This window comes from Lissotriton vulgaris, chromosome 6, assembly GCF_964263255.1.
Source record: "Lissotriton vulgaris chromosome 6, aLisVul1.2, whole genome shotgun sequence".
NCBI lineage: Eukaryota > Metazoa > Chordata > Amphibia > Caudata > Salamandridae > Lissotriton > Lissotriton vulgaris.
Genome location: NC_141694.1, coordinates 728,670,271 through 728,742,359, shown reverse-complemented (window position 1 = coordinate 728,742,359; position 72,089 = coordinate 728,670,271). Strand labels below are relative to the sequence as shown.

The 72,089-nt window shown below is 45.9% G+C and overlaps 1 protein-coding gene across 2 annotated transcripts in view; it reads left to right on the top strand.

Annotated features, from left to right (window-relative positions):
• The window catches only part of HSF2 (heat shock transcription factor 2), a 313,721-nt gene extending 313,680 nt beyond the window's left edge, over positions 1-41 (top strand). For both annotated transcript variants that reach the window (XR_015296626.1, XM_086926719.1), the window contains one exon: positions 1-41. This exon is cut by the window's left edge and continues 1,172 nt beyond it. The gene's annotated coding sequence lies outside the window, so the exon portion shown is untranslated.
• Positions 42-72,089: the final 72,048 nt, after the last annotated feature.

Below are 72,089 nucleotides of genomic sequence, written 5' to 3'. Positions count from 1 at the left end.
CTTTGTCTCAGCAAGTTCATTAAATATTTATTTCCTGCTAACCTACATTGAATTGTGATTTTTTTTTTTCTGGGGGTGTGGGGCGCGTTACTGTTTTTTGAAACCATGTTTTTTTTTCTTTTATGCGCAGTTTCATAGTTAAAGTACAAACATTTCGGCCAAAACACCATTTACACTCAAGACCCTGGTTATGGCCGACATGTAAACGGCTTGGAAACTGAATGTTTGCTTTTCACCTTCCCACTCAGAAGTGGCGTCATTTATCCGTTGGGTAGTTCTGTGTTAACACCAAACTGGAAGCCTAGCATCTACCATAAAAGTGTTTTCAAAAAATATTATAAGGAGGTAAGACAAACAGGCCGTCTGTGCGATTAATTGTAGGCTACTTGGTAATGGCTTGGCACATGCATGCTGAATGTCTGACGGTATGGCACTATTTGCAGACTTGGCAGCTGAAGGGTATTTCTCCATAATATAAAGAAGTAAATGTACATTCAGGTCGATGTTTTGATGAGCTTTTTCTCCCACTATCAAGTTCAATGTGCGAGGCGTCAGAGTCGCAAGTGAGAGGAGTAGCACACAGATTCCATGTGCTCAGAAAATGGTGTGAAAAAACTATGCCTTGCCCATTTGGGCTAAGGACAGCCGTGCTAATGGCGTAATTTTGAATGGTGTCAAAGATACAACTTTTGTTTTGTTTTTTGTTTTAAATATTTTTATTGAATGTATCCCTTTAACACATCACATTTTAGGTGATACAGTCAACGAATACATGCCCGTGGGGAACCCGAACCACTAGAAGAAAAAGAGTAGTGTGCAGTTTTACAGCACATAGGGTTTCATATAGCAAAAGAAAGCGGTCATTTAATATTCTGGTTACAGTTGGGGGTTTCTCAATGTACTATATGCACACTCATACTCTGAGGACCTTACATCGTTCAAGGTGGATGTCCATCTGGCAGGAATTGTAATGTTTTAGTTAGAACATGCCTCAATATCAAAACTTCCTCCAATTTTTCATCTCTTCTTGTCATTTTCATTCTGTTCTCCTCTGCCTCACACCATTCTCCAATGTCTTTTCTCCAGCTAGAGATCTTGGGGTCTTAAAGGCTCAGTCATTTCGTTCTAGTTGTGACCAGAGATTTCTGAACGTCTGCCCGCTAGGCAGAATATACCCTTGTTATACAACCATTGCCTCAGTCCATCTGGAGTAACTTTGGGGTTATGTTACTACTCCCCACACCTTCAGTGCTCTGTTGCGTATGGCAAAAATATGTCTGCCCCAATTGGATCTTTAAAGTAACTTGCTGCAAGGAGACCAGGGGGACATCCTCCTAAAGATCCCCTCCTACCCAGCTCCCTCGGTCCCTTCCTCCTTCCACCTGGCCATGCACATCCCTGTGTTGTGTGGCATGTAACGTGATCCAGATTATTCGTGGATCGTCTAGTTTAGTGTGACCCCTGTTACAGAAACACTTTGTAAGCGACTTCGCTATTGGCACCCCTTCCAGTAGACTGCCATCTACACTGTTATGCTAATCATACCAACCTACAGCAAACTCTAACTGTGCTGCCTGCAAGTACACCTCAAGATCCGGCATTTTGAGTCCAAACCGGCTCATAGGCGCACTGTAATGTGCCCATGCTCACCTTGTACCTTTTGGTCACACAGACTATAGTGATCAATAATATCAATTGCTTCAACACCACATGTATTATAGGGAACATAGAGCACTGAGAAGAGTACAAACGGTGTGGGAGCACCAGCATCCTAAGTATAGCTATCCTGCCAGTGATCCACATTTGTACTTGTATCCGCTACTAACTTCAATGGTTTTAACGCCAGCCATGTATTTTCCTTGCATGTAACTGTTATTCTCACTTACCAGAACTACTCTATGTGCTGAAGGTGTCCCAGGGGGTAGAAGGTGGATTTTTGCTTATTTACTTTCAATCACGTCTTCTTGCCAAAGTGTTCGAATTCTTCCAGGAGTAACCCCAAAGAACTTTTCACGTCTGTTAAATAGACCAGTAGAAAAAAGATATGAAAACCGCTGCACTCCTTATTTTTCAATGTAAATAAGTGAGAATTATTCTCAGTTCATCTGGTTAGGGTGCTCGAGGTGATCACCTCCTGACCTGTGAGGTGCAAATCGTAAAACTCCAGAAACCTTACACACCTAAGGTTTCTGGAGAAATACACCAGTAGATCATCTGCATCTAGAGACACCGCATGTCCTTGAGTCCTTGTTTTCATGACCCAGGCATCCAGGATCTGCCTTAACCTACAAGCCAATCGCGTTCGCCTGGGCAAACAGAAAGGGCATCCATGCTTAATGCCTCTCTGTAGTTCGCATTCTTCGGAAATATTTGTTAGTTCTGTCCATGGCCAGTGGCTTTGTTTATACGAGTGAGACCATTGGTAAGAATTGAGGACCAAAATTCATGGTTTCCGAAGTAGCAAATAAGTACCACCCGCCAGTAGTGTGTCAAAGCCACCATTGTTAATTAGTGAGTCATTGGGCTTAGCGCTTTCAAGCTATACCAAACTTATGTCGTCATCTTCGGAGAGGAACATTAAGGCCCAGTAATATGATATCCAGCATCACTAGACATCCTTCGTACAGTCATGAGTGTAGCCTTCTAATTACAACCTGAGGATTATCGGAACTATCTTGTGAAAGTATTTTCTGGGTTTTTATCAATTTTATGCTTCATTTTTAGTTACCTGCGCTCCTTTCCCTCTCCGAGTGCCTTCATCCGCAAGTATATAAAAGTAGACCATTGCTGTGTAATTTGGGTCTACCACTGGATGCTCTTCTGTTCTACATTTGACAGGGTAGATAATTGACTTCTTCCAGTTTGCCGTCAATACAGAGATTTTCCTTAACCATTTTAGCCTGTCTATTATGCTTGGTCAGAAGCAGTTAAAATGCCCACATAGAGCAGCATATCGTCTGCACAGAGTGATAATTGTTCGTCACCGCCAGAGAGCCATCGAAACAGTCACCAGAGCCTCGCAGCTCATTCATTCTATCAGCGCAGATCATAATGGATAGAGCAGGCTTCCTGATGCACTGTCAGATTGGAAAGGAGGAATATGTTACCTGGCCTAACAGCCTGTGCCACCAGGTTGCTGCATAGCGTGTGATGACAGTACACCCACTTTGGTCCTATTTTCACTTTCCCAAGATGCTATGCATGTACATCCATTCTGGGGGTGCCAACCCCATTTTCTTTATATGACATTATGAGATCCAACTTGCCTTCTATCGGGTCTCACATCACCAGTATCTGCCTGAGGTTGTGCCTTGTTGACCCCTGGAGGATTAAGTGACTCTGGTCTAGATTACAGTTCTTCCACCACCCTCAATTTTCTGTTTGATCAGATTTTGCTGAGGTTTACATATGATATGGTTGCCATCTTTCTCAAAAAAATACTGGCAGCTTCACGTTTTAAGATTCTGGACATTTTTAACACGATTTGTTTACTTTAATTATCCGTCAGGGGTCATCAGGGTTGCTGTAGAACACATTTTAACATTTTAAAGTGTTTCCTTCTAGCATTTACTATTTACAGTATGGACTGATAAGCTGAAAAAATTAATGGCTTTAGGTGATTTTCTAAAACTATTTATACAGAAAGGGAAATTAAAATACTGCTCATGCTGGTATAAAACGGGCCAGGTGGCAACCCTACCTACTGAAGAAGGAAATTGGGGTGGTCTTTTGGCTGTTCCTTTCCTTCTGTGTCAGTGATATAATCGGTCCTCTGAGGTCTCTTTGATAGATGCCTCTCACCAATGATTCCTTTAGTTCAGTGGTTCTTAACCTTTTGACTTCTGTGAGCCCTCACTCAATTATTGCTGGAATCTGGGGACCGGCATAAACAATTTAAATGATTTGAACCACAGAACAATAAACTAAGTTACAGAAACAAGAATTCATCAAACAAATACACAAGAGATGAATTTTTCATTTATTTCACAAACCAATAAAAAAATATTAATGGGAAGGTCGGAGCTTTTTCAAATTCAATTGAGGACACCCATTGCCTATACTATATTCTGTTTAAAGCACTTGAACGGATCCCACTATTCAGTCTAAAGATACCAACCTAACTTTTAGCCTCCAATTTCGAATTACTTCACATTTACAGAACTTTTTAAAAATTTCAATTTTCAATTTTGCTTCTTTATTTATTTACACTTTATAAATGTATGATTATTATTTTATTTCCTAAGCAGTCGTGGACCTCCTGAGTAGGCGTTACTGCCCTGTTGCTCTAGCTTCTTTAGTAAGTATTATTAACCCCTCTGTCCATTTTCTTGAAAAATGTAATTCTGCATGGATCCAATTTGGTCCCCCGGTATCTTCATATTTATGTTTTGGAGCTTCATAATTCTGTTTCTTGCCCCATGAGGTTTATCTCTGACTTCAGGGTTTTGACACAAGCTTTCTTTAGTCTGTCTGTCAGATATTCCTGACTCTTGTAGTTAGAAGCTATATATTTTTTTTTAAGTAATTTGCAAATGTGCATCCTAGTTGCAGGGTAGCCAGCTACTCACTCACTGACTAATACCCTGCAGACACACTTGGTCATCTCCTCTCTTGTGCTTACCCAGTGTATTTCCTGCATCATATCTCAGTCTGTCACTTTGGTGTTGAGGTTCAGAATCCTCAGGATCTAGAAGCATGTAGGTACCATCTTCAGAGGACCCACAGCCCCCTTTGGGACCAAATCCGTTAAGCTGATTGTGAACAGTACAGGTGCAAAGGGAGTACAGTGGTCGACTGCAACATACAGATATCTGATATGACCTGGTGAACAGTTTAGATATATGAAAAACTACCGCTTATCAGGCATCTTCCTCCCGCTTTCCTATTCTTTTTTGAAAAAGAGACTGACCAGGGTAAGAAGGTAAATATATCAGAGATCTAAAACTAAGCTCATAACAAGGTTACCTTTGTAGAACCAGGGTAACTTCAGACATTCCACTTGATTGTAATATCCCACTGCTGCTAGATGTCTTATTCAAGGATCTCTGTAAGGGTGAAAAGGTGTAGATATCCTGGATTGGCTGGATCAACTGCATCAAGAAGAACTCTATGCCTCGTTTGACATAGATGGCTGGAGCCCTTCCGTTCATATTTCCAGAAACAACACTAAAATCCATTTAAAAGAAACTTTCAGTGTTGACCTGTTTTCGACCTGGCTTTTTCAGTGGGTTTATTAATTTATTTATTTATAAAGTTTTATATAGCGCGAACAAGATCATCACAGACTTTTTTTTTTTGCCTCCTGTTTTTGACCCTGCCCCTGTTTGGGCACTTTATCACTGCTGATCAGTGCTAAAGTGCATATGCTCTCTGTGTAAATTGTTATTATGGATTGGTGTTTCCATGACTGGCTTATTTGATTTACTACTAAGTCCCTTTACTGTGTGTGCCCAGGGTCTGTAAATCAAATGCTGCTAGTGGGCCTGCTGCAGTGATTGTGCCACCCACACAAGCAGCCTTGCAAAAGTTTCTCAGACCTGCCACCGCAGGGTCTGCATGCAGTTGTTACTGCCATGTCCACTTGGCAAGTCTAACCACTTGCCAAGCCCTAACCTTCCCTTTTGTTATATGTGATTCACCCCCTAAGGTAGAACCAAGGTACCCCTGTCGGTGGGGTGCTGTGTGTGTGAGAAAGGTAGGACATGTCTTGATGTGTGTGACATTTCCTGATTGTGAACTACAGGGTATTTCATTTTTCACTATTGAAAGGCCATCTGCCCCATGGGATAGAATGAGAGTTTATTTAGAACATCTTATAAGTATAATATCCCATTGGGACAAGATTGAAAGGTGGAGTTTAGTATGCCTGTACTCAGAATATAAAAATGCACCTTTTAGTAAAGATGATTTTTATATTGTGTGTTTGAAAATACCACTTTTAGAAAGTGAGTATTTTCTTGCTTAGCCATCCTGTGTGTCTCTGATGGTTTGTGGATTGACTGTTTGGCTTTGGAGTGACAGGGGCTGGGGATGTCCATTCACTGTAGACAGCCACTGGGGTGGTTGAGGTGTGTCCTGCCTTTCCTGGATGAGTCAGAGCTGGGTTAAATAGACCTGGGCTGCATTTAGAGTAGGGGAGGAGATCTCCTTGCACCTAAATGGGCCTTCTCTGCCGTACACAATGCTGTCTCCACCTCCTGCCGGGAAGCTGTATCGGAGAGGACAGAACTGGTTTTGACTGAGCACAGAGCCTCTCCGCCACAAGAGAACAAAGAGGAATGGAATATAAATATTGGGGCCCAGACCCCAGAACTTTAGAATACTTCTTGACTCAAGAGGAACCTCTGCCAAGGAGAAGAGCTTTGAAAGCTGAAGTAGAAGCACTGCCCCTTTGCTGTGTGCTGTCTGGAGTTGGCCTGCAGTGGCTCTTTCTGCCAAGGAGAGGATCAAGACTTTGCTGTGTGCTATGTATCCTGCTTGAAGATCTCCAAGGGCTTGAAGTAGACCTTGCCTCCTGCAATGAAGTCTCAGGGACACAAAGACCACTAGCTCCCCTGAACTTCATTGCTGGGAGTTCTGATCTGCCAAGAGGTGCCTGTTGCTGTTTTGGGCTCTTGGAGGATGTTCCTGATGTTGGGAGCTAGAAAAGATGCAACTAAGAGAAGCGCGACACGTCCGCACCCGTTTCTGATGCAATGCCGCTGAAGAAACCGAGGCAGCCCCTGCCTGCGGCTCGCGAAATTGCTGCACGCGGAGTCCTGTGCACTGATCTCCAAAGTCCAAGATCACTCCACCTATTCCAACGCAGGCCCTGCTGTGTGGCTGCAAGAACCAACGCATCGTGGGACCGCGGCTAGGGAGACCAACGCAGCGCCGTTGTTGCCACATCAAGAACCTATGCATCTCCGATCCCCACGCATCGCAGCGGGGCGTCATGTCTACAAGAACACCGGGGCCGCAGTAAGAAACTGACGCATCACCTCCCCGCAGAGTAAGGAACCGACACATCACCTTCCCCAGGCGTAAGGAACCAACAGATTATCTTTCCTGCGGCTGTTTTTGTTGATGATTGTGACGCATCCAAGATACTTTGTGTTGAAAGTGTTGCATCTATAGTTTGCTAAGGACAGAACTGTTTTTGCCTTTTAAGTATTACATTTTAATTACTGTATTATGGATTTTTGTCATTTTGGTCTTGTTTGGTTTAGATAAAGATTACTTGTTTTTCTAAACTGGTGTGGTGTCCATTTGTAGTGTTTTCACTGTGTTACTTTGTGTGCACAAATGCTTTACATACTGCCTCTGAGATGAGCGTGTCTGCTCGTGCCAAGCTAAGGGGTGAGCAGAGGTTATTTTACAAGTGTATCCCCCTTACCTTGACTAGGAAGGAGGGCCCCTACTTGTACAAAGGTGCAAACCTTTGCCAACTGGAATACTCCATCAGTGGCTAAAACAATACTCTTTAGGACACCCTACCAGGGAGGTCATGGGGTCCCAGAAGTTGGCAGACACATCCTAGCAACACATTTCGCAGCAGTGTTAGCTTCGCCTTCCTCAACCTCTTGATAGACCTTAGTATAAATTAGAACAAGAAGTATATATAGTGCAGTTAGAGCTCACTGAATAACTAGCTATCCATCCACATGATGTGGATTGTACACAATCCCTATTACTAGGCATGAAGAATTGAGGATATCTGCGATGGAAAGATGACAATCTTCCGAAACTGGGCGATCTTTATGATAATGGCACTTTAAAAATGTTCAAAAGTCTTAAGCCGGAGAGATGTATATACGTTAACTCAGCTATTCCACTCGTCTAGACCTTATAAAGTGAAACTGGGGCAAGCTGGGACACCACACTAATGAATTTTTGATACCATACGAGACCCGGGAATGGACAATATCTTGCCTTTCCCGGATACTAGAAGAATGAAAACCATATCAGACACTCACATACATTAGAAAAAGGTAAGAGGGGCTCTAGTTAGCGCTCTCTGAGAGTACCTCAGTGACATTACTTAATGACTTTGCCTTATTTCTGCTTGGTCGGATACTATCAAGTGCTTCCAGGTAGGTGAAAAAAAGATTCACTGATTTTTCCAATTCACTAGGTGTGGTGGTGGAATCATTGAAGGTGATTCCATGACCTCAGTAATACAATCAAGATTCAAGTATAAGTCTGCAGTGTGTTTTTCCTAATTATCGTAAAGATCAGATTGGAACCCCGTATACATATACAAGGTAGGTATTGACAATGACTGGTTTATCTCACACAGCTGAGTTGGGGTTCTTCGTTCTGAAAACAACACAGTATACACCAATAAACAGAAAACAACTTGTTTCAGATCATACTCCAAGGTTCTATCCTCAACCGATAGCGCATCGCACACTCTGTGACGTGAAGGGCGTAAATCGATGTGTCTCACAAATACATACACATGTTACTGACACTTCGACAAAATAATTGCTGTGTTTCTGCGTGCTTCTTATAATGTTATGTTTGGGGTTTATAAGTGTGCAAATACCAAAACGGTGCCCTGACGCTGAGAGACTACAACTACCTCAGCTACACCTCAATCTAACAAATCATAGACTTGCATCAGATGATTCAAATCATGTCCTGTTACCTGTTAAGAAATAGTTATAAACTACACAACCAGGTTTTGAAATCCTTTCTAAAAAATCAAATTGGGTGGAGTTTTCCGCAATGTAATAGTAAATGTATTCCATAACCTTACTGCCACTACTGAGTAGGCCCTCTCACCAACGTGAACTTGCTGAAATTTGGGAACTGAAAGAAGTGATGCATCAAAAGAGCGAATGGACCTATTAGGGATGTAGATCTTCTCCTCTGGTAGAGTGGGCCAGAATTACGTATATACATTCAAACATTTAAAATAATCCTTTTAGCCACTGCAAGCTAGTGTAACATACACCATGCAGAAGAGGATGAAGCATGCCTGGGCAAGCCGATAATTTGCTTGCTTCATCAAGTCGGGTTCTCATCCAGATGTACACCAAGACTTTTTACAGACCGGACAGGAAGAGGGGAGTAGGACCCAGTTTGAGGCCCAGTGGATAAAGGTCTGGCAAAGAGGAAGAAGAAACCCACAGAACGTCCACCTTGTCTGTATTAAACTTCAAATCATTCGAGAGAAGCTAAGAGGATACTGCGACATGCATTGATAGAATGCTTCAAACGAGACTCACCCTGTCCTATCCAAGACAATGATCAGTTGTGTCATTTGTAGAATTCATGCAAGTAACACCAAACGGCCTAATTAAAGTAAACAGTGGAGGCATATACATATTAAACAGGTAGGGCTGAGTGCAGACCTCTCAGGAACCCCTTTGCCCAGTGTTCTAAAATATGACCTAAAAGGAGGAAGATAAGACAGCTTGGTGTCTATCCTCTACATAAGATTTGAACAATTGATAGGCTGTTCCTCCAATGCCAATCTCTCTATTCCTGGCAAGGCGAGAATGGAATGCAAAACTATATTGAATGCTGCAGACACCCACAATAACTAAGGCTACCAGATCTGCCTGATCAACTCACAGCCTCAGGTCATCTAAAACTGCCAATAAGGTGGTTTCAGTACTGTGGGCGGGACAGAAGCCTGAGTGTACCGGCTTGAAGATATGGTGTTCAAGAAACCCAAAAGCAAAGATTTGACATACTTTTCCAGGATTTTAACCACAAAGTGAAATCTGCATTAGTTTTTTTCAGCAGGGAGGCAACTGATGCCGGTTTCCACACTGCCTGGCCCAGGTCTTCTTTGCAGAACAATATGTTTTTCTGGTCCCTTCTGCCTATGACTCTTTAGCCCATTCTGACCCTTTGCTAGGAAGACCCCTGACTTTCCAGGGACCCCTGAAAACATCCATACTATCAATTGTAAATGACCTGGCTGAATTATGTTGTGCCACTTTCCCGGTGTAATCCTCAGCAAAGATTAAAGCCCCAGAAAAACTAAAGGGGTCTTCACAGCAATTGCCATTACCCTCTAAAACAATGCCTAGGTTGCCCTCCAAAGAGTAAGTAAAACTAGACAGAGTTGTACTCTTTCCATCTGTGATAAACCTCTCTGAATCATTGAGCTTTGTGGAAACACATAATTGCCACTCCCCAGCCTCTGTTGTAAGAACTAATGGACTGCCTCTGGGCCTCTTCTCCAACTGTAACATATATGGAGCTCCCTTGACACCCTGGATGCAAAAAGATCTATCACCAATGTCCCCCTCCTTACCTTCAAATCCTGAACCACTGACACACTGTCCATTCTCTAAAGGATAGATTTGGGATCGCCCTCTTCCAAACTACTCTCTGCAAGAGAGCTGTTCAAAAAGCTCCAGGCAATTGATGTGCAAACTTTGTTCCTCCTTGGTCCATTTCCCACCTGTTGAAAAACTGCCTTGACACCCTATCCTATCGACAACTGGATTGACTAAGTTGAGAACCTATACAGGGGAGTCATGGAATCTAGGATGAAGGTTACCCTCTTAAAGTCACTCCAATACTGATATTGGTCCCCTCAGAAACTTCAAACAGCAGGTTTATTAAACCACACCACGTGTTGGAGATGTACTCATGATGGGTGTAACATTCCCATTATACTCTTATCATTGAGCAGAGCTAAATGATTGCTGGTCCTCCATTCAGAACTCTTAGCGAGGCCCTTCAAGCGCCCGTTCTCTTGAACTGTAAATAGGTCGTGTTGCATTTTATGGTCGACTTACTGTCCTTAGGAAACCATCTGAGACTGGCCACAGCCATCACCAAGGCAAACAAATGCAACCTGTGGCATTGGAGACGGTCGTACAGGCCGACATATGATGAATGGGTGGTCCTAATTTACAACACTGCTACATATGAGTGACTTGCATACAGGGTGCAAGACAGTGAAGAGAGCTTTGCACATATATGGGAACTCTTTATAGATGTGCCTACTTCACCCATGTATTTGTAGGTGCCCCTGAGCATAGCGATGGTATAGGGACCCCGAAAAGTCTCATTGACCACAACAGTCATGCCCAAAATGTCCTCAATTTTCATATAGCAGACAAGTGGTCTTCTCCCTCCTCTTTGCCCGCCTCCTTCCCCAATCAACCAGTCACTACCCCCTGTTACGGCTAACCTTTCGCTATCACCTCAGGGGTCCCTCTGGGTAGCACTTCTTTGTATCAGCTATCAAGGGGAGCCCTGTCGATGACCTTGTACCCCAGTTCCAAATCAGAAGGCTGTATGCATTAAAAAAAGAATGATGAGACTAGCGGGAACCATGGTAGATGGCGATAATAGCTTTGAATGTGTTTCCTCACTGGGACAGAAGAATTCCCTTCCCACGCCCGCGCTCACAAAAGTTCAAATTCTATCATTGTGGCACAGACATCCCTGTGACATGGCTGTTATTATTCTCATTATTGTATGGTTATAACTCTAATGTAATATGGTTATAATATTGTAGCACATTGCCTTTTCTGCATTTGGCATGTCCTTTTCCCTTTATCCTTTTCTAATATGAAATTAGAAAAATATGTACTTATACTTAATACAATGGTATTGGTGTTGTATTTAACATGTCCTTATATGACTTATTCAATATAATGGAGACATTTGTAATGGAAAGAATTTCTAAATAAACAATTACAACAAAAAAAGAGTAGGGCGATTTGGACTAAAAGGGAAATCCAAAACTGGGTAACTTAGCAACTAAGGTAGTGAATGCAACAAGACCGCAGAGGTCTACGTTTGGTTCGGCTGAATTGATGAAAGTGGGGAAATGCAAGAACACAACAGGACCATGAATGTGCTGGGGTACCTTTTGTTGGGGTGACTTCCCTTGATCCTGCACAACCCCTAATTCAATGCATACATGACAGTTTCACAATAGAGACACTCCTAGGGATACGCTTGCATAGTGCTTTAAATTTTTTTTCCTGAGATTTGTGGGGCTAAAAAGCATTACACAAGGTCTCATCCTAGACTTGACACAGCATGATGCTTCTCACTATTTAGCAGTACACAAAGTATCACTCTAGACGTGAGGCACAAAGGCGGTACATTGTTCACAGAGAAAGAAAATGACAATACTGGAGCACAGGGGGTAGATAAAAATATTCTCAGTTTGGTCATGATTGTGCCTAGCCTCCTTGTGTTCAAGAAACTCATTTTTGTGTGAATTTTCTTGCGGCTGAACTCGCTGCTCAGACCTGCCCACAGGTACCTCAATTTATACCAGTCATACAATTTCAGAACTAACTTAGAATTCATATCCAACCCCTTGTCCTTCATGCTTATACCTTGTATCATCTATATTCATACCTGATGCACTGTACTGTAGGACCCTTAGAGCCTAGCGCTTTAAACCTGGCATTTTAATCCTAGTGCCTAGAACCTAACGTTTTTGTTGGACTTGGTCTTTTCTACAGGGTCTTCCCCAGACTTTTCGAATTTCTCCTCCTATTTTTGATGAATTTGTTTTTGTTGGCCATAGAACTCTGTGCACGTTACCACTGCTAACCAGTGCTAAAGTGCTTGTGCTCTCTCCTTAAAACCTGATAGAATTGGCTTATCCCAATCGGCACATTTAATTTAGCTGTAAGTCCCTATCAAAGAGACACCACCTGTGCCCAAGGCCTGTAAGTTAAATGCTACTAGTGGGCTTGCAGCACCGATTGTGCCACCCACTTTAAAGATGTCTCAGGCCTGTCATTTAAGCCTGTGTGTTTGAGGTTTCGAACTGCCATTTCGACCTTGCAAAAAAACCTTTTTCCAGACCCCAACCTTCCTTTTTAATACATATAAGTAACCCCTGGGTTAGACCCTAAACAGCCCAGAGGACAGGGTGCAGTGTGTTTAAAAGTTGTACATGTACTTTAGGAGTTTTTCACTACCAGGACATGTAAAAAGTTGTTTTTCACTACACGAAGGCCTATCCCTCCAATAGGATAACACTAGAATTATATTATCTTATTACATTTTGCAAGTGTAATTTCCAAATAGGAACTGGTAACAAGCTCATGTTTGGTGTCTCTGGAATTATAAAGAAAAAGTGTAACTTTTGGTGGTCGAATTTTAAATTACAATTTTGAAAATGCCACTTTTAGAAAGTTTACATTTTGTTACCTTAGCCATTTTGTGCCTGCATCCTGTCTCTTGGTCAAATGACTGGGTGTAGTTGGTAGCTGGGCTTTGTGTATTCCTTCTAGACAGCTACACACAATGGGGAGCTTAGGTGTGTCTGGATCGACCATCACTGGCAGGATAAGAGGGATGAGCTGGGCCCAGCCCCACTAACACTTGAATAGGATGTGCCCTGTCTTCACACAAAGGGCTGCATAGCCCCTGTTATTAGTCTGGAGCCAGGGCCAGGAAGTCAGGGCTCTTGTGCACTTCTAAGGCGTACTTCTAGATGCTTCTCCCCAGTTCAGAGGCACAACTGTGTATAAATGCTGGACCTCAGACGCCAACTCTTCAGTACACATCTGGACTTGTGCATACTCTGCCAGGAAGAAGGACTGCTGTGCTGCTGACAGGAATGCCACTCTGCTGGACTGTTGCCCTGATGTGCTGACCTGCTACCCTCTTGCCTGGTGGAGAAGGACTGGACCTGCATATTTTCAACCCAGAAGGACTCAAAGGGCAAGTTGCAGGCCTCCTGATCTAAAGCCTCAGAGACACACCAGGCTTGCCACTGTACCTGGAATCTGCCATCTGTGAGTCTTCTGAGCCAAGTGTTGCCATCTTAGTCCTCAACCCTTGATAGTGGTCATAAGGTGCTTGCAAGCCTCTGTGAAGCCAGCAGAACTGAACTATCGCCTTTGCTGCGGGGCGCAAACACAAGTTGAACTGACGTATCGCTGCTGAGGTTCCGTGACAATTGTAAGTGGTGTTTTCGACTCGTACGAATATGGTCGAGTCTAGTATCTATGAACCGCAAATGACGAGTTTAGTAAGTGTGCGCAGTTTCGCTGTGCTAACTCAAACCGTTCGTTTGTTATGTGGGTTTTTCATCTGTACCCACGGGTTCCATCTTAGATACGGCATCCATTTTGTCTCTTGCCCTCAAGTAGCCAGCGAACGGACGCTGTCCGCTTCGCGACCCTGGGACTCCCAAGATATTTGCGGAAGACACATGTCTTTTGTAAGTGTCTTTATGACGAGGGGGATGATACTGTAAGGCAGGTGGCCCGCTCGAGGCTCATCTTGCCGCACGGACTTATTGTCTCAGCCGTGCATCTCATTAGGCACGTCCCTTTGATGCCTGTATCTCGTGTTTCCCGATACCTCCCCTTTTACACCCTTTCCGATCTCCCCACTGTCTCCGTCTTCCTCTGCACCTGTCTTTGTTCCTATTTCGATCTGTTTTACTGCCGATTGGAATGCACTAATGTTGGGAAGATGGGTTTTTACAGTTGGGAACCGCCAAATGTTTCCGCACTTATGTTCCGGACCTTATGTGTATCAAAGTGACCAAAGCGACCCCTCTGGGGGATAATGGTGGGAACCTGGTTGTAAACCTTTGTGTACCCTGTTGTCCTATGGGTAAAAACTGTATAAAAGGAGCGATCCACAGAACCAATTTGAAGCAGTCTCCCCAAGTTGCACGAGTTGTACTTGTCGTGATATCTGTGTTCCCTGCAGCAAATAAACCTTGAATCTTTGACGCCGAAGGAAGTGTCCCGTGTCTCTGTCATTCGTACGCCGGAGCAGGTTACCCACGAAGGTTTCAGGTGTTGTGCCCTGGCACCGCTGGGTCTTAAAGAACCCAGTCCTTCAGTTGGCGCCCAACGTAGGGCTGCATCAGTGGTACCGGTCCAAGCCCGACGATCGTGAGGAACTTCGTGTGAAATCTCCGAGGGAAGGTGCACTCCGCTTCATCGATCCTGTTGTCGAAATAAGTGGCCCGAAGACTTTTCCCGCGAAGATTCCCGCCTCCTGACGGCTGCGACGGACTGCTGCCCTGACTGTAGACCTGTTTTGGCGCCTGGCGTAGACCTTGGTATAGCGAGACGATTAACGGGCCTTCCTGGTGACGCCATCGATCTTTGAGTTAAGTATTTGTGGGTCGCTCCCAGAGTTCTTAGTAGTTGACACTTTGCTGGTGCTTTTGTCGTATGCACCTTTGCGAGTGTTTTTGTTGTTGACGCTGTGTGAGTGTTTTTGTCGGTGACACTTTGCTAGCGTACTTTGTTGTGTTGTTTGACGACTGCAGCCGCCAAAAACCGAGGGTTTTGTTCTTTGCTGGGACTTGGTAAATCCCGTAACCCTTGAAGTTTGTGAAACTCGGCTAGTGTGCAAGATGCCTGGTCGCAGTACTTTGTTTAGTTGTTTCAGGCCTTGTGGTACGGATTCCCGACTGGAGGATTCGTGTCCGATACCTCCGGTTGGAACTCCCACTTATGAACTGTATAGCAAACATGGGCTAGGCCCGATTACTTTTAATGAATACTGGATCAAATATACGAAGAAAGATGGTGACCTTCGCTGGCCACCACATGGTAGCTTCGAGGCCCCGATCTTAGATAATTTGGAGGTTAAATTGTTCGCGAAAAAGTCAAGGCCGGCCATGTTTGATGCCTTTCGGTTGTGGCGTAAAGAAGCCCGACAGAAAGAAATCAGACAGACTAAGCGAAATCAGAGAGATAGTGCTGGTACCGTTGTAAAGAAAGCAGAGCAGTTTCAGCATGATAAGGAGGTTAGGGAAAAGGAAGTGTTTGACAGATTACAACGTATGACTATAGATAAATGCTATCCTACTTTGCCTACGGAGCCGGAAAAGAAGGATGAGTCAGTTGAGGATCCTTTAATGTCTTATCTTATGAAGTCGCCACCTCCGTACGTACAGGGTACCACAGCCCCTGTGATTCCCCCTGTACCTGTACCTGCACCTATTCTTCCTTTGCCTGTTCCTCAACCTGTACCCGTTCTTCCGACTGTTCCTGCTCCTTTGGCTGTTGCTATTCCTACTGCTCCTCCGCTTCCACATACTCCTGCTCACGCTACTGCTCCTGCTTTGTTAACCCCTGCTGTTGTTTCTGTTTCTACTCCTTCACTTGTTAGTCCTGTGTCCTATACTTCTCCCTCTACTCGTAGTCGCAATTCTCCTCTTGCGGCTAGCTTCTTTCATTCGCTCGGACCTGTTCTTGGGTCCGCTGGTTCAGATGGTCCTCAGAGACGTAGTCAGCTTCCTGGAAACAGAGAACGCGTTGCGCTATATAATATGGCTATGGGTTGGATGGTGAATCCTCTTAGAAGTCCACCCCGTGTTGTCCTCGAAACATTTTGTCAATTCAATATACCAACCCAGAGATATGTGTTTAATGAAATGTGTAAGTTCCTTCATGATCAGATAGCGGCCGATGCGCCTGATGAGGTGCTGACCGCCCTGTCTGATCTTCAGCTTCAGTTCTCGAATGGACTGATAGTGGATACTAACGTTCGACGTGCTGTTGAGCGGTTACTATCTTTTCGCCCCGCTCCGATCCCTCATGCATTGTTTGTCGAGGATGTTGAACAACAGCCAGACGAGTCTGGTCAATTTCCTATGCGCGAAGTTCCACCGGTTTGGATACCACCAAATCCTAATGCTCAACCTCCAACGACAGTGGGGCATTTCCAGAGAATATGGATACATCTTCCATGGAAACGCTCGGAAGTGTTACAGGTGAAGCAATCTTTGCCTGATCCACGCAAAAATCCTACAGGGTATTGCAAAGAATTATCGCAGCTCGTAGATGCTACGGTAATGAATCTTGCCGATATCGATATGTTGTTCGGCAATGTAGTACCGCAACCGGTATGGGCTAAGATTCGTCATGAAAACCATCCAAATGAATTAGGTGGTGCTTGGGCTGCCATTGTAGCAGCAGATGCCGGACAAACGGCTGCTGCTAAACCCGACCAGCTGATTGTTGATCTTCCTCAAAGAATTATAACATTAATGAAAACTCTTATGCCAGCTATGAAGGTGAACTGGGATAAATTATCAGCTTGTAAGCAGAAAAAGGACGAGAGTGTTTTCGACTTCTTTACGAGGTTTGAGGAGGCATTCATTGATCATAGTGGTCAGGATATGAGTACTGAGGGTGGTCAGAGGTTGTTCGTGGATAAATTTGTTTCGAACTTGCTGCCCGATTTGAGCAATAAATTGAGGAATTCAGAAAGTGCATGGGCCGTTTCTACTTCAGCTCAGATATTGGCTACGGCACAATATTATGAGAATAGAGAGAAAGAAGAAAGCGACCGTGTTGATAAAAAGACGAAAGAGCTAAAAACTAAAGTGCTGCTTCAGCAAGCGTATCCTCCACGTTCGAATCAGAATAATTCGCAACAAAATAGGTCGCAGCCGCAATCGAACCGGTCCCAAACTCGTAATGACTCCTCTTCCCAAAGATCCTCGTTAGGGTACAATCAATGTGCTTATTGTAGACAAGAGGGTCACATAAAATTCAATTGTCCTGTTCTAAATGAACGTAATAGTGGTAACTCATCTAGAGGAGGTCGGGGTGGTTCGCAGCAGGCACCACGTGGTAGAGGTCGCGGTGCCCAGAACGAACGTTCAGATAACTCATCGAATTCCGATAATTGTTTTGATCAACGTGGATCGTCGCAGGGCCGATCTGCTCAGTACAATGTAGACGATTATTACGTCGATCAGGGAACTGACGACAGTAATTACTAGGACAGCCAAAGACAAGGAGAGGGAGTGGTATCAGTTCCGGTTGATCAGAGAGGGCCTTACGTCGCAGTTGCTACATCGGGCGTCGTTGAGCCTTTTCTGTTGGACACTGGTGCAGCGAAAAGTTCCATTAAGCATTCGAAACTCCCTGGCGCACCTTTGTCTGGCTTAACAAATGTTTCCGTTGGATTCTCTGGCGCCCCCGTTAGCAATCCAGTTTCGTGCCCTTTGCCCCTTAAAATTGGGCCTCGTGAACTCGAAGCTCCGTTAATTTTAACCACGGGTTGTGGTGAAAATCTTTTGGGCCTGGATTTGCTTAAACGTTTGTATGCGACTTTGTATTGTTCTCCTGCGGGTGTAAAGCTTATGTTAGGAGAGAGGGTTGTCTCTCCCATGTACTTGTCTCTCGACAAGCTTCCACCGGAATTGAGTTCTCTTCCTGCGTCTTTGTGGGCGACAGGTCCAAATGATGTGGGCCTACTTGATATCTCACCATACGTTGTTCAGTTGAAATCTAATGTGCGATTGCCACGTATTCCCCAATATCGTATCTCCCTTGATGGTGAACGAGCACTGTTAGCGATCATCTATGATTTGATCGAGAAAGATGTTATTGAAGAGACTCGGGGAAACGTGTGCAATAGTCCTGTACTGCCCATTCTCAAACGTACAGATCCTTCAAAACCGCCTGTTTATCGCTTTGTTATCGATTTACGGGAGGTGAATAAAATTGTGGTTCCTCAATTCCCTGTTGTGCCTGACATCACGGCGCTACTGACTCTGATTCCAGCTTCTGCATCGTGGTTTTCGGTGATTGACTTGAAAAATGCGTTTTTCAGCATCCCGATTGCAGAGGAGAGCAGAGACCTTTTCGGTTTCTCTCTTGGTGGACGCAGCTTCCGGTTCAAACGCGCTCCTCAGGGCTACTGTGAAAGTCCATCGATTTACAGTCAAGCCTTGAAGGGTCAACTGGATGCGTTTAGGTTGCCGGCTGGTGCGGCCTTAATCCAATACGTCGACGACTTATTGGTAGCTGCTGATACTCAGGACATTTGCAAAATTGCTACGAAGTCGTTGCTGCAACATCTCTGTGAGTTCAATCACAAGGTGTCCCCTTCTAAACTCCAATATTGTTGTCAAGAAGTAACCTATCTAGGTCACTTATTGTCAAAGGAGGGAAGGAGGTTGACCCCAGAGAGAATTGCAGCGATTGCGCGCATGGCTGTGCCAACCACCCAAAGAGATGTGCGTGCCTTTTTAGGTATCACGTCGTACTGCAGGCAATGGATTCCGAATTTTTCATTGCTAGCGAAACCATTGGTGGCTCTTACGTGCAAGGATGTTTCGACTCCTTTACCATGGACGGAAGAATGTCAGAGAAGTTTTTCTGAACTGCGTGACTCATTGTGTTCGGCTCCTGTGTTGGGTACTCCTGACTACAGCAAGCCGTTTACATTATATGTTCACGAGAGAGAAGGTTGTGCTTTGAGTGTCTTAACGCAACCTTTTGGTGGTAAGCAACGTCCATGTGCATATTTTTCCTCGACCTTGGACCCGGTAGCTAGAGCATTGCCGAGTTGTTTACGAGCAACAGCGGCAGCTGCGGTCTCCATCCGACAATCAGCAGGATTGGTCATGGATAATATGCTTACGGTGATGGTTCCGCATGCAGTCGATACTCTTTTGAATCGAACGAAAACTCAGCATTTGACGAGTGCGAGGTTGTCTGGGTACGAGTTGACGCTGTTGGCAAGCCACATTCAAATAAAACGTTGTAATGTTCTGAACCCGGCAACTTTGCTACCAATTAGCGCAGAGTCAGATGAAGTAGCAGAACATGATTGCTACTTGAGGACAGAGGAAGAAACAAAAGGTCGAGTGGACCTTAAAAACACCCCATTGGAAGATCCGGATGGTACACTGTATGTGGATGGGGTCATGCTTTAAGTTGCCGAATGGCGATGTGACTACTGCTTATGCTGTTGTAACGTTGAATACTGTTGTTGAGACTGCAAGGTTAAATCAGAATTCTGCCCAAGCTGCAGAGCTGATTGCTCTTACTAGAGCGTGTGTATTAGCAAAAGGGAAACGTGTGAATGTGTTTACCGACAGCCAATATGCGTTTGGCGTCGCACATAGTTTTGGACGATTGTGGAGAGAGAGAGGTTTCTTGACGTCGCATGGTACGAAGATTCAGCATGGCCAGCTTGTGAATGATCTTTTGGATGCACTTACGTTGCCTAAGCAAGTGGCGATTGTTAAATGTAGTGCTCATCGTAAGGTGACGGATGATGTTGGTTGTGGTAATGCGTTTGCGGACGAGACTGCTAAGGAGACTGCCCGGAACCTTAGCACTCGAATGTATGTGACGAGTTCGGTTAGGTGGCCTACAGAATCGAGCATGTGTGAGGACACTATCGAGAGTGTGAAAGCAATTCAGAATGAGGCCACCGATACTGAAAAGACGAAGTGGAAAGAAAGTACGGGAAAGTTAGATGCGAATGGTTGTTGGATTGATTTGTCTGACCAGAAAAGATGGATGTTACCGGATGCGTATGTGCTGGCCGTTGTGACAATGGCGCATGGGTTAGCACATATTAGCGCGAAAGGTATTTGCAAATTGCTGTCCCCTGTGTGGAAGAATGATGGAATTACGAAGTGTGCTGAACGCTTGGTTAAGAATTGCATGGTGTGTATGATGTACAATCCTGGCAAAGGAACCCCAACTCCTCCTGGCAGTTTTGCTCCCCCTTCATGTCCTTTTGAGGTGATTCAATTGGACTTCATCCACATGGAGCGATGCAATAACCTGAAATACGTTTTAGTTGTGGTTTGCGCATTCTCCCGATGGATCGAGGCCTATCCTCTCAAAGACAATACTGCTTTGTCTACTGCGAAGATCCTGCTGAAGGAATATTTTCCTCGGTATGGAATGCCTAGAGTCGTGTGGTCAGATAACGGAAGTGAGTTTGTGGGTAGTGTGATGAAGAGTGTGTGTAAGGGCCTTGGAATTAATCAGAAATTCCACAGCGCCAATCATCCCCAGTCAGCTGGCTTGGTTGAGGGGTATAACGGCACCCTTAAACTAAAGCTAGCGAAGATTCAGGCTACGACTGGTCTTTCGTGGCCTGACGCTTTACCTTTAGCATTACTGTCAACTAGGGCGACTGTACACTCCCGAGTAGGGCTTAGTCCCTATGAAATAGTGTTCGGTCGTCCTGCGAATGTTTGGGGGGTTCCTAGGCCAGGCATTTTCTGTGATCTTGAGTACCCAATGTTGATCGATTATCTTCATGACTTGACTGCTAAACTGAGGTTAATTCACCAACAGGTTCACGAAGCATTGCCGACGCAGACGGAGGGTCCAGGCCACCAGCTCCAGCCCGGAGACTGGGTGGTGACGAGAAATTTTTCACGCAAGAATAACCTGGACCCGAGGTTTACCGGACCCTATCAGGTCCTCCTTGCCACGAGAACTGCAGTTCGTCTTGAGGGGCGGAAGAATTGGGTGCATGCCACGCACACCAAGAAAGTCCCCATCCCGTTGCCGGCAGACTCGTGGGTGAGGAAAGGCATTGCATCAACTGAAACCGAAGTATTGCCGGCGTTTGTGCCTTTTAGCGACGCACAGCCTGTTGGAGAATCCTCAGTGCAGCAGAGAGACACTGTTGAACAATTGTCAGCAAAAGACTCAAGACCAAAACATTCAGCTGATCAACAGGACGCTGTCTCTTCAACGGATCTTTTGTTTGACGAGCAGACACGTCCTGGGAAAACTCGATACTTTCTACGATCTAGCACTAAAGACTAATAAAAGATCCTGTTTTTCTGTATTGACAACTGCATTATCCCGTTTTCCGTGATCAGTTTTGAACATTCGTACCACTGTAATTATTTTTGTACATATTCATTGAGCTTCGTTCCTTACACTTTTGCTTCCACAGCTGAGAGACATTGTTTTTGCATACATATATTGTGCCTTGAAGGCCGTAGGGCCGCGCGCGTACTTCCTTCTGGTTAGTAGGTCTTGACGCTAGGTTAAAGGCCGTCGGTTCCTGGGAATTCCTAGGGATTGACTTTGCTACACAGAACGAAGTGCGTCAAGAAACGTTGCGGACGGTTGTAGGGAATGGCATTCTCGAAGTTGATGGATTTGGAAGGAGCTCAGGCTCATAGATTCAAGCTGCAGCAACTCAGTCGCACCAAATGTTTTATATTCCAACTATTTGTATTGTTTTTGACTGCTTCTGCATTATTGGCGGGTGGGGTGTATTACACGATGTCTTACTTCTTACTTTCTGCTACACCTACTCCTACCCCTGACCCTAAACTTACCTCCACTGTTTCTCCTCATTCCTTTCATATGTTACCCGAACACGAACAGGCTAGACGTGTAGAATTCCGCAATAATTCCTTTATTCAGCTCCTTCATCAGCATCAGTTAGTGGTTAACACTACTAATTGTTGGGTGTGTGGGTTGATGCCACATACTACGGATAAGGGAATTCCATATCTGGTGTTACCGTATAATTCCCAAGGGTCTGCTCGAGCATTTCAGACAATGTTTCGAAGCGCACTGGGTTTCCACCCCATTCGAGAACCACGTTCTCCCTACTCTGGTCCTACCTCGTATCAAAAACCTTTGTCGATAGCAATAGAGGATTTAGATAGCGATATCTATGATCCCTCGCTTATTCCCGAAGAAGAGGTACAAGCTTATAGGGTCCTAAGTAGAGGTGAATATAGTGCGTTCACTAGCGAAAAGCAGCTTAAAAGCTCGCCTCCGATATGGGTCGTACCCCACACAGGTAATTTTTGTCTCATGGGTCGTGGCCGAAGATCGCAAGCCCGACTTGGAGCGAGTGCTTGCACTGAAAATTACATTCTGCCGATGGTCTCGTCCCCTGTGTTTCTGGCTGCCAAGGGTACATACTTTATCTGTCATGATCGTGCATACGCATGGTTGCCCGCTGACTTCATGGGCTCATGTTTCATTGCAAATCTGTTGCCTCCGACGTTTACTGTAGATGCCGATTATCATAAGACTAGAGTTGTGCGAGGCGTAATTAGCGAAGAGGATACTGCCGGTCAAGAGGCAGGAGACTTTTTCAAGGGTTTCCTCCCGTTTTGGGGACCTATGGTTAATAGTAGGAACCTGAGACAGTTGACTCGAGTGGTAGAATCGACAGCTAATATTACTGCCAGTGCCCTTGGTAATATCACCACTGAACTTCAGGCGGATAGACTTATGACGTTACAAAACCGTATGGTTTTAGATGTCATCTTAGCGGATCGAGGTGGGGTATGTAAGGTGATCCATTCGAGCTGCTGCATTTTTATTCCAGATAACGCTCCAACTGTCTATCAAGCCATCTCGAGGTTGCACAAGATCTCCGAATCCATACACGTGGATGTAGGGGATTGGACGCTACTTGGGTGGTTTTGGGGCCTGATGTCGACTTGGGGTTGGAAGATTCTGATGATCATCGGAGTCGTTGTGGTGTTCCTGTTCACGTGTTGCCTTTGTGTGCAGTGTGGTCCTGCCTTATGTGGCCTCTGTGCTACAACGTGTATGAGACAACCACCTGTTACCAAGGGGACTCGGTTGGACAGAGCTATGCTACAGCAACATCTCGATGGTCTGATGAATATCGAATATGATTCCGACTAGTGCTTGCCTACATGAGGGCAAAAGGAGCGTCTGAGGTTCCGTGACAATTGTAAGTGGTGTTTTCGACTCGTACGAATATGGTCGAGTCTAGTATCTATGAACCGCAAATGACGAGTTTAGTAAGTGTGCGCAGTTTCGCTGTGCTAACTCAAACCGTTCGTTTGTTATGTGGGTTTTTCATCTGTACCCACGGGTTCCATCTTAGATACGGCATCCATTTTGTCTCTTGCCCTCAAGTAGCCAGCGAACGGACGCTGTCTGCTTCGCGACCCTGGGACTCCCAAGATATTTGCGGAAGACACATGTCTTTTGTAAGTGTCTTTATGACGAGGGGGATGATACTGTAAGGCAGGTGGCCCGCTCGAGGCTCATCTTGCCGCACGGACTTATTGTCTCAGCCGTGCATCTCATTAGGCACGTCCCTTTGATGCCTGTATCTCGTGTTTCCCGATACCTCCCCTTTTACACCCTTTCCGATCTCCCCACTGTCTCCGTCTTCCTCTGCACCTGTCTTTGTTCCTATTTCGATCTGTTTTACTGCCGATTGGAATGCACTAATGTTGGGAAGATGGGTTTTTACAGTTGGGAACCGCCAAATGTTTCCGCACTTATGTTCCGGACCTTATGTGTATCAAAGTGACCAAAGCGACCCCTCTGGGGGATAATGGTGGGAACCTGGTTGTAAACCTTTGTGTACCCTGTTGTCCTATGGGTAAAAACTGTATAAAAGGAGCGATCCACAGAACCAATTTGAAGCAGTCTCCCCAAGTTGCACGAGTTGTACTTGTCGTGATATCTGTGTTCCCTGCAGCAAATAAACCTTGAATCTTTGACGCCGAAGGAAGTGTCCCGTGTCTCTGTCATTCGTACGCCGGAGCAGGTTACCCACGAAGGTTTCAGGTGTTGTGCCCTGGCACCGCTGGGTCTTAAAGAACCCAGTCCTTCACTGCTGCTGCGTGGATTAGACCCTTCGCAAAGACCCACATCACCGCCGCAAACCACAACCACCTTTGCAACTGCCACTACCCGACGCATCCTAATTGCAACCCTTCGCATTGCTTGTTGACAGCAGCCTTAACGATGATACCTCACTCTGCATCACAGCCTTGCAGCTCCTCAGAACCAATGAATAGCCCCGCCTGGGCAATGCATCCTCAATGCGGGGTTTCGGATTGCAAGCCCTCGTTGACAATGAAAAAGGATCTCACACTGCTGCCTGGCTACATCTCAGAACAGACGCATAGCTTCAGCTGCTCAATACCTCTTCGACGTGGATCTTGTAGCTGGCCTCCACACCATCGCGGTTGGCCTGAACTTGTAACGTTGTGCCGGTTCGGCACAACCAGATTTCCACAGTTGGCGATTTGTGGTCTTTGTCACATTTTTCGCTAAAATTGCATAACTCTGGATCTACTAGTTGGATTTTTGTCATTTTTGTCTTGTTTTATTTATTAAAGTTTTTTCTAGGGGAACAGTCACGGGGGGAGCAAGATGGCGGCCGTGAGGAGCGGCTGAGCAGCAACCCCAGCAGCGCGGACTCAGCTCTTAATGTAACCTCAACAAAACCTATACATTTTGTACCCTCGAACATGCCATGAGCTTACCGGGCAGACAGTGAAGGTGCCGAGTCGAGAGGCTTTGCGGAGCGACTGCACGGAGGGGGCGCGGGGATACAGCCCATCACGGCGGTTTTGGCGTCTCGGCTGCCTGGATGCTCTGCGCCGATCATCGCTACAGGGCACTTCCCCCTGGACTACGGAGGCTTGTTGCTTCACTTTTCCCGAGGCTTGGCCTGGCCTGGAGCCCCGGCGGAGTTCTCTGAGTCAGGAGGCGGAGCTCCGCAGGAGCGGGATCTGAAGAGCGGAGCGGAGGCGGAGGCAGAGGTTACAGCAGCGGCTGTGGCTCAGGCAGAGGCAGAGCAGAATGGAGAGGCTGCGAGGCTCACGAGTACAGAGGACGGATCAGGGCGAAGCAGCAGCTCTCTCTACTTTCGGCACTTGCTTTACTGATGGCCCCCAAAATCAATACCGGAGGTAAGCCGCTATCAAAAAAGAAAAACGCAACTGATAATGCTGGTATAGCAGGCAATATTACAGACAATTCCTTGAGCGCTGTGACTGTAATTAGCACCGGGGTCGAGGGGGCAACACCAGAAGCGGGACCAGGGGGTCGGGCAAAGCAGCAACAACCATCCTCAGGTCTGAGCACCCCCAAAGAGATGCGGCCCCCTAGAACTAGACAAGCCACAGCCATAGCCACCGCCACCATAAGCGTGGTAGACATGATGAATCGAAATGAGAGGAAAAAAAAGCTGAAGGAGATAGAACCAGCTACGGCAGTGGCCCCAGTGGTCCCAGGGGCAGCATCACCGACATTACCGGTCACCCAAGAAGATGTAGAGCTTGAACCTGATTCAGATATCCAGCTTACATCACTTCCAGCCTCTCAGTTACAACAGCCTCAGCCTCAATCTCAAATGCAGTTGCAGTCGTATCAGCCAGGTCAGAAGGTTGGAGCCGTGGATAACGTCTTGAGTGGCACTCAGGTTTTGATGTCGCAACCGGTGCATCCAGTTGGTGTGACTATGGAGGAAGACGAGGGGGTTAGTAATGAGGCCAGCGAGCTTACAGCCCCTATATCAGCTAAGGATATGTTAAACCCATCACCAGAAGGCATGGTGGAGTGTATCTCCGTACCTCCATCAACTAACAGCGGAGTCACTCAAGGTGGCTCAACAACAGGCTCAACAACAGGTGAGGCACTGAAAGAGGCTGCCATGTCTACCACGGTCCCAGACGAACCTGGTCAATTAGTGGAAAATGTAAATGTCATTAATTCCGGATTAGTACATGGTGAAAAGGAGAAGGAGAAGGAAAAGGAGAAGACTCCCAGTGAATGTTTCTTCTCCGTGACAGAGGAGGCCGACTGGTCAGAGGATGAGGAGCGCCACAGCTCTGATATCGATTGCAGCAACCCAGAGACTGAGAGCGACAACGAGGAAGGGATACCATCAACTACCATTAAAAATATGCCTTCTCAAAGGGATTACCCAGAATTGACATGGGATCACTCTCCTACAACATCCCTTCAAGGAAACTCTAATCAGGTACAGGCACAGCATCAGGAGACCACGCAACTCTCAATGATGTCACTTATGGCAATGATGGAGTCAATCCATCAAGGAATAACTGCGCATAGAGAAGAGACCCGATCAGACAGCCTTAAGGCCCAAGCCGCAATGCGAAAGATGAAAGGAGTGGTCAGGAAACTTTCGAAAGCCTGTGTAAATGTAGGTGACAGGGTCTCAAATTTGGAGGAAAGGATAGTCGCCACTGAAGCAGAGGCTGCGGCAGCCACGAGCAGAATGGAATCCCTTGGCGCACAAGCAATAGATGTCCAGTGGAAGCTGGAGGATCTAGAAAATAGGCAAAGAAGGAATAATCTTAGGGTCCTTGGGATCCCAGAAGGAATCGAAGGGCAGGATGTCAAAGCCTTCATAGTCAAAATTTTCGAGAAAGCCTTTCCAGATATTGCTGGATGGAATTGGACCACTGAAATTCAGAGGGCGCACAGGACTCCGTTTAAACTGAGACAGAATGCCAGAGAAGGTGACAAGCCCAGAGCTATCCTAATCTACATAGGCAACTTTCTTTTGCGCCAGTCTATCTCAGAGAAAGCGAGGCCAGACGCCAAAAGAACCTTTGAGGGAGGCTCTTTCTTTGTAAGGCCTAATTTTTGTCACGCCACCGTTGAACGGCGTTGGAGACTGAGACAATTAATCAAGCCCTTCCAGGACAAAAGAGTACAGATCTATCTTATTAATCCTGCCCAGTTAAAAATAATTCATTCAGGCAAGACTATGTATTTCTCTTCTAAAATCAAAGCTCGGGAGTATCTGGACTCAATATAGTACGGTACATGACTAACATTGCTGGGTGTAGCATAGGGGCATCCTATATACATCCTATATATAATATAGCTATAGCTACTAGCGGAGTGTGTTTTACTACTAGTCTTTAAATGATCTATATAAAAGAAGGATGCAGCCTAAGGGGGATGAGTATATAGATGAGCATATAGATGTATAGTCTATGGTGGGCAGGGTATGATGTTTGAGTCTAAGTCTAATTTAAAGTTTAAGATTTATAGAGCTAAAGGTGTCACGATAAGGTGGTTCATGGATCATTTATTAGGTTGAGGACGTGTTTGAATAAGTAGTCCGCAAGTGTCCACTGCTGGGTTGCACCCATCACACGCACAGACCTAGTCTGCGCGCTTCACTGGGGAGCGGGTTGGGGTCAGGGGGGCTAGGGGGGGACAAGGTTTGTAGTGGGGTGGGGGGTTGGGGAAAGCAAAAAACAAAAAGGAAAAAGAAAGTTCATGCAATAAATGTGTTTCTTAATATAAATGCGATGTTTAGAGTGGATATGCACAGTTATGAAAAGCTCAGGAGGAAATGTAACTGGTTAGAGTGCTGGCTTTGCTCCCTACAGGGATATGTCAAGGATTAGGGTAGTTAGCCTCAATATAGGCGGACTGAATAACTGGAAAAAGAGGGGTAGGTTTGAGGAGTATATAAAATTAATAAGAGCTGATATCATCTGTTTACAAGAGACCCATCTACCTTGGAAAAAGAAACACTGGCTAAATCTCAGGGGGTATGAAATTCTGCCCTGTTCCTCACAGACATCAACGGTAAAGGGGGTAGCTATCATGGGCCGGGTAGGCCTGGGAGGAGCAAAAAAATCAAAGGCTGACGCACTGGGAAGATGGGCACTATGCGAACTGAAACTAGGCATAACTCTATGTTCAGTATACGGCTCTAACCTGGATGACCCGGGGGTGATGGATCATATAGAGAGGGAACTTACCAACTGGTCTTCACCTATAGTAATGTGTGGAGATTTCAACATTTCAGCAGATTTTATAGGTGATACCCCATATATCGGTCGTAAGCCCCGGGTATTTAGGGCTGTATCTTCTATAATTCAATCTCATGGGCTGAGGGATGTGTGGGGGAGCCTAAAGAAAGATGAACCCGGGTTCACATACTTCTCACATCCATTTAATAAACATACAAAACTGGACTATTTCTTAATATCAGCAACCTGTCTCCCTAATGTAGAAATTGAAATGCTTCCTAGGCTTATATCGGATCACAACCCCCTTATTCTCACTATGACCATGAATATACAAAGGGAGAAGATCAGACCCTGGACTTTTGATAGGAAGCTCTTAGCGGATAGCAATTACCTAGCACATATCAAGAACTGGTCCCAATCCTTCTTTGATGCGAACAGATACAGTGCATCCCGTGTCATGGTCTGGGATAGTTTCAAAGCTGGCCTGAGGGGAGAGACAATCAGCTTTTCGGGTAGGTTGTGGAAAGAAGCTAAGGAAGACAGAGAACGTCTTTTGGTTAAATTGGCGGAGGCAGAGGAACAACACAGGAGACATGTTTGCCAGGGGATACAGGGCAATCAGAGCTTAGAAAGGTTGAATAGCATGAAGGCAGACATACAACGGCAATTGGCTAAAAAAGCCGCAGCAGAATATCAGACCCGCAGAGCCAGTATGTATGAAACAGGGGAGAATGCAGGTAGGGCTCTAGCGTTAAGGATAAGACAGGCTACATCAAAAAATACTATCACCGAAATTAAAGAAGGCGATCAGATCTATAATAAACCAACTGAAATTCTCGAAGTATTTAGGAGGTTTTATCAGGATCTTTATAAGGAAGAAACGGATATAGTTGATCCGGGTATAAACTGGCCGGATACAGGCACTAAACTTACGTCTAGCGAGATAGAATTCCTGGAGCAGAATATTACAGTGGATGAGCTCTCTCAGGCACTAAAAGATCTATCAGTAGGCAAGGCAGCAGGGCCTGATGCCATACCCCTGGAGGTCTATAAACACCTGAAGGAAGAAACGGCACCTCTTCTGTTAGATTTATTCAATGGAGTTATAAATACTGGGGTTATACCAGAATCTTGGACCAAAACCAATATAGTGGTATTCCACAAGAAAGGGAAACCCAAGGAAAATCCCGGCTCTTACAGCCCATATCGTTAATAAATAGCGATAACAAACTTTATGCAAAGATTATGGCTACACGGTTGGGGAGGATGATCGCGACCCTCGTCTCGCCTTGGCAGCATGGTTTTGTCCCCGGTAGGGATACTACTGACCATATTAGAAGTGCAATAACCCTGTTCGATATCCATGCAGCTGGTGGGGGGGAGGTCGCGATGATCCTCCTCGACGCGGAAAAAGCATTCGACCGTGTCAGGTGGAGCTTCCTGTGGAAAGTGATGGCAGATAGAGGTTTTGGTCCCAGATTCTTGCAGGCAATTAAGGCTATGTTTTTTAATCCAATAGCTAGTATCCAGCTTATGGGTGAAAGTTCTAGGCAGATTCATATTACGAGAGGTACGAGACAAGGGTGTCCGTGCTCACCCATCCTTTTTGCATTATACATAGACCCCCTAATTACACTCATAAAGAATAACATTAATATAAAGCCGGTTGTCACTAATGGATTTCACACCAAAATCCTCGCATATGCAGACGATTTAGCCATAACCACCACTGATCCAGACAGTGCAATGAGGGGAATAATCAGTATTACATCTGACTTTGGGAAGTTATCCGGATACCGACTCAATGTGGCAAAAACACAGGTACTATGTTCAAGAAATATAGTCAAACTTGATGATAGATATGTAGACTCAGTAGTATATCTAGGAATAACAATCAACGCACAGCCAAGGGAAATCATCAAAGACAATTTTTTGCCATTACTTGAAAAAATGAAACAGGATCTTAAAAGAATTGATACCCTCCATCTCTCAATCATAGGTAGGGTCAATGTCATTAAAATGACAATGTTCCCGAAGATCCTGTACAAATTTAGGTCTATCCCCTTTAAAGTAGACGACATATTGATTAAGGAAATGGAGGCAATCTTTATGAACTTTGTCTGGCAATATGGCAAGGTGAGGAGATCAATCAAATTCTTGTCTCTCCTTCAAGAAAAGGGTGGGTTAGGAATCCCTAATCTCACGTTCTATAATTGGTCTTGTCTACTTACAGAAATGGCTATACTCTTCTTTCCTGATGATATGCCACACAGTCAGGGAGATATCCCATCTATCTATCAACTGGCTCTAGGAAGTGAAGCACACGGGGTATTGCTAAGGAAATACGATAAACGCTTTTATAAGGCAACAGGCTATAAAATATTGGAAGACATCTGGAGGTTATGGTCCTCTGTACAGAAGAATCAGAGCATTCCAAAGTTTAATAAACATACCATACTCTGGAAATCAGGACTATTTCCACACCTAAGTAGAGATGGCCCATGGAGACACTGGGAAAGACAGGGAATCACTACATTAGGTCAAGTGATGACAAAGGATGCTTTGAGGCCCCTTGAACTTCTGAAGTCACGATACTCACTTCAAGGATGCCAAGAGTTCAAATATATGCAGTTGGCCAACACAATAAAATCAAACAGACCGAGTATAGACATATCTAAAGATTGTACAATACTTGACTATATGAAGGGAGGTGGTTGCAGAATCAGATCATTCTACGGGCTGTTCTTGGAAACGCTTCCCGATGACATTCTTAAGACAGAGGCCGCTTGGGCTGTTAAACTGAGAGATCCAGACATCGACTTGGATAGAGCTATCCTAATGGATAAAAGGTTCTTACGCTCCTCAAATTTAAGAGCACAGCACTTTAAGACTCTATTCAACTTATACTACACTCCGGCTAAATTGTATGAATGGGGAAAAAGGGCGGATAGCAACTGCCCTAGATGTGGAGAGGAGCCTGCTGATGCTCTTCACATGTTTTGTAGTTGTGGAAAATTAGGAACTATTAAAAATGAAAGCGAAAAGTTCCTAGAGGGGCTGCTAGCTGTCAAAATAGACCTATCCCCTACACTTTTATTAATTGGGTGGGACGCTAAACTGGGCTTAAGTACAGACTCCGAGGCACTTGTTTTTATAGCGACAGCTGTTCTTAGAATATTAATTGCTGCTGCATGGAAGGATATTGAGGCCCCAACCTTCCAAATGTGGATGTGCAGGATGCTTGGGATCCATAACATCGAGTCAGAGCTGTACGCTCTAAAGGGAGCGAAATCCAGGGAAATGGGATTAAGGATTTGGGCGCCAGTGGCATCATGGAGGCAGCTAAAAAGCGGGGGTCCATAGCTCCTCAAACATCTAATGTAGCCACTACTATAGTATTTATTGTATTTATTACCCCATGTTTTATCAGCTGAGCTTTTTACTCTTAATCATGTGTATTTATCTTCATGTATGTATATTTATATTCCTGTATTATTATCCACTGTTTTGTATAGAGTACATTATATTGTCATGAACTTTCATTAAAAAATTAAAAAATGAAAAAAAAGTTCTTTTTTTCTAACTTGGTGTAGGATCCTTTTTGTGTGGTCTTTTTCAATTTATTACCGTTTGAAATTTTGCACATATACTATACACATTGCGTCTAAGTTAAGCTTGACTGCTCTTTGCCAACCTACCAGAGGGTTGAGCACAAGTTCATTTAGGGTTGGCTTGTGCCTCACCCTGATAAGGACCATGGTTGCTGCTTGACCAGGGCTCACACCCCTGTCAACCACAACCCAATTTCTCACAGCGTCCAACTGTTGCGTAAACTGAGTCTTTGGCTCAGCTCTACAAGAATTTTTTTCACACCAACGGGTGACATGAGTGAAATTAGTTAAATGCACCAGAACTGATTGTGTAAATGATGTGATATCAATGCTTTTTGGTTACTACGATTATTTATTAATGATTTGTGCACTCAAGATCACTAAAAACGGAATATGTATTTTAACATACTTATTTTAAAATAAGAATTTAAAAATTCCGAGGTCTTGTACATACAATATTGGTAACACCACTGAAGCTAATAAAAAGCAACTAATCTTTTCAGTAACAGTGAAAACAGGGGAAGAGCATAACATCACAATTTATAGACCTTACATCATCCCTGTGCTATCTCCAAGCTCTATGCCAGTTCTAATAGATGAACAAATAATAAGCCAGAGTTTTGGAGGTGGGGTCCTTACCTGGACAGCAGAGTGTGTTGTCTGTATGAAATACCTTGTCTGCTGTTTCAAGCACAAGCACAAGACCAAGAGCTACGAGACTGGGTCTATACAAGAACACAATCCTGACCAGTTTGTGAAGGCAGAAGGGCATGTTTTGCAGACCCTCGGGAGTCTTGCTGTAGGCTTCTGGTCGAGATGGAATTCGGTGCTGTGCTCATCTGGATTCGAGTCTGTGTCCTGTGTGAAGTTAATTTCCTAAGTGGTAGTCCTTTTATATATTGTATCTTATTGAAGATGAAATTTGCAATGTCACCTATGATCGAAATAATGTTGCAATCATCAGATAACTGCAGTCAGAATGTTGCCTTAATTTTGTGTGGTATGCCCACATTAATCTGTATATAGTTTAGTTAAATTTACCACCAGATGTTCTTTCATGATTCTAGTGAACTGTTTGCCACTTCTGCTGCGCTAGCCTGAAGTGCTATTTATAAATTGATTACACATACTGTATGTATTACATGTGTGCACATGTTGTGCAGGTCTGGCAAGAACTAGTCCTATAGGTCATATGTATGACCTATTGTATAAGTCGCCTATGGACTAATATTACTTAATTCAAAAAGGGTGCTACTTGTGGAAGTGAAAAAATGTGTATGTAAGCAAATTGTCTAAACCATGGGTACTCGCACACATTTTGCCAGGGTCCAAAATGTTGAGTCTGTGACATGACGAAGGGCCGCATTGGTGGCGGTTGGAGGTGTGAGGGACGGGGGAGTTGGCGGGAAGGTGGGTGTAGGGAAGCAAAACATGTACATCTAGTGGCTAAATGCATAATGTGAAACAAGAATACCTGGGAAGAATCCTGGCTTCCCTACTTTACCAAAGTGTGTGATCCTAGTAAATTGTTTTAATTGACTTTACCTAATTTTTCTTCATTATCACGTATAAGAGGACCTCGATATACAAGACTTTAAGTTATACGTTCTAGAAAACCTTCTCCTGCGTTTGCCTTAATAAACTATAATGTTTTTCAAGTATAATGGGAACCCAGGCCCGCAAAGACTGCTCATAACAACTGATTTGTGTCTTGGTTCACTATTGGTATTGTTGTCAGGGTGAGGGGAAGAACTGATGTTCGAAAATTCTTGTTTGAAAAACATTTCTTTCAAAAAAATTACTTTTCAATGCACTGATATAATCTGAAGTACTACGGTGAAACAGTTCTGCATGGTAACAAAATACACTTTTTGAATTTTGAAGATACTTAATCATATTTTTACACTTTTGCTTCCAGATGTCTTTAAAAATTGTGTTCCTTGTAGTAAGCCGGCTCTTTATATAGTGGACCAAAACGAAGCACACTGTGTAACAAGTCCAGGCAAATCCCAATTGGTTTACAGAGGCAAAAATGATAGCCCAAATACTCTCTTTTGTGGTAGTCTGGGCAAGCAGTTCTGTTTATCAGCGGGTAGTGCTAAGCTTTTGTTCTACTCACAGTGGAAATAAATGAAGGCACACTCAACAATAAATCAGAGACCAATTTAAAACATAACTTGTATTTTTAAATGCATTTTGATACCAAGACCTTCGTTATCAAGTAAGCAATTTTTTAGATATGAATTCTAACAGGTAAGTAAAGAGTTCAATTCAATGCATCTTTACACAGCAATGCTTTTCTATGGGGGAAAAGGCATTTGTTGCATACAGTTATTTGCAATCGGTTTCTGGGGTCTCCTTTGGGACTTGGGGTCATAGGGGACCAAGGTCCAAAGTACCACCAGCAATTACTCATTACCTGCTCTGGAGCGTCTGGGTGCAGAGGTGCTGGTCAGGTTGGTAGTTTTGTACACTATCCCAGTGGAAAGAAGGGGGCCACCTAGGAACAGACTGCAGGGGGGCCTTGGGGGCAAGTTCGGGAGCCTCCAAGGGGGGAAGGCTCTGGTCTCAAGGGTCCTGGGGACAAGGGGAAAGAGCTGGTTCATCTGTACCCGGGCTGGGGTGCTTGGGTGCAGAGTAGAAAGGTCACTGGGCTGTGTGCATCCTAGGGCCGTGCGGTTGTCAGACTTTGCTATTTGAGGGTGCAAAATGAGGATTGCTGGGTCACTCTGGAAGTGTCTCTCTGCGGTTCTGACATCCCTTGATGGCTGCCTGGGCTTGGTGCAGTGGGCCTTCGGATTGGATTCTCACAGGCTCTGTATGCTGCAATGGGTCCGGTAACCAGGATATTAGTCTGGTTGGTCCTGGTGTCCTCTCACTTGGTGGGGGCACAGATCTGACCTTCAGAAGCATAGGGTCCTCTTCCTGTGAGGCTGCTGTGTCAGACTGGCTGGGGAGTGGCAACTTGATAGACCAGATTTATTTGGTCTCGGTGCCTGCGGACTGCAGGGGTGTAGCTCCTCTACTTCAAGGGAGATTGCTGGCAATTAGCAAAGGGCTGTTAGTCCCAGGGGTTACTAGGAAGCTGGTCAGCTGCAGGGTGAGTTGCTGGTCACAACTGTCAAGACTGATGCAAGCAGGCGGCGTTTGGCGCCACAGCAGTTTTCAGTTCTCGCTTTTCTTATGGCTCATCTTTGTCCTCTCTTCATGATCCGTCTAATCTGAGTTCCTGGTGTCAGGGGTGCCACCTAAATACTCAATTTAGGGGCAGTAAGGGGCAGTAAGGGGAGGGACAGGTAGTAGCCAATGGGCTACTTGTTTTAAGGGTGTCTGCACCCTGTATATGACCCCTTTCTGTGGTACTAGCCTGAGAGGAACACACCACCAGACTACCTAATTTTCCAACCTGTCCAGGTGCCAAATGTGCTTGAGCAGGGGGTGGCATTTCCCCTGTCTGAGGAAGCCTTGGGTCACACATTAAAGGCGGCAGATGCCTTTGATGCCTCCTGCCTTGATATGCTGATCACTTGGCTATCTTGCTTCGAAGAGGTGATACCACCTCCTGCCAGAGCAGGCATTGTTTCTGCCCTCCGAGAGCGCAGGCTGTTACCTGCAGGGGGTCAGAAACCTGTTTGTGGTGGTGGGCTGGTCTATCCCAGTCAGCCAGCACACTAGTAATAGGTAGGTTTTCAGGGGACACCTCGAAGTTGCCTCCTGGGTGCATGTATTAAAAAATCCATCACTGGAATCAGTTTGGATTTATTAATAAGAGATGTTTGATACCAAACATCTCTAGTTTCAGTGCAGCTATCATGTAGCTGGGGAACTCAAACACCAGTGTTGAGTACATGTACTCAAAATGGCTTCCCTGTTTACTTGTAATATCTATGAATCCACTTAGACATCACAGGGGCATATCTGCTCATGCAGACATTTCCATACATGTAGGGCCTCAGGGCCGCAAGGCCTGCTCTATGGGTGACTTGCCTTTACTGCATGCAGTGTTGGCAGGCATGGCACACAGAAGGACCATGACAACTCAGTATTGGAACCGAGAACAAAATGATGTTTCTGAATGCTTTTAAATGGGAGAAAATTCAAATAAAAAGTTATCTTCATGATTACCTTAACTCTTCATCTTAAATTTCTTGAACTTCAAAGTGTCAAATAGCAGGCCTTTTGCTCTAAGTGACCAGGGAGCCGCTTCGTCCATGAGGAGGAGGACGTTCATATCGCGAGGGACTGCAAGTCCCAGGAAGCCAGTGGACTCTGCCCGCACCTGTGCCTTGCCTACTTAGCACCTCGTCGCTCCAGGTTCGCGGGAGCCGCTTTTCCGTGAGGAGGAGGACGTTCAAATCGTGAGGAACTGCAAGTCCCAGGGAGCCAGTGGACTCTGCCCGCACCTGTGCCTGCTTGTGCCTTGTTTACTTAGCACCTCGCCCCTCCCGCTTCGCGGGACGCACGCTGGTGCGTGCCGAACCAAGCCCGGGACAAGGGCAGGCCCGTCTGTGCCCGTCCGAGACCGAAGGAGACCGGGCTGGGCCACCCGATTCACAATTCAATCTGTGTAGGCAGTTTTTCTGTTGTTGGTATAACCTAGGAACTTGTTATCTACATTCTTGCCGTTTATATACAGCTTGGGGTAATGAGTAGAAACAAGCGTAAGGGAGGAGGGGGGCCTGGTGTAGTGGGTAAACTGGATGGTTTCTGTTGCTGGCTGAATCCGTTTTAATTCACGAGATTCAGCTGACAGAAAGAAGTCTCTATTTAGAGAATCAGAGACTCTCCAGTGGACCCATACCAACTGTATTATTAACTGCACCTGAACACATTGAAGTTACTGACTGCCCCCCCCAACCGAGTCAAACTCCCATGGAGCGTCAGCAAAACGAGCCGCCCCTGCTAGACTGTTTAGTTAGCACTTCTCCCACTTCATGTAATTTCATCGCCAACACACTAACCCACCAGCTAAGGAGTTCTATAGCGGTAGGTGGGGAACACAATCCGAAAAAAAGGAACGCGCGCGACCTCCCAAAAACAAACCAAACAGGCATCTAAAATGGTGAAAAGGAAGTCTGTGCCTATCGGGCGTGGGGGAGGCCTGAATGAAGCGATAATCTCAGATGCTCAGGGAACAAGCAGATCCAGTAATGCAAGTGGTATTAATGCGACAGAGTTTTAAAATCTAGTCGAGGAAAAACGAATGGCTCTTTTAGATCCGCTAATAGCAAAATTGTCCGGTATAGATAAGAGATTGGCCACTATAGAGTGGCATCTACTTAGTGCTCCCCATCCCCCTAGTAGACAAGGACATAGCCAAGTGGGTATGGTAGAGTCCAGATAGGAGAGGATTGATGACACCAGACCATCCACAAGTGTAGCTACCCTAACTCCCCATGTTGAGGAAAGGGCAACCATGACTAACCCCTTAGTAATTTCAACATCAAATACTAACACAACCCATAGAGGGGGCTTAGTTGGTCCTCAGGCTCCTTTGTAATCACAGGAGGGGGATGTGAATGCTTGTATGTCCCTGCATTTCTCACCCAAATCAACCCCCTACACAGTTGTATTGGCAAATGTACCACCGCTCTCTCCTAACACACTTGAGCACTGGTCTTCGCTTAAGAACAAGGCCCTACATTTTTTAAACACTAGATATGGGGTAGGGAATGCACTATTTAGCTAATTTAAAATGGTGCGAAGAATAGTATGAATTTTAAATTATAATGAATTTTTAATGTGTAATTAATTGTTTTGTGATTGTATTGATTGTACCATTTCCTTTTATGATATTAAGTTATTGAATAAAGTAATTTGACTGACTGACTGTGCAAAGAATTCCCTGGGTCGGCAAATCCCCAAAGGCTCTTATGGGAGATTGTGTGGTCCTAAGTTTTGAGTCCCCGCGATTGGTTCAGGAAATTTTGGATAGGGCTGGGACTGGTTATTTAACTAAAGATGACATTGGTATACTTCCCTTGGGTTTCTTGTATCACCCGTGTGGTAATCATGCGAGAGGTAGGGGAGCTCTGAGGGACGCTTTCTGTGAACAAGGCACCTATAACTATGTGGTCCCCACTTGCAATAGGTTTGAAGTATTCTCTACCCTAGAGGATATCGATTTGACTTGGACGCAAGTCAAGTGCCATTGGCCATACAGTGCACAAGGATACCCGTATATCAGCAACCTACAACAATGGTGTATCACTATTAACCCCATTAAATGAAAATAGGATAGATAGATCCTCAGGTAACAACACGGTGTGTGAAGGAGGGGATTGTGGCCCACCACAACTGTTAGGTGAGGGGGTCCCTGGGATTGTTCATGTAGAAGATCTAGGGCCTATGACGTGTAAAGTAAACAAGTCCTATTTTGGCCCGGATTTCAAATTAGTCTCCTGGAATTTAGCAGGGTTATGTTCTAAGATAACCTTAGTGGATTGGGCTACTTTTATTGAAGGTCATAATATAATGACCTTCCAGGAAACTTGGGCCTTGGACCATGTTTACCGCCAGGGTTTCATACATTTTTCAAAACCGGCTCAAGGAGGACAGAGGGGAAGACCTGTGGGGGGGCCTAACAACATGGGTAAGGCAATCTGACTGTTATATGGTGTACAAATTGTTTATTGATAGCAGGGATATTCTAATAATTAGAATACAGATGTTAGAAGTCCCTGACGTGTTGCTTATTAATGTTTATGCTAGGGGTATGCAAGGTGGGAAAGCCTCCCCCACTGTAGCTCTCCTAGATATGTTCTTAAATGACCATAAGGGTGTAAGCAATATTATAATAGCTAGAGATTTTAATTGCTCGTTTGAACCCCTTGATGTTAATGATGTTAACCTCAGCTCTGAGGAGGATGCCCAGTGGAACATACCACATTTGGACATTCCCCCTATTAAAAAATGGACTGGGGCAGCCCTGCAGTTAAAAGTGTTTTGTTTGGAACAGGGGGTAAGGGCTGTAAACGGAAGGTCCCCTTCAGATAGGCAGGGCTCACATACTTTTAATAACGGGTTGCGAAGTGGTCGCATTGACTATATTTTCCTTAATAAGGAACTCTTGCCGTCCCTAGTAGATATGGTAGTTTGGGAGCGGGCTGAGAGTGACCACAACTCTTTAGTACTCTCTATGCAGCGCAAAGGCATTCCTATCATTGTTAACCAGGTGCCGGGAACTGCTCATGTAGAAGTCCATATAACAAATGGTGCAAGGAGGGTTAAATGGACTAAAGTTATTAACAATGTAGAGCATTTACAACAGATGAGGGAGCTAGCGACGAGTGCATTAGTTATTCTCCAAAAGTGTGTAACCCAAGAGGAGGAGAACTCAAAGGTTGCACAGGTCCATGGTGAATTGTTTAGTAAGCTAAAGGTCTTTTTTAATACCTTGGGTAAACATTCAAAGAGCCGATATGGCGCTAAGGCTGCCACCTGGTATGGTGAACCATGTAGAGAATGATATAGACTCCTAGCAAGGGTCATAAGATCTAAAAACCAGGAAGATATAAGAAAGGCTAGAGAGGGGTATAAGCTGGTCCACCAGAAAGCAAAAAGGGAATGGGATGACCAGGGAGAAGCATGGATGCTTTTTGGCATCTTGTGAAATGGGGCAGGGGAGATTCGAATCGGGGGGCCAGAAAACCATGTATCTCCCGAGCATTGGGTATCCTATTTTAAGAACCAGTTTGCCATTATAAACCCCTCCCAGGAAACATTTGAATTGCCACCTACTGAATCTTTTCTGTATTTTACTAAACAAGAGGTGGAAATAGCACTCAAATCAGTCCCAAGAGGCAGGGCACCCGGGTTAAACTGTATTCCGGCGGATCTGTTCCTTCACGATATAGATATCTGGGCACCTTATATCCAGCTCCTTGTGAATGCCATCGCTAGTGCAGTTAGCATGCCCGACACTTGGTCAGGAGCAGAAATCCTTCCGATTTTTAAGAAAGGTGACCGTTCTAACCCGGGTAATTATAGGCCAATAAGCCTCATTGACTGTATACAGAAAGTTTCAGCTACAATGGTACTGTGCCGAATCAAGGCCTGGATGGAGGAATTTGACATTTTGTCACTGCTTCAGGCGGGTTTCCGCTCATGTACCAGCACTATTGACCAGGTTTTTAGGTTCATTTTAGTTTACTGGCGTGTGGTAATTTTAGGTGGGGGTACAATTTATGCTGCATTTGTCGTCTTTAAGTCGACTTTTGATCTTGTCCCCCGTGCCAAAATGTGGAGAACCTTTTTAGAATTAGTTATGCCACTTGAAATTTTGGCTTTTTTAGTTACTTTACACGATGCAAATTATGCCCAGGTTCGATGGGACACTCAGGGGAGTGTTACGCAAAGGTTTCCTATAGCTAAAGGTGTTCGACAGGGGTGCTTTTTAGCACCAAACCTTTTTTCATTGTATATTAATAGGGTAGTCCAGTACTTCCAGAATTTCCCCACTGATGCTACTACCTTAGCAGGCCTAAAATCCCCCTGCTTATGTTTGCAGACGACACCCTAATACTTTCCAAGACTCAGAGGGGTCTACAATCTGCCTAGGGTAGATTTGAAGAGTTTTGTCAGGACCATGATCTCCTAGTGAATGTGGAGAAAACAAAATGTATGGTCCTACATAAGCACAAGGGGCCATATCATCAACGAGGCGATAAAAAATTCGGACGAAAAGCGGTGATAATTTTATCGCCTAATCAGCAAGGTCACGCTATCGCGTGAAACCTTGCATCAGCGCCTGTTTACTGAACGCCCAGCTTTGCATCTCTAATGAGATGCAAAGTGGGTGTTCCTGCCCTGACATAACTGGACAAATGTTGCTAAGCGACATTTCTCCGAATAACTATGGGCACGCTAACTTGCAGTGCGACAAGTAAAGTAGTGATAACCTCTGTTATTGCTACTTTCCTTACGCCTGCTTCAAGACTGACTTAGCCATGATATCCTTTGTAAGGTGGTTATCATGGCTATGTATGCCTTTCTCTATGATCAAGCTAACGTCAAACTTTGTGAGATTATCGCTGGGTTTCCAGCGATAATCTCACATTTGGCAGTTAGCGCTTGGAATTTTATCGCTTTTGAGATAAGCGTTGCTAATAGCACACTTTCTCAGCGATAAAATTCCACGTTACCCGGCGATAATTATCCTAGCGCTATGTGCGCTTAGCGATAATTATCTCCGGTCCTTGATGATATGTCCCAAGGTGATTAATGGCAGAGTAGAAATGAAGGAAGGTATTCTGGAACAGACTCAGAAGTTTACTTATTTGGGGGTAACAATTGGCAGTAAACTTAGTTGGAAGCCTCAGATCAATCTACTGACTCTTAGACATGCTCAGCTGTCAGGTGCCCTGTTGAAGGAGCAGCAACTTTCATACACCAAACCTGTTGCTCCAGTTTTAAAAATCTACAATACAAAAATTAGTGCTTCAGTCTTGTATGGGGCAGAATTGTAGGGGCTTCGAGAATCTTGCCCCCCCTCATAACAGCCCAAAATAAATTTCTGAGGGTATTGACTGGTTTGCCTCAGCCAACTCCCTTACTGCCCCTATTTTTAGACCTTGGCTGTTATTCTATTGAAGATACGGCGCAATTCAGACCAGTAGCGGACTGGAGAAAACTCTGGGTCACCCCGGAGCTCTCCCAGTATGCACAAGCACTTTTGGAAGTCAGGGAGGCTGACAGCATGTATAAAATTCCATGGCTGAGACGAGTTAAACTTACTTTGTCAGAGATGGGAATGAGTAGACTGTGGTTAAATCCCATGGAAAACTCCTTTCCTTCCAAGATTGAATATAAGGCAACATATTGGAATATGATCAAAATGAAGTGCTTCTCTACCCTAACAAGATCATCGTTGTCCAGAGCCTTTTTAGAACATAAGTATGAAGTAAAGTATGAAAAGTACTGGGATTTAATCACCTCCAAAAAAGATAGGAAACTGTACCACCAATTTAGGGTGGGATCTCTTCACACTAACTTATTCGCCAGTAAATGGAATGCTTTGAATCACAGTAATTGTTTGTTCTGCCCCACACAGAATGAATCACTGGCACATATTTTATTTGCTTGCCCGGCTTATAAAATCCCTAGGCGTAGATGGTTAAAGCCTGTCTGTCTAATCCTAGGGACTAGGTTAAGCAGCAAAGCTTTTAGAATTCTACAAACATCCACAAACAAATTGATTGTGATTGCTGTTGCCAAATTCCTAAGCTGGATGTGGGCTATACGTGCTAAGGATAGGATGCAACGTTAATTTAGTTTTTTTCTCCGTGTATACTGCTGGGGGCGAATAATTCAATGTTTTGTTTTGCACTGACCATAGTGCATCTAAAAGGCAGCCCATTTATGGGTTCCTATGAGTGTTACGCCTATTATGGTGAGAGGTCTTTTTTAAAGATTTTTTAGCGAACTGTATTATTTATTATTTTAAGTATATTCTAGCTATGAACCTGTAACCTTTCTGTCCATCACCTTTTAAGGTACATTTTTTGCTAAACACCCAGATTATGGAAATTTTAGTAAGTGTTAATGTTATACTTTGATGTATTTTGTTCTTTTAATCTGTTTTTAAATGGTATTGTCTTTCATGATATGAAATCGAAATAAAGACTAATGATGATGATGATGATCAGTAGACAGTGTGCCATATTTATAATTGAAAATACAGCATTTTTTAATGGCAGAAACTGAAAGTGGAAACAAATATTTCTATTAAACATTAAGTCATAATGTCTTTCACCAATTACAATTAAGCCAGTTATGTCTTAGTGTTTAATAAAGCATGTTTCATCACTTTAAATTCCCCCCAACTAAACAAATAGCTGCATTTTTCTGTTATAAATATGGCACTGTGCCTACAGACAAGTGGGAGCAAGACGCCTGGTGTTTGTAAATATGAGATTCTACTACCACAGCATTGCTGTTAGAACATTTAAATGAGGAGTTTTATGGAATCTATATGAACAAAGTTAACTCCTATTTCAAAATGTCACCTTTACACACAGCAGGTATCCTACTTCCAGTGGCTTGTAGAAACTGTGCCATATTTACCCTTTCAATCCTCCACCTCTTTGCGTAGCCTTCATTGGCTCCGCATTGAGAGTCGCTCTAAATTTAAGGCGCTCTGTTTCACACATAGAATCATCTGGGGTAAGGCACCTCAATATCTAACATCCTTGATTCATCTGTACGTCCCCTCGCGCTCTCTGCGGTCATCCAACCAACACAAACTCCAGATTCCCAGAATTAGGAGAGCCAGAATGGGCGGTCGTTCATTTGCCTTCCTAGCCCCGTCCCTGTGGAACTCTCTTCCTCTTCGAACAGAATCTAACCATCTTACATTCCGCAGGGATCTTAAACCCTGGCTTTTCAATCAATAAACGAGTCTGCAAGCACACTCACTTTGTCTTTGGTTTAGCGCCGGGAAACCTTCGGGTAGCTGCGCGCTTTATAAGATTAAATATAAATAAATAAATCTTTAGAACTGGAAAATATAGCCATTATTTAGAGTGGGAGAAATTTAAAGTAAAGAAAAATGCTCATAAATGAAAATTTGTGCACTATTTTTCTGCACTTGAAATGTCTCCTATTTAGGAAAATGGTTGTATGCTTGCGTTATACATGTAACAATGCCACATATGGCAAAAGGTTTGCCCTGGTCCAATCATCGATAAACATATCTCTCATTCATACGCACACATGTTCATATATCCCACACATGGCAGTACTGTCATAGTGCCACTAGTCAAAGTATTTTGTTCAAACCATGGTATCTGCTTCTATGGACATTAGGCTTAAAGTCAATAAAGGAGGGTGCGGGTAGTCTGATAGCAATACGCTAGTTGCTTAGCCTTCAGTAGCTCACAATGATTATCTCTGATCAGAAGTTACGCTCACTAATTAAAAGTTTAGAGATTCCTGAAGAGCCAAGCACTTTAAACCTAGAGCTTAGAACCTAGCGCTTTGAACTTAGCGTTGTGAATCCAGCATTTTACACCTAGCTCTTTGACCAGATCACTTTACACCTAGCACTTAGAACATTCTTTGCATTTACTAAAAATATTACACCTATTACAATTATACCTTATTACCTCAGTTTTGCTTATTGTTGGAGTATGTTGTGGTCCAGTATGGATGTGTCCGGCATTTGACATTTAAAGATCCCTATAGGGTCTCGATTATTTTTGCTTCCTTTTTTGCTATAAAGCTCAGATATATACTTAGTCCAATTCTTCTTGTTGACTGGTATTTCTTTTGGTATCTTAAATCCCTTCAGGATTTTGCCCACAACATCCCAGAAAGTCTTGGATTTCCCTTCTCGTAGGGCCATTATTACCACAGACCAAATGTTTTCCTTCTTATTATAGGTGATCCTTCGGATTTTGCCCCTAAAGCTTCCTATATTCTATTATTAGGAGTTTCCTGTTGGAATTACAAACTTTAAAAGCATCCATTAGATTCTTGTTTATCCTTTCTTTTGCCATCTCCATCAATGACCAAGGGTTTGCCTTTGGCCTCTTTCCATTATTTGCAACCGTAGATGAGACTTCTCACTGCGTATATTGATTTTTCCATATTCCACCAATACAGCTTTCAAAGTATTACACTCATACACTCTCAAAAGGTCAGAGATCATGATTGCTGTTTGGATTTTTAATCTTGCTGATATGTGATCCTGTGTTTGTTTGGATTTTGCAGCTTGCTGACATATGAGGTTTTGTTTGTTCTTGTATTGAATTTGAACGCTATTCTGCCAAATGTCTTTTTTTAAACAGAATTGAATAAATAAAAGGAGATATTTACAGTCATTTCAGTCGAATCCCCGATTTCAAAATTGCTTACCAGATAACAATCTTCAGAGAAGATTAAAGCATAATCGATGAGTGAGGGTAAACTTCTATTATCATAACTATATCTCTCCGGCTGATCTCCTTTGGTGCAGCTATTTATTAATGTTACATTAAGGGAGTCTAGGTCTAGAACCAATTTTTTGCCCTTAACGCCTCCAGGTGCATCAACAAGCATCTGTAAAGGGATACACAGTCTTTTCTTCTTCTGATTCGAACACTTCCACAAGGGATCAACATGAGAATGTTGCTGTAAATCTTCAAATAGGAGAATGGGCAGTGTTGGGAACTTAAAGTTAATCTTCTCTAAAAGAAGAACCATATCTTAAACTTCTTTTTCCTGAGATTTATTTGGGGGAAACATGCAATCACTATTATAGATCTTTATCAGCATTTTCCGTGTGTTGGCCTTTAAAGTTCTTCCAACCTGATATTTCAATGGTTAAGATGACAATGAATTCATTAAACAGTCTTGCACTTTCGATTTAATTTTTACCTTCACTAAGAGTGTTAAACCACCAGCTGGCCTGCCAAATTTCCACTTTACTGCATTCAAATTATACACCAGGTAATCATTTATCGTCGCATCCTTGGTTTCCCACATTACCTGTAAGGCTGTAAATATTCTCTTTCAGTCTAGAAGTTAGAGATTTCCAATTCCTTTCTAGGCCTGCTGTGTTCCAAGGCAGAACATTCATAACATCATCATCTGGACCTCCAATGTGTTAGTTTAGGAACCTGCCTATCTGAATTAATTGCAGGTGCAATCCAATTCTAACCTTGTGTGTTCATCTGAGCAGGGTCATTAATATTTGTATAAATTTGGCGGCCATGGTCTGTTTTTGGTATAAAAATTAATTCTACTACCACAGCATTGCTGTTACCATTATCCATCTGACCATGACGTGCTGCTGTTTCACTCCAGCCACCTTAAAAAAAGTCTTGATTTGGTTTCTAGAGCTTATTGTTTTAGATTGATATTATGCTGATAAGTATCATAACCAGCACATCAGAGATCATTGATGGGGTTAAATACTTCATCTGCAATGATTCTTGTGTGTCAGTAAACTAGGGCACGTGGCCGATTTAAAGTAGTTTCACTATCCCACAGAAAAGAGACCACTGTCCTTTGATGTTATTTTTAATTGCTTGGAGGGAAAGGGGGATACTAAAAATTGATAGGATCCTTACTCTGTTTGGGTATGGTTCAAGATCTTGGTCAACCTAAGTGCCTATTACCTGTTATAAACTTTCTTCAGTTTGAGAAGGATCATCTGGATTAAACTACCCGGTCTGAGCACACATTTCTGAGAACCACATAACGTGTTTTTTTTCAGTACACAGACCCTGTGTTGCACTTGATTGTTTAAACCTTTTTATTGGATTTTACATTTTCCACATGTACGTTCAGCATCAGCGTCCATATAGGGTTGTAGGCTCGTTTGTGTATGCTGAATGGCCTACTGTTTGAGCAGAGATACGTCGCCCTCATTTATAGGGCTCCCTACATCATCTTCCCGTCATTTCATATGAACGAGCCTTATAAGGACATAACTCCAAATAAGGACAGAATGCCTTATAGGGAGATAACGCCTTATAGGGACTGCAGCCTATTATGGACTAAACCTTTCATCTAGTTCCATGCAGAGGGTGGGTTTTTCCCAATCGATATTGCTAAGACATCATCCTTAGCACATCTGAATAATTTATGAGTACACTCTCTAGGAGGTACACTTCACCTCTCCTATCGATGCACAAGGTTTAATCCCCAACGTCATCCTCATACTGAACAATGGGTAACACACGCACATAGACTGTATAAATACAGCACCTCTTGCTATCATTGGTCTGAAGGGAACCGAGACTTTAAGGCCAACACACTGACCAGAGACGCTGAGGCTCCGACATGCATTCGCTCCAGCTGACAGTGGTCTATCCCTGGTGGGGTGTCCCACACTCACTATTCAAGCATGGGTGTTTGACTAAATCCTAGCGGGATTCTTGGCTCTTAGACTTTTAGGCTTTGGCTCTTTTCACACCTACTCACATGCTAGGTACATTTAGGTACATCTAGACAGGCATCTTTGGAGGCTAACTTTATTTTACAAATGTATTTTATATTCATGTATGTGTATATGACTATTGCAAAATGGTAGAACAATACTGTTCCTTTTTATTCACTGTACTGCTGGTTCCATATCTCTGCTACTGTGTCACAGTTGTAGCAGCACATTTGTTTTACATGAGAAGAAGAACAGTACAATAAACTCTTAGGCAAAAAACTCCGCCACAGACAAGATATCCTATTTATTGGCTGTTGGTTAATCAAGCTTGAGGACAATTTTCCCAAAACTGTGCATAAAACCTTTTCTAAATATCCTTGGACAGTTATTCCGTGTCTTAAACACGATGTCTATCGAGAACGGAGATTTAACGGGAGCGACCTTTGACCCTGCCTTTAGGCAGGTTGCTCCCCCTGCTGCACAGCTCCACCAGTGTGCCTGTGTGCCTCTGCTGCTTGCCACCGACTCTGCCGCAGGTTCGAGGCCCCTCTGCCTCGGTAGTCCGGTACTACCATTTTCTTATTGCTGCTTTGTGTGTTCTGTATTGCTGCCTTTGTTTTTTGTCCTGCTGCCCTATATTTTGTCTCCTTAGTTTTTCTCTGTGTCTCTGTGCCCCCCTTGTTTTTGTGCTCCGTGCCCTTGCCCTCGCCAGTTTCCCACCGCTGAGTTTCCTGCGGCCCCACCCCCCTGCTCGCCCATTCGTCATCCCATTCCCGCCTCCCAGCTGCTCCTCCCTCCCACCTCCCCTTATATGGTGCCGGCTGCGCGGTGAGGAGAGCAACCCTTGACCCTGCCTTCAGGCAGGTTGTTCCCCCGCCACATAGCTCCACTAGTGTTCCTGTGTGCCTCTGCTGCTTGTCACCGCTGCTGCCGCAGGTTCGAGACCCCTCGGCCTTGGTAGTCCGGTACTGCTTTTTATGTATTGCTGCTTTGTTTTTTCTATATTGCTGCCGTTGTTTTTTGTACTGCTGCCATATATTTTATCTCCCTTAGTGTTTCTCCTTGTCTCTGTGCTCCCCTTGTTTTTGCGCTTCGTGCCCTTGCCAGTTTCCCGCCGCTGAGTCCCCTGTGGCCCCGGCCCCCTGCTCGCCCATTCGTCACCCCACTCTCGCCTCCCAGCTGCTCCTCCCTCCCAGCTCCCCTTATATGGCGGCCGATGCGCGCAAAAGGCAAGCCCGTCTGCGCCTGAACCGCGCCCAGCGCCAGAACCCATTGCCCCGCGAACGCCACGACGCCCACCACCGCTACGATGCCAGCACGCTCCACGCACTCAACAGCGGACGATCACACACCTGCTTCCTGGCTGTCCCGAAATGCACCCAAGGACTCTTCTCCTGCCGGAGCTGCAGCTTCACCAGCATCCGATCTGCCAATCCACCCCCGAGAAAGGACGCAACCACCTCAGATACATCTCACTCAATGCCTGCTAAGCCCGCAAACATGCCATCAAACTCTGGGACCTAATCCACTCCACCTCCCCAGACGTCACCTTTCTGACAGAGACCTGGATGAACCCCTCCTCGGCACCCGACATCGCCATAGCCATCCCTGACGGCTACAAGATCACCCGCAGGGACTGCCCCAACAGAGTAGGAGGAGGAATCACAATCATCCACAGGAACACCCTCAGAATCTCGACCAGCACCGACGACACCCTCAGCACTGCCGAACACCTGCACTTCCAGATCCACACTGTTCGCAATACCACCCTCAGAGGAACCCTCATCTACAGACCCCACGGACCCCGGCCACAGTTCAGCGACGCCATCGCCGACTTAGTCAGTACGCACACACTCGCCCCCACAGACTACATCCTCCTCGGGGTGAGGAAACAGAAATTTTTAGGTAGTCAGTGTGCCCCCCCCTCGCACCCTATCCATGTACCTATGCCCCATGTATGTCCCTGTTATCATGTAATTCCCTTACCATGCCTGTCATAGTAATGCCTCTGCATTTCCGTCCAATGTTAGCATGTCAGTTATTAGGCCTTTCATGTATGTAATGTTAATTCCGCACTGAGGCCTACGTTTCCATTTCATTTACGTGGTGCACTTTTAAATATCGCGAAGCACACGTTTTTGTGGCTCAGCCGAGCCAGGCCCTGAATTCAGGCTCTGAGCCTCTTCTGTCTCTGAAAGCTGCAGTTTAGGTATGCATCCCTGACCTCTACCTTACTCCCTGCCCAACCGAGCGGCCTGGCCTGGCCTGCCTGCCAAGACGGTATTTTGCCTACAGTTATCTGCTCAGCCTCCGCGAAAACACATTCCAGTCTAGTGAAATAGGTAAACATATTTCCGCCTGCAGAGGATAGGGCCTAGCCTTCCTGTCTCCATGCAAGTGATTTACTGAACCCGTTGCCATAGTAGGCCCATGGCCCCGCGCATTGCACGAAGACATATATGCACCCACTAGCATTCAGTGATGAACGGCCTCTGCTCGAGAGACCTTTACTTCAGATAATACATCCTCCAAACACCAGATATCAGATATGCAAAAGGTGCAGGTCGTTCTGACATCCCAGACTCCAGACTCCTCTACTAGTGCTAAAGTCAAGCCCCCCAGCTCTCCCCAGTTACACGTCAATCTCACGTCATGTTCAGTTACGCGCACATGTAGGGTAAAGGTTTCTGCTGACCCTGCAGACTTTCTCTATGCATCCACCCACCTATGACACGTCTATGACTCATCGAGTGCACACCTACGTGTACGCCTCCTTACACGCCTCTTTTACGCCCATATGTCCTTATCTCTCTCTACTTTCACTTGTTACGCCTACTGTATTCATTGCAATTGTACGATTTTACTATATATAATGTGTGATGTTAATAAAACGTTAGATATCCCTTCCTGAACCTTAGTGGTGATGGAACCCGATTCTCGTTGACTCGAGTCATCTTAATTAAAGCCCGTATGACTCAGATACCACGGACTCTGCCTCTCATTTTATGAGCTATTCTTATTGTTATTAATGTATAGAAAAATAGTCCCGGTAATTTTATTTACCACATAAATCTGGCGCCCGAATAGGGACGAGTCCCCTTCCCCACGCACCGGCGATGTAAACGCAGCCCCCTGACCCCTTCTACAGCCGTGACGGACCCCTTTCTGTGCACATTCGCGGGTTTTCCTGCTAAGTCCCTCAGGCCCACGGAGGAGACGGAGACTGCGACCAGGCATCCACACGAGGCGGTGAGGATTGCGGACTGTCCCGACCAGAGCCCAAGCCGAGAGAGCAAAGTCCGAGGTATCCAGAGGCCCACCTGTTCCGAGGCGCATGCGTAGCAGCCAGAAGCCGTAGCAGTCCAGTCCAGTCCAGTGTCGAGTTTCCGAGGCCTTCAGCTCTGCTTCCCGGTGAGTACCGTTGTTGGGAACGCATATAGACGGGTTCATTTATTTGAGCCCGGTCAAGACGGGTCTGGGTACACAGATCCGGTATAGACGTGTCCATCTAGGTGGATACGGTATGACATGTCTCTTTATGAGACCGGTATGACTGTACTGTTCTAGCAGTGCATCCAGTATTCTAGTATTGTTTCTCGAGATTTTCAGAATTGTGTTATTCTATGTACCAGGTAGTATCTGTTCGCAATGTTTTAATGTCGTGGCATGAATGATTGTTTGCAGTCTATTATTGTGCTGATTGTGTTTTCGTTCAAGTCAGTTCAAACATGCCGTTGTTTTCGAAATTACGTCAGATAGGAACCAGGAAAGGGATACTCGAAGAAGCAGTTCCCGTCCCGCCTAGGGACACTCCCGGACATTTTATGTTCCACAAACATGGCTTAGATGCCATACTGTACTTAGATTTATGGGTGGACTACACTAAAGACCTGGAAGAGAAATATAGATGGCCTGTCTCAGGGACATGGGATGCTGATTGCATCATGAGAGTAGAGGAAGCACTGTGGAAAAAGAAAGCCAGACAATCCCAGAAAGATGCCATAGAATTGTGGCGGAAAGAAGCGCATAGAAGAACAGAGAAAGAAATTAGGAAAGCAGAAAAAAGTAGAGAAGCATCAGAAAAAGCCCAAGAAAAAGAATTACTAAAAGAAGGTGAACGAGTTAGAGCAGAACAATTAGACCGACAAAGAAATGCCCTTATTAAAGGCATGTATCCCCTTCTTGCCGAGGGCCTACCTAAAGTGACCCCGGAAGTACCCAGTAACTTGCCGCCACCACTGATCCCGACTACACTCCGTAGTCATAAACAGACCGCAGCGGACATTTTCTTTTCTTCCTATTTAGATGACGCTGCTCCAGAGTATGTAAACGTACGTGTACCTCCTACAAATCATCCCAACCCTGTTAATAACACGAACCCCCCCACTGGTCCTCCTGCCATCGGTCCTACCAATCCTTTTCATACAACACCTGTAACCCAAGATCAACCTGCATTACCAGTAACAACGTTACCAGTAACTACACAACCAGCAACACAGCTAGTGAAACCTGATGCAAGCCTAGGCGATTCCAGTTTGGGAGCAGTGGGAGGGGGGCCCTCTCGAGAAACGCCACACACACCACCTCCATTAAAACGATCATCACTACGAGAGTTAGCACTACAACACACGCCTAAAGCAGCTACATACGCAACCCTTAGACAGTACCTTACTGATTGTATATATGATCCAGTACCAGGTGAAGGTCCTATGCTCATATACTCAATACGTTTAAGACGTGTTGCAGATTATTTGCTTATTTTACCAGACATGAAGGAACATTTAGACAAAATATACCACTTCATCAGAACGGGGGAGGGACCAGATAGTATTCACGAGGCCATGGCGCAAAGGAAAGTGGAGCTTCAACGTATGATCTTACAGTTTTTGATTAATTGTTTGATAAGGGAACAAGACCAGCCAAGTAAAAATAGAGATGGGATTAAAGTCCTGACAAACTGGAGTGACAACATAGCTGCTGGTAAACATGATAAACAGAATTGTGTAGAAGCCATGTACAGAAAGATTCGTAAAGAAATCGTTGTGATAGACGAGAGAGAACAGGCGGAGAGAGAAGTCGAGAAAGAGGATGATGAAGTCTCAGAAGACGATGATTTAGCAATTGAGGAACCAAGTAAAATACATTACGTAGGTAGGGCGAGACCTTTTGATAGACCCATACGACTAGAATACAAGAAACGTTCTCTTTCTCCCATACCAGAACAGTATTCCCTTGAACACATATTCCAAGCCACTGACCAAGCATTAAAAAGACGAATAGGGAGTAGTGAACTAAGTACCATGCATGAACAGGAACTAGCCCGGTCAGCAGTGCAATGGGCCGGCAATTATAACATATATAAGGATGACGTAGTAGCGCAAACATTTTTGAGTCTTCCTCCAGAAGAACAGCGTTTAGCTGGTATGTACATGATTCAACATCTCATCACATTGTACGAGAGTCAACATTCTGATCCAGGTCCCCTATATAAATTATTGGACGATTTACTCCTAACAAGATGGAGAGGTCTAGGTACTGAATTAATTAATGTCATATTAGAACAACGACATAAATACATGACTTTCCTGACTCCACGTTTTGTTCCTGTTCCACACCAAGAAAGGAAGACCTTTTACATAGACAGACAGAATCCCTTACGAGAGGTTCACCCCATTAGAGATAATGCGGGTACGCTTCATCGAGTATACGTTTACACACCCTTAACGAAAATGGAATTATTGGAAATGAAAAAATTACTACCCTGTCACGACAAAGATCCAGCAGGGTTCCACCGTGAATTAAAAGACATGCTCCGCATGGGAGAGTATACATATGCTGATACAATTAAAATGTTAAAAGTCCTGTTACCTGCAGGCATTTACGAAAAACTTAAAGAAAAAGAATGGGAGGTGGGAGAGAAAAAGATTAACTGGACCGAATTAGAAAACGAGGATAATACACGAATCCCTGGTACTGGTCTCTGGGATAAAGCTAAAGAATTACCAGAGTTATTGATACAGGTTCTGCCGAGATTATTGACAACTAAAAAGGAAGATTGGGATGCCATTTCAGCTTGCAAACAGAAACAAGATGAAGACACTAGTGATTTCTATTCTAGATTTGAGAAATGTTTTATTATTAATAGCGGCCTAAAGACAAGTAGTGAATCGTATCCACATCTGTTTGTGACCAAATTAGTAGAGAATTCCTTACCTCAGGTTAAAAATAGAGTACTAAAGGTTGAGAGTACCTGGCAAGCCAATAGCCCTTCCCAAATGTTACAGATGTTACAGTACCACCAGAACCGAATTAGAGAAGAGCAGGAACACGAAAAGAGACGTATGAAAGACACTAAAATGAAAGTATTAGTTGCCCAGTCAGTTCCGGCTGCTGATGGTCAGAGAAAGGGCGCGCCACCTGTAAAAGGGACCTGCAACTACTGTAAACAGCCAGGTCACTATATAAATGAATGTGCTGTCCTGAAACACAATATAGCTACAGGCAAGACGAAAGAAAGACCGCGTCCTCCTAGACAGGAACACATCCCGCAGAACACGCAACCTCCACAGAACGCACAACAGACAGTAGCAGTACCCCAACCCATAGCTGCCACACAACACGTCACGCAACAAATGTACCAGTATGCACAGTCTGATTACCCAGACTATCAACAGTTTTCATGAAACAGCCTAGAGAGGGAGGTCGGCTTGCCCCTTATCGAGGTTCCTGTAGATCAAGAGGGACCCTATGTGCATAGTCATGTATTAGGGAAAGACAGAAAATTTCTGATTGACACAGGGGCGAGCAGAACTACCATCAGTCACGACGAAGTTCCAGGGGCACCCCTCTCAGGCTCACAGAATATTTCCCTGGGATTTTCAGGAAAGCCTATTGTTAACGAAGTATCCAAGCCAGTTTCCCTAGGAGTTGGTCCATTGTCCCGCACTACAGACTTGTTGCTTACGAAATCATGTCCAGAAAACTTGCTTGGCATAAAAACATTGAAACAACTAGGAGCAGTGATTTGTTGTTCTCCGGAAGGAGTGAGATTGTTTTTACATGATTTTAAAGGACATTATGTGTTGTTGAGAGATTTTGATCCAAGACTACAGAATGTACCACAGCATTTATGGGCACAAGGTCCGACTGATGTAGGTTACATGCACATTACACCATACCGTGTCACCCTCAAACAAGGAGTTGTACTGCCCCGAATCCGACAATACAAGTTACCACCTGAGGCTGTAGTGGCCTTACTGAAAATTGTTGACGAACTTATTGCACAAGGAGTGGTTGTAGAAACTGACTCCAATGTATGTAATTCTCCTATCATTCCGATTCTTAAACGAACTGATCCGAATGCACCACCGGTCTACAGACTGGTGATTGACCTCCGAGAATTAAATAAATGTATAATACCCCAGTACCCAGTGGTCCCAGACATTTCTTCGCTATTGACTGCAATTGATTCCGAAGCAGCGTTCTTTACTGTAATTGATCTCAAGAACGCCTTCTTTAGTGTCCCCATACATCCGGAAAGCCAGTATCTTTTCGGATTCTGTTTAAATGGCAGAAGCTTCAAATTTGCAGTGGCTCCTCAAGGGTTCACAGAAAGCCCTAGTATTTACAGCCAAGCACTGAAACGACAACTAGACAGTATTCACATGCCTACTGACACTGCCCTGCTCCAATACGTTGATGATCTATTGATCACAGCGCGGACAGAACGAGATTGCGAACGTGCATCACTGACAGTCTTATACTTCCTGGCCGAAAAGGGGCACAAAGTGTCCCCTTCAAAGCTACAGTTCTGTGCCCAGCAAGTGGTCTACCTAGGACACTTGCTGTCCAAGAGGGGTAGACAATTGACACCTGACCGCATTCAGTTAATTGCCCGTCTTCCACAGCCCAAGACACAAAAGGAAGTACGGGCCTTCATTGGCCTCACTTCTTACTGCAGACAATGGATTCCCCAGTATGCATATCTAGCCAAACCACTTATACAGTTGACAACACAGGAGGCAGCGACTTCGACTGTCCTCCCTTGGACTCAGGAACATACACTTGCTTTTGATGAATTGAAGAAAGCTCTATGTCAAGCACCTGTTTTAGCGACACCATGTTACAGCAAACCTTTTACACTTTTTGTTACTGAACGCGATGGCACAGCATTATCTGTTCTTACACAAGATCAAGCAGGAAAACACAAGCCTTGTGCTTACTTTTCTAGTACATTGGATCCAGTGGCCCAGGCTTTGCCTGCGTGCCTAAAATCAGTTGCAGCAACAGCTCTAGCAATCAGACAAAGCGACTCCATAGTGTTAGGACATCCCCTGACAGTACAGGTTCCACACTCCGTGGAAGTTCTCTTAAACAGGACACAGACACAACACCTGACCATAGCAAGACTGACAGGATATGAACTGACACTGTTCCAACCACACATAGAGATCAGACGTTGTAACATATTAAACCCTGCTACACAATTGACAATTGACACCTGACCGCATTCAGTTAATTGCACGTCTTCCACAGCCCAAGACACAAAAGGAAGTACGGGCCTTCATTGGCCTCACTTCTTACTGCAGACAATGGATTCCCCAGTATGCATATCTAGCCAAACCACTTATACAGTTGACAACACAGGAGGCAGCGACTTCGACTGTCCTCCCTTGGACTCAGGAACATACACTTGCTTTTGATGAATTGAAGAAAGCTCTATGTCAAGCACCTGTTTTAGCGACACCATGTTACAGCAAACCTTTTACACTTTTTGTTACTGAACGCGATGGCACAGCATTTTCTGTTCTTACACAAGATCAAGCAGGAAAACACAAGCCTTGTGCTTACTTTTCTAGTACATTGGATCCAGTGGCCCAGGCTTTGCCTGCGTGCCTAAAATCAGTTGCAGCAACAGCTCTAGCAATCAGACAAAGCGACTCCATAGTGTTAGGACATCCCCTGACAGTACAGGTTCCACACTCCGTGGAAGTTCTCTTAAACAGGACACAGACACAACACCTGACCATAGCAAGACTGACAGGATATGAACTGACACTGTTCCAACCACACATAGAGATCAGACGTTGTAACATATTAAACCCTGCTACACTTTTACCCTCAAGTACATCAGACCCTACACCACATGACTGTGTGGAAGTCATTAACACAGTGACAAGGCCAAGACAAGACTTGACAGACATTGCATTACCCGACCAAGACCTGACACTTTATGTGGATGGTTCATGTATGAGAACAAACACAGGAGAGTTAGTGGCCGCGTATGCAGTGACCACTGATACTGAAGTCATAGAAACACATCGTATTGACACCTTGTCTGCTCAAGCAGCAGAGCTCATTGCTCTGACCCAAGCCTGCATACGAGCTAAGAACCTGAAAGTAAACATATACACAGATTCACAGTACGCATTCGGAGTTGTTCATGACTTCGGTGTTCTCTGGCAGGAGAGAGGTTTTCTGACCTCTCATGGAGCCAAGATACAGCATGGTCCTCTCATTCAAGCCCTGTTACATGCAATACACTTGCCTACAGCCATAGCCATCATGAAGTGCAAAGCACATACGAAACTCACTGATACTATTTCCCAGGGTAACGACCTGGCAGATCGAACAGCCAAACTTACAGCACAGACTCATACAGACATTCTAGCTGACACGACGAAGACTGAAGCACCATCACTGACGAATTGTATGACAGTCAGGGATCCCTCACAAGATGTACTCGACATACAGACACATGCCACTCCAGACGAAATCAAGAAATGGACTGAACAAGGAGGGGTCCAGACAGATCAGGGATGGATGACAAAGGGAAAAGCCACATGGTTTCTTCCCGACTCTATGGTTCAAGTTATCATTAATACAGCACATAGTCCAGCACACTTAGGAGAAAAAGCCATGTTAGACAGCATACAGAACATCTGGTCCAACAAACATTTACGTGCAGCAGCGAAACAGAAAGTACGTACCTGTATGATCTGTTGTCAGTTCAACCCAGGCAAAGGCATTCCCGTGGAACAAGGTGGATTTCATCCTCCTGACCACCCTTTTGAAGTCCTCCAGATGGATTATATCCAGATGGACCGATGTCGAGGATTCAAGTATGTCCTCGTAGTTGTATGTGCCCTATCCAGATGGACAGAAGCATACCCAGTCCCAGATTACACTGCTGTGACCACTGCCAAGCAGCTGGTCCGTGAATTCTTCCCGCGATACGGCTTGCCCCGTGTCGTGTACTCAGATAATGGACAGCCATTCTCCTCTGAATTAATGAAACAAGTATCTCTTCTGTTAGGGTACCAGTGGAAGTTCCATTGCGTACGACATCCAGAGGCAGCAGGTCTCGTAGAGGGACACAACCAGACTCTAAAAACACGGTTAGCGAAGGTCTGTGCAGAAAAAGGCGTGGATTGAATGGTAGCCCTGCCGGTTGCCCTCTTTTACATGCGTATGGTAGCCCATTCCAGAACCGGACTATCTCCTTATGAGGTTGTTTTCGGTAGACCACCTAATATGTGGGGTACGCCTATGCCTAGAAAAATTACAGATGTCGACAGTAATATGCTGACAGATTACCTGGCTTCCTTGATGTCTGCACTACTCTCTTGTCGTTCACAGGTTGCCGCCGCTTTCCCAGACAACACCCAGGTTAAAGATCACGCCATTGTTCCTGGCGATATCGTCCTTGTGAGAAATTTCGACCGGTCAAGCCCCCTGGAGCCGCGTTGGAAGTCACCGAAGCTTGTGCTACTGACGACGAGGACGGCTATTAAAGTGGAAGGACGAAAGGGCTGGATCCATGCCCACCACGTGAAGCGATTTCATGGACTTGGCTCCGGAACGGATTCCAAAGACTGTTTTGTGAAAGTTTCTGAGAACACTTCTGATACTGACATTAAACCCCCTTTTCTAGAAAAAACTCCGCAACAGGAGTATCGTTCTAAGCTACGGTCTAGTAAGTCAGGCAGCGTTTAATTGTTTAAGTCCCCCTCGGGTGAAGCGGTTAGACAGGTTCCTGATATGTATGAGACTGTAGATCCAAATAGCGAGAGAGATAGACAGAGTCAAATGAAAGTCAAATATTGCAAAAATCTACGTAGTCGATGCATAGTTACCTTGCTTATTATGTTTTTTCTAAGTATATCGATTATATGTATAAGCTTGACGCTACATGTTTTCTTTCCTCCCCTTGGTTCACATGTACATTCTTTTTTCAATGATACTGTAGAGCACACATTCAGTGACCTGCCACCTCACGAACTATCCTATCGACTAGCACTGCGCAACAACACTTTTATCCGTATGTTACACCATTCTCACCAGACCAGCAATGTCACGAATTGCTGGGTATGTGGCCGACTCCCACCCTACCAGAAAATGAAGGGAGCTCTGCTCCTCTTTCCTTATCCGTTTTCGCACAATGGTTCGTGCGGAGCATGGTTTGCTTTAATGTCATCATTAGACAGTAAGTCCACAGTTTCCCAAGGTGATTGGATATGGGGAGACCTGAACACAGTTATGAATAAAGCATGTTTCCCAGACAAGGACGGTCTTCCCCAAAGGACAGGGACCGATCTAGAAAATGAAGTGTATGAATTAGGAAATTTTTCCCTTAACCTCATGATTCTGAACGTCCCGTCTGAGACCAATACAGATTTGCCGTTTATAACAGTCTTACCAGTGAAAGGTGAATTATGCGTCAAGAAAAATGGTTCAGTGTACTTAGGACACAGTGATTGTAATACTGTGGTCGAATTCAGTGATAAAGGAAAATCTACTTTCAAAACTTCACGCCATTCCTATTTTATTTGTGGTCAGACAGCTTATGTACGTCTGCCCTTGGATTGGGGTGGAACGTGTTATATTGCGTTACTACTGCCACCAGTTTTCCTAGCCCCATCCGATTATCATCGAGATTCCCGACTCGTACATGTAAGACATAAGAGGGAGATCGAGTCCCCAATTGTCGATCAGACTGAGACAACATTGGAGCAATATACAGATTTCAATAAAGGATTTTTTTTCTTCATAGGTCCCATTCAAAACAGTAAATTAATACGTAGATTAACCAGAACTTTGGAAGCAGTAGTGAATGAGACTACTTCAATTCAATTCAATTCAATTCAAAAGTGCTTTATTCGAGTATTACTCATAAAAGCAGACAAACAAACACATAATAAAATACAATTAAATTACAAAGTCGAGTATGACTTAAGCACAATACACGTTAAAAAGACAGTTTAAAATTACATTTCATCCTATTATATACAATCAAAGGTGCAAAGTTCATATGATACAAAAAATCAGATTTAAAAGCAATCCAGTATCACTGTTAAAAATCAATGTATTTTTTCAAAATTGTTCATCAGATAGACACCTCGCATGGGAACAGAGAATAGATAATCTAGCAGTCTCTGTTCAACTAAGCAGAGAGTAGTCACCCTACTAGCAATCTCTGCCTAATTACCCACGCCCACCCCAAGTACTTTGCAGTCGCTATAATAATCAGTGTTTAAGGAGGTAGATTTAACAATGCGTAGGGCTACCATACTACTTTTAGTACCCAAGTTTCTACCCATGGGAGCCAACCAAACACGTCTGGGAGCAGAATATGCATAACAGGCAAACAAGAAGTGACCCAACGTTTCCTTTCCTTCCCCACAAACTGGGCAAATAGCTGGACCTCCATCTCTCCATTTTGATGTTAAATTACTCAGAGGTAGGGAGCCAGCCCTCATTTGGAAAAACAGTTTCCTATCCATGGGTTTAGTTATGAGATCCCAATACATTTCAAACATGGGAAACAGTTTAGCTTCAAGGAAAGCAGTCGTCATAGACCCATTATTATTGCTAAGGAGACTCCTGTTTTCAACCTGTTCCCAGAAAAGATTTTTTATAAACAACTTGGATGGGAAGGATGACCCGGTTGGATCGGACCACAGTTCAATTAACCCTAGTTCACTTAATGCTATTTTTAATGATCTGTACCATCTGATTTTATGGAATCGGTCTGCTTTGATGACATCAGCAAACCCTGCTGCATATTGTGACAACTCAGGGGTGGTCCAGATTCTACGCCAATATAATATCGGACGAAGTTTGCACATAGCCGAGATTTCCTTCCTGCCAAGGTCATATCTGAGAGGCAAAAGGGGGCTGCTCTGTGGGGTGCCTGTTAGTTTCCGAAGGAAGTTATTCTCTGATGTCTGTAACTCCTGGAGGTTTTCTTGCCCCCACATCTCTGCCCCATACAATGCTGACCCTATTGCCTTAGCCCATATATGATCAAAGGAGGTTTAATTGGTTTGGTCAAAGATTTGCTATGCTCCTTAATGATGGTACCAGCCAGTTGTTTGTGTCTTAATACTGCAATGTTTAAATGATGGTTCCATCTATTATCATTTGAAATGTGAATCCCCAGGTAAGTAAAAGAATTTACTACTTCGAGGCAACGCCCACTCATGGATATTTTGGATTTAAAATTTCTACAAGGATTAAAAACCATGAGTTTTGTTTTGGCTGCGTTTACCTCCAAGCCGTGGTCACTACAAAATTTGTCAAAAATTACCAGTGCCTTTTGCAGACCGCTAGGGGATTTCGATAGGATTAAGGTGTCGTCTGCGAACATTAAAATAGGAACTTTTACACCTGCAAGTGAGGGAGCATCTACAGGCTCGGCTTGCATGCGGGGAACAATTCCATTAATAAAAAGTGTAAACAATGTCGGTGCCATTGAACAGCCCTGTCGAACCCCACGCTCGACAGGGAAATCAATAGTGTCGTTACCGTAGCCACCCCATTGAATTTTAGCATAGGTGCCCTCATGGAGTCTCATAATCAAAGTTAGAATGGTCATCGGGACCCCCAGAGCTGCCAACACCTCCCACAATTTTGCCCTCGGCACCAGGTCGAATGCAGCCCGTAGGTCAACAAATGCTGCGTAAAGACTGCATCCACCCAGAACCACGGTCCTCCACTGTATCAATTGAAAACGGAAGACCTGGTCCACAGTGCTGGTTGCTCTGCGAAACCCAGCCTGAAAAGGAGATAAAACATTCTGCTCCTCTGCCCAATCAAGCAAGTTGTTAATGATTACACGTCCTACAACTTTTTGAACCGTGTCAATTAGGCTGATTGGGCGGTAATTGCAAGGTTGGGCACGGTCTCCCTTTTTATATACTGGGATAATGACAGCACCCCGCCAGGATACCGGGATTTCAGCGCCCCTAGCAATATGATTTATTAAAAGGCAGATGTACTTACTCCACCTGTCGGTGTCATTTAGAAAGACATCCGCCGGGACTCCGTCAATACCCGGAGCTCGGCCACTGTGAACAGATTTCAGGGCAGACAGGACTTCGCTCTGCACAAAGATGTCTTCATCTGCGAACAGGTAAGTTGGGCTGGAGCTGTTGTCAAACTGATCCCTAGAGGAGTACTGCTCGCTGAAAAATTTAACCCATGCATCATGAGAGACATTATTATTGGGAGTTTCTGGAGATCTATCGTGACCCCATTTGACAATATGCCAAAATAGTCTAGAGTGTTTGCGTTCACTTGCACATTTCAGTTTCTGCCAGTGGTCTTCGTCCCATTCTCTTTTAGCCCTAGCAATGCAGTTTTTATAGTGCTTCCTGGCAGATCGAATCTCACTCAAGTTGTTGCTTTTGATTGCAGCTCCTAATTCAAATCTTGCTGCCCTACAATCTTGATTATACCACTTTGCTGATTTATGCGGGCGGGCCCTTGTGTTATGTACGGGTTTTAAGAAGAAACTTTTAACTTCATTAAAAAGAGTCGTGTGTGCTTTAGTGATATCTTCGTGTCCCTGTGAAGACCCAGCTATACTCTCCAGCGCCATAATGGCCTTGTCTGCCGCTGCTCCTATTTTTTCCAGGACCAGCTGATCTGTCTTGACACCAGACCACCTTAACCTACGCATATTATTAGATGGAATGATCGTCGGGAGCACAAGTTGGTCACAAGGAGTTGGAGCAATTTCGTTAGATGTCCACCAATTATGTGAAACACATAGCGGGTCGTGGTCGCTTTCTGGCCTAGCTGTTACTACCATGTCACTGAGAGATGACCATATGGATATGCTACAAATGACATAGTCAATGCGACTTTTACTTCGCCCGTTGTTAAAGGTCATGGCGGAAACACGATCTGATTCAGTACGACCATTCAAGGCTCGTAGCCCGTGCTCCAGACACATAGCGTTTAGGCCTAGGATGTCAGCCGTCCAGCGAGTTATCGGTGGGGAATCTAGTGTGGGGATGTCCCAAAGCTTATCTTCCTCTACTCCTAGAGGAGAATCACCAGTGATGAGAGGTTCGAAAGTGCGATTTAAATCGCCTGCAATTAGAATGTTTTTCCCTGCAGATTGTGTCTCAAGAAGATTAAAAAGACTCAAAAGAACCTCTGATTTACCTTTACTTCCACCTCTAGCATAGATATTATAAATATCTATGGAGATGGATAGATCACTAGTCAATCTGATGAGCTGGATATCTTTTTGGTCAAGCTCCACACATTTTACAACAGTTTTTAAAGACTGCCTAATCCATATGGTAAGGCCCCCCATCGGCCGCCCTTTGGGGCCCTTAATAGCAGGAACGTGAAAATGTATATATCCCAAGGCAAAGATAGGATCGCACGCCCAAGTCTCTTGGAAGATGCAAAGGTCGTAATTATTAATAAATTCAAGCCAGTCAGCGCAATCCATCTTGGAACAAAGTCCAGCCACATTCCAGGACAAGAGATTCCCTGAGTTAGATGTCGTAAGAGAACAGGGATTTGTAATAGTCTCATGTGACGTCCTGCCCCCGGTAACCTGATTAGTGGTTTTTACATTGAATGGCCCTGGTGAATCATCAGACGGATACCCCTGAGTACAATCTGTAGTTAAATTACTGACTGCATCAAAAGTTCTTTTGTCACAGAGGGGCAATGGGATAGAGTTACAAGTAGATGGTTGTCAATCACAAGCATTTAAGTTAGATAATGCAGAAAAACGATTTTCCAACCCCAAACCCCAGTCCACTGAAGCGACATCCTTCCTCCCCCTCTTGGTCACAATGTTCCATTTGGTTCTCAAAATACTTGAATTTGGGCCACTTCCCTTTCTTGGATAGAAGAAGTCCAAAGTCAATGGAACTATTGAGGTTGATCTCCGTTGTGGTGGTAGGATGTTGGGTAAGATATTAGGCAAAACCCCGGGGTCGGAAAAGTGTAGGACAACACACTCCCCTTTGAACTTTTTCACCCTGTCCCCAATCCACTGGACCCTTCTTGCATTAACGAGCTCTTCAGAGAGTTGCTGCTTTTGCCTTAGGTAACTTAACGGAAGAGCAGTCTGCTATGAGATTTGTCGTTCTTCAGAACCGCCTTGTTCTTGACGTCATCCTGGCCGATAGGGGCGGAGCTTGTAGAGTGATCGTCTCCAGTTGTTGTGTGTTTATTCCTAATAACGCACCGTCAGTGTATTCAGCAATAACAAGACTCCATAAAATAGCTCACCAGATACACCAGAATCCTGGCACCTGGACCTGGTCCGGTTGGCTCTGGAGTGTGATCTCAGCCTGGGGATGGAAAGTATTGTCGTTCCTAGGTATGATACTGCTCATACTATTCAGTTGCTGTCTCTGTCTGCAATGTGGCCCAGCGATTTGCGGCTTGTGTGCCACTGCCTGTATTCCCCGTCCACGTTCACGTGCTCGAATGAAAAAAGACGAGCAAATGATGTTATATGAACAGATAGATGGTCTCATGAAAATAGATATATCCTAAAGGGCGCAGTAGGGGCCAAGGAGGGAATGAGGAAACAGAAATTTTTAGGTAGTCAGTGTGCCCCCCCCTCGCACCCTATCCATGTACCTATGCCCCATGTATGTCCCTGTTATCATGTAATTCCCTTACCATGCCTGTCATAGTAATGCCTCTGCATTTCCGTCCAATGTTAGCATGTCAGTTATTAGGCCTTTCATGTATGTAATGTTAATTCTATGTCAGGACCGGAGGCTTCAGATTATGCTATATCTTCCTTCGCTTTATTAACATAAAGAAACCACAGCAGCTCAGGAAAAGATATAATAAGAACACAAGATGCTTTAAACATAAAGCATTGACGTAATGTTCAACAAAAATCAACAACAACTCCCAAGAGTCTCTTTGCTTATAATAATAGTCCATAGTCCTTTGTCTCTGTCCATCGTCCCTATATAACCGGACTTCCCATCATCTTCCTCCTCTTTCTTCGCTGCTCCCGCAGCCAGATAAGTGCTTTTCTATTTTGTCTTCTTTTATTGTGATTGATTGTCTTGCGGTCTTTGGGGACTCCTTGCATGGTTTATTCCCTTTCAGAGTCCCTGGTTGCGGGAACGTTCTGTCGTTCCTACGCGACTTTATTCCCACTTGTGTGCGGTGTGTACATAGACCGCAAGGGGGCGGCCTGTCGCCTCGCCGACCCTCCGGCGCGCCTCCGCAGTACGAGGAGCCGCGCCGTGGGGTCTGCTTGCGCAGGGGCCGACCCTCGCGTACCCCTCTGACACCTGGTGATCCGGGTCTGTACTTTCACAATTTTGACGCCCTCTGGGGTCTGTATAGCGGTTGTGACCGCGTGAATCGCCTTCGGGCGAGATCCGTGCACCTCTTTCACAGTGTGTGGCCTAGCGCGCTTGAGGGGTACGTAGACCCGGTCCCGGCGAGGAGGGTCTGCGCGCTTGGGGGTTGGTGCAGCCCACCTGCCACGTCAGCTGGCCCAAAACGTGATCGCAGCCGCTGGGCCTGCCCACATTCGAGAACTTTCTCGGTTGCCGCCCTCTTGGGTGCCCCGCATTTGCCCCTTGGTTCCGAGATGGAAGGGGAGTACGAGGAGGAGGCCTGCCCCTATCTGCAGGATGATGAGTTTTACCAAGCGGTGGACAACTCCATCTATCGTTGTGTGACGGAGGTGGTAGGGCCCATGGAGGACCGCCTTTCGGCCCGCATCGTGGAGGAGTGTGCGAAGCTGGCAGCGGCGCAGGTGCCGCCGTCCCCCGAACTCCCGGGGACGTCCGGCGGGCTGCCGCCCGCTCCGAAGAGACCCCGAGGTGAAGGGCCTTCATCGGAGGCCCAAGGCGTGGATAAGGGCGCTTTCGAGCGTCTTCGTGACGCCTTCCTGGCCAAGGCGACGGCGGTGCCTCCGACGCCCTTGGTGGAGCCTGGCACTTCGGGCGGCCTGTCGACGGCGCCCGCCTCCCCGATCTACGACTCTCCGGACACGGATGACGACGGGGAGTCGTCCCGTTCTTGGCTCCCGGCGCCTTCAGGGAAGGAGATGCCCCGAGATGAGTCGGGCATGCTGGACCCGGACGAGATCGTCCACCCCCGATCCGCGGCCTGGGCCCCGGGGGAGACGGTGGCGAAGTTTGTCGCGGGCAGGTTGCGCAAGCCCCTGGAGAAGGAGGCGAGGGGTTGCCTGCGCGGGGAATGCCCTCGGCCTACTTTGGAGGGGAAAGTGGCCATGACACCAGAATTGGACCCCAAGATGGCCACCTTCCTGGCGAAATTCATGAAGGACCCCAGGAAGGGGATCGACCGGTCCTGGCGGGCCTGCCAGGACAAGCTGTTGGATGCGGTCGGGCCCGCCACGAAGATCCTCGATATGGCGGAGGAGGCCCGAGCGAATGGCACCGCCATTTCACCGGAGGTGCTCTCCAACTGGGCCCAGAGGGTGATCGTATTCTTGGGCAACGCCAACTGTGCCCTGTCCACGGAGCGGCGGCGGTCGCTCCTTATCAAGCTGGACCCGAAGCTGGGGGACCTGGCCTCGTCGGAGGCAGGTGCCGTGGCCCAGGGTGGCCTTTTCGGTGAGCCTTTCATCCGCGAGCTTGGAAAGTTCGTGAACACGTTCACGTCGCTGGACAAGGCCCAGTCCAGCATCAAGAGGGTGTTCCACCAGCGTTTTTCTGGAGGGGCCGGTCGCGGCAGGGGCCGCGCGATCGGCCGTGGTCAGCAGACCAACAACCGTGGACAAGGCTCCGGGAGAGGTCAGTACCAGACCTCGGCCAACTACACCAATTTCTACCCCACGAGGGGACAGCGCTATGGTGGCAGAGGATTCAAGAAGAACTCCGGACAAGGAAATGCCCCCGGTGAGTGTACTTTGCTTGGATCAAGTTCCGATTGGGGGGCGGCTGGCAAGCTTTTACGGGGAGTGGGAATTGCTCACTGCCGATGCTTGGGTTTTGCAAACTGTGAGAGGTTTCCATATAGAGCTTCACGACCAACCAACTCAGGTGAGGCCCCCGCGCCCGATGGTTTTCTCAGAATCCGACGCGCGATTGATAGACGGGGAGGTCTCAGTCTTGCTGCGCAAGGGAGCCATCCGTCTATCAACGCGCCACCCACATGGGTTCCTCAGCAACGTCTTCTTGGTAGACAAGACGGATGGGGGCAAGAGGCCTGTGATCAATCTCAAGGAATTCAATGGGTGGTTGGTCTACCGTCACTTCAAGATGGAGGGGATCCACCTCCTTCGGGACGTGCTCCTCCCTCGGGATTGGATGGTGCGACTGGATCTCAAGGATGCCTACTTGGTCGTTCCCATCCACCCCCCTCATCGTCGTTTCCTACAATTCCTGTGGGACGGCAAGGTGTTCGAATTCACCGCCCTGCCGTTCGGTCTTTCTTCGGCCCCGTGGTGCTTCACGAAGGTCCTTCACCCGGTGGTGGAGTTTCTCAGAAGCCAGGGGGTCCGTATGATAGTATACCTAGACGACATCCTCCTCATGGGACAGTGCCCAGAGGTGCTGACAGGACAGCTGCGTCAAGCTGTCGGCCTGCTTCAGAGACTGGGGTTCGTTGTCAACGGCTCCAAGTCGGTCTTGGTTCCCACTCAGCAGATCACCTTTTTAGGTTTCGTGGTGGACTCGGTACAGGCGGTCTTGAGCCTACCGGGTCGGAAGGTCGCAAAGATACGACACCTGCTTCGGCAGACGATCGCGAGGGATCGTACGTCACTGCGCCATGTCGCCAAGGTGGTGGGTCTTCTATCGTCCTCCATCCAGGCGATTTTCCCAGGCCCGCTGCACTACAGGGCTCTTCAGCGCCTGAAGGCGCAGCATTTGCGCCGTGGGATGTGTTACGACCAGTGGGTTCCCCTCACGGACGAAGTGAAGGAGGAGATGTCATGGTGGCTGTCTCACATGGAGGCATGGAATGGGCGAGCGATCTTCGGGTCGGCTCCGGACTTGATCATAGAGTCCGACGCAAGCAGGTCGGGCTGGGGCGCCCGGTGCGGGGATTTTTCCACCGGCGGCGCCTGGTCGTCAGCAGAACAACAATTGCATATCAATTGTTTGGAGCTCCTTGCGGGCTCCTTCGCGGTTCGCTGTTGGACCAAGGATTCGGTCAAGGCTTGTGTCCTGCTACGGATGGACAATATTTCGGCGGTCCGATATGTGAACCACCTGGGAGGTCCTCGGTCCCGCGCTTTGGCGGATCTAGCGAAGGACTTCTGGGATTATTGCCTGTCTCGTCACATTGCGGTGACGGCAGAGTATCTGCCAGGCCAGTCCAATCAGGTAGCGGATTGGCACTCTCGACATCTCAGGGATGCCAGCCAGTGGAAACTGGATCCGGGAGTCTTCCGGTGGCTACTTTCCCTTTGGGGCCCCTTCTCGGTGGACCTCTTCGCGTCCCGTCTCGACCACCAGCTGCCGCGGTTCTACAGCTGGAGGCCGGACCCTCTGGCGGAGGCCACGGACGCGTTCTTACAGGATTGGAGTCGGGAACAACCGTTTGCGTTTCCCCCGTTCTCCATGATCATGCGAACGGCGGCTCAAATACGCCGCCAGGGTGCGGACCTGGTGTTGGTTACACCGCTGTGGAGGTCTCAAGTATGGTTTCCGGTTCTTCTGGAACTTTCCTGGGATTTTCCAATCCTACTCCCCCTGTTTCCTCTGCTCCTGACGAGCCCGGATCAGGAACCTCACCCTCTCGTCGTGCAGAACACTCTCCGCCTCGTGGCGTGGAGGCTCTCAGGAGACGCTGGACGCTCCCGGGCCTTTCGGGGTCAGCTGAGCTCTTGCTCTCCAAAGCATGGGCCGATAGTACGACGAAGCGTTACAGATCCGCTTGGCTTAAGTGGATGCGTTGGTGTTTACGAAGGGATCTGGATCCCGTGGTCGCAGGCCTCGTTCCCGTGCTTAATTTCCTAGCGCATTTGGCCGACAAGGGTCTAGCGTATAGGACGATCAATGCTATTCGATCGGCGATTTCTGCTGGCCATGATAACATCGATGGCCATCCGGTAGGGGAACATCCTTTTGTGTGCCGGCTTCTGCGAGCTGTTCGCCTCGCGCTGCCGCCAGAGCCCAGGTACTCCGTCCTTTGGGACGTCAATTTGGTTCTGAATTTGTTCCTGTCGTGGCCGGCCAATTCCTATCTGTCTCTTAAAGAGCTGTCGGCGAAGTTAGCCATGTTGTTATGTCTGGTCTCTTGTAGGCGCGTCTCGGACGTGCGCGCGCTGGATGTTTCTGCACGCATTTTTTCCCCGGATGGGGTTACCTTTACGGTGGGCCGACGCACTAAGACGTCGTCGCGTTCCATTTCTTATCCAGCCTTTACTGACACTCCTAAGTTGTGTGTCGTGCAATGCCTCAAAGCTTATGAGGACCTGACCTTGGATCTGCGCCCTCCGGGCGAGCGTCAGTTGTTGATTGCCCTGCGGAAGCCACACAAAGCTGTCTCTTCCCCCACTATTGCTCGGTGGGTGCGTTGGGTCATGCAGGAAGCGGGCATCAATACTTCTCTCTTTGGAGCACACTCCGCCAGGGGAGCCATGGCCTCTAAGGCATTCTCGGTGGGTGCTCGTCTGGAGGACCTTATGCGAGCTGCGGACTGGTCCTCGGATTCCACCTTCAAGAGGTTTTATTTTAAGCCGGTGGTGGATTTAGCTCAGTTGGTGGTAAGTAAGCTTTAAACTAGCATAATCTGAAGCCTCCGGTCCTGACATAGAATCGAAATTTGCCTAACTTACGTAACGGTAAGTTTCAATTCTATTAAGGACACGGAGGCGAGGATTATCCCACCCGGACTACGGTGGCGTCTCTACCCACCCGTATGGCAGTAAGTAAAGCGTTTTCCTTTACGTTGTCGGTACTGTGTTGTTCTCTGCATGCTCCTCGCCTTGTTGTCGCATTTCCTGGGCCACCTCGCTGATGCTGTTCCTTTTTTGGCAGGCAACGACGGTGCTAAACAGGACCAATGAGGCTTAAGCGTGATCTGCGCGAAGAAAGAGGAGGAAGATGATGGGAAGTCCGGTTATATAGGGACGATGGACAGAGACAAAGGACTATGGACTATTATTATAAGCAAAGAGACTCTTGGGAGTTGTTGTTGATTTTTGTTGAACATTACGTCAATGCTTTATGTTTAAAGCATCTTGTGTTCTTATTATATCTTTTCCTGAGCTGCTGTGGTTTCTTTATGTTAATAAAGCGAAGGAAGATATAGCATAATCCTCGCCTCCGTGTCCTTAATAGAATTGAAACTTACCGTTACGTAAGTTAGGCAAATTTCGATTCCGCACTGAGGCCTACGTTTCCATTTCATTTACGTGGTGCACTTTTAAATATCGCGAAGCACACGTTTTTGTGGCTCAGCCGAGCCAGGCCCTGAATTCAGGCTCCGAGCCTCTTCTGTCTCTGAAAGCTGCAGTTTAGGTATGCATCCCTGACCTCTACCTTACTCCCTGCCCAACCGAGCGGCCTGGCCTGGCCTGCCTGCCAAGACGGTATTTAGCCTACAGTTATCTGCTCAGCCTCGCGAAAACACATTCCAGTCTAGTGAAATAGGTAAACATATTTCCGCCTGCAGAGGATAGGGCCTAGCCTTCCTGTCTCCATGCAAGTGATTTACTGAACCCGTTGCCATAGTAGGCCCATGGCCCCGCGCATTGCACGAAGACATATATGCACCCACTAGCATTCAGTGATGAACGGCCTCTGCTCGAGAGACCTTTACTTCAGATAATACATCCTCCAAACACCAGATATCAGATATGCAAAAGGTGCAGGTCGTTCTGACATCCCAGACTCCAGACTCCTCTACTAGTGCTAAAGTCAAGCCCCCCAGCTCTCCCCAGTTACACGTCAATCTCACGTCATGTTCAGTTACGCGCACATGTAGGGTAAAGGTTTCTGCTGACCCTGCAGACTTTCTCTATGCATCCACCCACCTATGACACGTCTATGACTCATCGAGTGCACACCTACGTGTACGCCTCCTTACACGCCTCTTTTACGCCCATATGTCCTTATCTCTCTCTACTTTCACTTGTTACGCCTACTGTATTCATTGCAATTGTACGATTTTACTATATATAATGTGTGATGTTAATAAAACGTTAGATATCCCTTCCTGAACCTTAGTGGTGATGGAACCCGATTCTCGTTGACTCGAGTCATCTTAATTAAAGCCCGTATGACTCAGATACCACGGACTCTGCCTCTCATTTTATGAGCTATTCTTATTGTTATTAATGTATAGAAAAATAGTCCCGGTAATTTTATTTACCACAGGGGACCTGAACTTCCACCTCGAGAACAACAACGACACCAACTCCACCACCTTGATTGACAACCTTGCCAACCTCGGACTCGGACAGCTCGCCACAACACCCACCCACTCTGCCAGCCACACGCTTGAACCCATCTTCTCCGCAAGCCCCCACATCTCCTTCAGCCACACCACCGAACTCCACTGGACCGGCCATCGCTGCTTCCACTTCACCTTCCGGAAACCCACCACGCACCATCGCACTCAACAGATGCCTCGCCGCTGCTGGAGCAAAGTCACCGGAAACCAGCTAAACACCACCCTCGCCCGAAGCCCACCCGTCGACTCCAATGACCCCGATACCGCCGGCCGCAACCTCAGACAGTGAATCGACGACTGCGCCAACACTCTCGCCCCGATCAAGACACCCTCCGAAAAACCCTTCCGAAAACTAGAGAAGATATGGCACTGCGAATGGACACCGGACAGCTACGCAGCCCACAGGCACGCCATCCGCAGACACCATCACCTCATCAGATCCGCCAAAAGGGCCTCCTTCAAAGACCGCCTAGACAACAACGCACACAACAGCAAAGAGCTCTTCAACTTCGTGAAGGAGCTCTCTAACCCAGCTCAATCACCAACGACATCCCACCTTCACAAGACCTGTGCGACGCCCTCGCCACCTTCTTCCATCGCAAGATCGCAGACATCCACGATAGCTTCAACACCCTGACTGCCCGACAACCACCCAGACCTTCGACTTCACGGCCACCATCCACACCGATCACCTGCTCACCTGGACCAACATAAACGACGACGACACCATCCAAATCATGAACACCATCCTCTCCGGCTCTCCGTAAGACCCATGCCTACACAACATCTTCAACAAAGCCAGTGATACCATTGCACCCCATCTACGCAAGGCCATCAACATCTCCTTCGAGACCGCGACCTTCCGGAGAGCTGAGATCAATGACCTACTCAAAAAACCCAAGGCTGATCCAAATGACCTCAGGAACTTCTGACCCATCTCCCTGCTCCTGCTCCCGGCAAAGGTCATTGAGAAGAGCGTCAACAAACAACTGACCTGCTACCTCGAGGAGAACAGCATCCTGGACCCATCCCAGTCTGGGTTCCGCAGCAACCACAGCACCGAAACTGTCCTCATCGCTGCTACCGATGACATCAGGACCCTACTGGACAACGGCGAAACCGCAGCCCTCATCCTCCTGGACCTGTCAGCTGCCTTCGACACGGTCTGCCACCGCACCCTACGTACATGCCTCCACGACACAGGGATCCAAGACAAAGCCCTGGACTGAACCACTTCCTTCCTCTTCTGCAGAACCCAGAGCGTTTGCCTCCCCTTTCCGATCCAAAGCCACCGAGATCATCTGCGGCATACCTCGAGGATCATCCCTCAGCCCGAAATTTTTCAACATCTACATGGCACCACTCACTCACGTCACCCGACTGCACGACCTCAACATCATCTCCTACGCTGATGGCACCCAGCTGATCCTCTCCCCACCAAGGACCCCCTCACCGCCAAAACCAACCTCCAAGAAGGAAGGAAAGCCGTCCCCGAGTGAATGAAGAACAGCTGTCTGAAGCTGAACTCAGACAAGACGGAAGTCCTCATCCTCGGCTCCACCCCCTCGGCCTGGTATGACTACTGGTGGCAGACCGCATTGGGAGCAGCACCAACACCCACCGACCACGCACGCAACCTAGTGTTTATCCTCGACTCAACACTCTCCATGACCAAGAAAGTGAACACCGTCTCGTCCTCCTGCTTCAACACCCTCCAGATACTCCGCAAGAT